Consider the following 72,089-nt stretch of genomic DNA (forward strand, 5'->3'; position numbering starts at 1 on the left):
GGTTGGACGGATGATCCAATGACAATCACGAGTTTTAACTTACTAAAAAGGAGTCTCTCTATCTATCTATCTATCTTTATCTCTCTCTTATATGAATATCTCTAAGGGAGGTAATGACAAATATCTCTCTCATATGAATATCTCTAAGGGCGGTAATGACTTTTACCTATGGATCTAAGATACGATATTGTCTCTATCGATGACAAAGATCCACTAGTGTTTCTCTAAAATCAATCTTTGTAATTGTAAAGAACTGATATCAATCAATAGGAATTATTTGACAAGAATGAAAACAAAGGAAAAAAAAAGAAGTTGAAGATGATAACAAAATTGAATTATGATGAGAAACTAGTGATAGCTAGGTGTTAGATTGCAGTAAATGCTGAAAAAGGAAAAAAAAAAACTATTATCACTAGTAAAAGAAGTAGCCTTCTCATGCTTGTGTCACAAAAAAATTGCAAATTTAGCATTCATTGTATTGCTTTGCTTCAATAGGCCCCATACCCTACTACCCTTCTCCTAGGTCTTAGCATTACATCATGGTTATTATTTTATTTCAGTTTCACCCTCCTCACACTTTCAGAAAAATCAATATTTCTACAGAAAAACATCAACGTTGTAATGAATTGTATTCATGGTGATGCTGTAAATAACCCTGTTTGGTAACCTGAACTCTGCATTCTGAAATTTGAATCTCACTCAATCTTTTCAAAAAAGGACAATGTGAGCTGGAAATTTGAACCTAAATAATGGAATCAAAAAATGCCAAGTACTGAATTTGTTTGCTAGTATAATAAATTTGTTACTCAGTCACTCGACTTATTTCCTAAGTTATAATCACGTTTACCAAACAAATTGGAATCTTATCAAATTAGAAATTGAAAATGTACTGTGTAGAAGGTGATATGTTTGATAAATATCTGGCTAACATCAGTTTCCATATTTTACAACTGGATGTGTATGTTTATTTGGAAGCATTGAAGCGATAAAGTTGAAGAAATTTGTGGATTTGCATCACTCCCGTATTTATCTACGTCAACATCAAAAGAGCCACAAACTATGAATCGTATAATCAATCAAGTGTTTCACATTGAACCAACCATGAATAAATATTTCTCTTATTAAAGTTGGATAAATTTGAATCATTCAATTGTAATTTAATTGATTTTTTTTTTGGTGTGCAAATGGATCAGATTAAGTCGGTAGTTAGGTTACCTCAATTGTTTAATTTAGAAAATATATGATTATTTTGGTTGGATTTGGATAATTATTTTGAACTCGTTAAAAATTAAAATCGATGGATCGAATCAATTTAATATTTATGTTTATTATTATAAGACTTATTTATAATAAATATGAGTTCATAATATTGTTAAATTTTATCATTTTTATAATTTAATGGTATTATTGCATACTCACAAGAAAAATATAGGGCATGCAAAATTATATTTTGAATGTTATAACATAAGACTAATCAAATTGATATGGAATGATATTGAAAATGTTATAACATAATAATAAAATTTATTTTGATAATAAAAAAGTAGTTCTCTCTTATGTTATTCTAAAATTTTGATAATTTTCTTAAAATTTTAAAACGAAAATTTGTGAATTTTATAAAAAAAATTGTCATTTTTATGGATATGTCCAAGAAATATTCAACTATTCAAACTCACCAAATTTATCCGTTAAATTGATTTAATTGAAGGTAACATCAAAACTCTCCTAATTTGAGAATCTCAACATTTGCATTTAATGAGGTTGTTTAAAAGACTTGCATAAACTTTTCAAATATATTTTTAATATTTAAAAATAAAAATATAATAATGATAAATATTATTTTATTGTCTTATATAAAATTATTCTTTTAAAAAGTATATAATATTTTTATATTTTTTAAAAATTCAATTTTAAAAATCTTCTCCTCCTCTCCCTTCTAAACTCTCAAACAAAATCTTAATATTTTACTTTAAAACAAATTCAAAAACATCTTATTCTTATATTTTATTAAAATAAGTAGGTTTATTACTGAATGAATAAAGAATGACGGTTTTGAAACATTCACTCATTCGGTGGCTAATTGTTATTTTAAAATTTAGTGATATAAAAATATATATTTATAGCATTAAAATAGTAAATAATGAATTTTAATAATAAAAAATTATTTTTAAAATTATTTTGAATTAAAAACAACAAAAAAAATATTTTTTATAACTTATTTTCTCCTTTAAAAAATTAATAATATTCTAAAAAGTTAAAAAAAATAAACTATTAGTAGTAATGAAGAAATTATTTATAAATATTGTGAAGTGATTGCAATAATAAAAATAATCAATGATGTTGTCGATCTAAGCGACTATTGGTTTCACATATTAGGCTGATGTTTGTCATAACCTAATTGTTGAACATGACGAGTTGAAGGAGACAATGGAGTTTTTAGCATTGAATCTTGGTCATTTTGTGGTGCGTGTGAGGATGTAGTAATTAAAGAGAATTTATATCAAGGTTTAATATCCTTTTTGGATGTAATAGTATGGCCATGAGTTGTTTGTGTATGTTAATGAATGTCGAATATGTTGGCTATAGTTTTGTTGAGTTTGGTTTGATGAAAAGTATGTGTTTGGATATGGATCGTTGGAGGTAGTAGGTTGGAATGGAAGTTAAGTCGGATAGGCTTGAGCCTCTTATTGAATGATAGGCAGGATATATTATTGAGTTGAAGTAGAACCATGTTTACGAGAGTCATTTATAAATTGTGTTTTAATGTATGGATAAATGAAATTGATTTAAACAAAACTATGTATTCTAGGTTTGACTTTACCTCACCATCGGCTAATGTGTCTTTCAATATTGAAAGACGTGTTCGCTTCCACTCACGTTGCATCTATTTGTTCAACTCAACATAATTTTGTTTCTATAAATTGATCATACTCATTTCGTGGTGTTTTTAAAGTATCTTGGTCAAGCATTTGTTGTTAGTAGCCAAATTAAAGTTTAATCATATTCGTTTGATGATTTCTCATAATAAAACAACATATCAATGATGTTGTCTCACTCCAAATCATGCTATTGTCATAGTTACATGTCATATATAATTACATATCATATAATGAAGGTATGGTGTTTATGTAATATGATATATGATATAACGAATATTATCCATTGCATTTTGATAAAAAAAATGAGTATTAAATAAAAAGTTATTAAAATTAAAATATTATATCTTTCTCCTCTATATGATCTATTGCATTTTGATATCCATGTAAATGACGACTAGAGTTATTTTTATAATTTATCCTTTTGCAAGATCATCTAACATGGAAAAATGAAGTGTATTTAACTTATATGTTAAAAATAAATATGCATGTACTACAATGCATTAATAAATTTTAATTCACCTTAATGCATATGGATGTGTAGGTACTAATTCTGATTGGGACAATTAATTTTATACATTAAAATCTTTAAACTTGAAGTAAGAATATGCATCCTCTCATACTTTATACTCCTACTTTAGATGCTTTACACATGGACTTATATAGTGTATCCAAACAAGTCAAACCCCAACTATATTAACTTGACTTATCAATATCTTTAATGAATGGTAGCCAAAAAGCATGCACCAAATTATTTAACTTGTCTGACATTAACAGTTTATCAATGAGAAGTAAAATGTAAACTCTTCGGTGGATGACGGTGTTAGTGGATAGTCTATTAAAACAATTTCAAAGCCCAATGGGCGAATGTTCGTATGAATGGCAAATTGTGCAACACTTTTTACTGGTAGGTCGAAGGTTTACACGAAATAGTACACACACATATATATCCACTGATACATTCAACTTAACGTTCATTCTAATAGAACCATCTTCACTAATAGTGTTAGATATTCATTTCAAAACAACGATACCAAATTATTCAATATTCATTTCAAGTCTATTTTTGTCATCCGAAAGATTGTAAACAAAATTGCAATGTCGTGTCTCCGAAATTATTTATCAAAATACATTAATAAATGGATTTGATAATAATGTCTTTGAAACCATACATTAAAAATTTGAAGATGACAACGACGTTATATTAATGTTTTAGTATCACTCGATATTTAATCATTTGTACATGATTGTGTTATATGTTTGTTTTGATGAAGATGTACAATCACTGCAACTAGTTTATCCCTTACATTTATCCTAATCACACTGAGCCGATCTACGTATTTATAAACTCCATTTACAATACATTATCCACTAAGTCAAGAAGGACCACCGTTACATAACGAACTATATTCTTCCTGAGGATGTCACCGAAGACAATGCAGATGATGTAGTAAGATATGTGAGCTTATTTGGTGACGATGATGACGAAGACGATGATGACCCTAACACTAAGAACACTCAAGCTTTAAGCCCTTTACCTCTTTGTTTGTACAATCTACCCCTCCATATGAAAAATATATGTCTGGAAGTTGTCGAGTATTCCTCTATTTTTGGGAACTACACCAGACATCCAACAAGTGGGAATTTAGAGATTCGAAAAGAGTTTGAAAACAAAGAAGAATCCGTGCTTGCGTTTCAACACTGTCACGTCAAACATTCTCTTGATTATTGGATTTTAAAATTAGATAATGAACGATATGTGACTAAATATAAAATCTTATAATGCAAATTCAAATGTAGGGCCTTATTAAGAAATAATAACTCAAAGTGTGTGATTGACACTATCGCTAGACACCACACTTGCATGTTGTCCTCTCTGTCTCAGGATAATTGAAAGCTTGAATCAAACATGATTTGTCACAACATCAAGCAACTTCTTAACTATGATGCTTCCATTAAAGTGAAGCTTATTATCACTCATATTTCTGAGAATTACAAGTACATAATCTCATACAGAAAATATTCACCTTAATATGAAAGATTTACTCTATCAGGGTGAATCTATGCAAAGGAAAAAAAGACACCCAAAACACTACCCACATTAAAATTAACATGGGAAATATTTAGAAATTCCAAAGAAAATGTGGGATTTATCGTCTAACCGACCATAGCCACAAGACGTTGCATGGAGTTCTCGTTAGCTGTGTTTATTTTTAATTTTTTTATGTATGCCAGATATAAGCAAAAGGAATGCAAAAGATTTAGAGAATAATATAAAATTTCAAGATTTTTAATGCATGTGTCGACCTATGTAAGTCATGTGTCGGCACATACAATGCATGTGTCGACCTGTATAGGCGGCACATCAAACAGAAGCTACAAGCTTTAGAAATGACTTACATGTGTCATCTTGTAACTTATATGTGTTGAATCGTAGCAAAATATTTCTTTTATGTATCGACTCATAGCATGTATGTGTCGATATATAGACCTATTTTTCATATAAAAACCAATTTTTAATGTATGAAACCTTTTCTAAACCTTTTTAAAACTATTTCCAAAATGTTGTTATGCTTCCTAATGCTAAGATGCATATTTAGACTCATTGGATACCGACCAATATGCACAAACACTAAAGTATCCTAGTTTTGAAATCATACAAAATAATTCTAATAGGAAGGGCACTTACATACTCCCCCTTTTTTATGATGACAAAACTTGCGATGATGCATTTTATGTCTTCATTAAGGCTCCCCCTGACTGTGTGCATCATAGCTTCATAGCTTGCATATGCTTCTTCCCCTTTGACAATATCAAAAAGAGACAAAGGAAGTCATTAGAAGTATTACATAGATACAATGTATCACATATACCATATACCATACAGAGGCGTTTGCAAAAAAAGAGTGTGCACTCACATACACTACATACATGAAGATGCACAAATTGAAGTTAACACAATATAAATAGAAAGGAAGTTTAAACAACATTACAAAATTGTCATTCTAAAGCCAATATACAAAATTTTCTCATACCAAACAAGAGATAACATTATCAAGATATAAGCTTAAAACAAAATAAACCCAAAAAACAATGCATGATGACTCAAAATATGAACTGCATGAAAGAAATGCTCCACAAGATGTTTGACCCAAAGACACAATAACTCAACATTTCAACGTCCTCCACGACCTCTAGGCATTGGCCTCAGTCCATGATGACAACCTTGTCTATCATTTCCAAAGTGATGATCCAAGAAATCACACATTTCTCGATAGAATTATGCATAGTGGTAGTGATTCTCATTTTGAGAAGAAATCATGTGATTAATCCTAGAAATTGTGGAAGCATGATTATCATCGATCTCATTGCGCATAAAGATAAGCCTTTCAATCACATAAAAGGCAAAGGCTTCAAAGTTGGTGTCTTGTGTTGTCATGTGCTCTTGTAGAAGACAAAATCGTTCCACTTGAGTTGCCTCAAAAGCATCTCGCCTCCGATAATCCTCCTTGCAGCGCTCATCTTTCCTAACCTTCATGTTTTGAAGCATAATGATAATGGAAGACTGATTTCCATATTCAACATGAAATATACTATCTTGACCATCCTCATGATCAACTCCTTACATAAACACACCACCTTGAGGAACACTATGAGAAGCACCAATAGGTTGATCATCAACCACATGAGGCTCAACAGCAGCATCTACAAACTCAGTAGGGTCATCAAAGTTATATATTTTCTTACCATTCTTGCCCACACAGAACTAATACACCCCACGATTTTCATCCCAAAAGTATCCCATGTTGGTTAAAGTATGCTGGGAGAACTCTTTAGCCATACTCAAAGATCTATACTGAAGATTTGGCATCCCTATGTTGAAGTAGTTCAAGATTTTAGCAATCATAGAAACATAACAGAATTAAGTTCCTATGTTACATTCCTTGATGGAAAACATCCGTGACATGAAGTAGTTTTCCCAATTTATCCAAAGTTTGTTCAGAAGAATGTAGACAAGGTGAATTTCAACATTGTCAATCCTTGAGAAACCACCATTTTTTGGGTGCAATATGTGAGAAACAAGCCAAAGCAAAATGGGAGGAACCATCTTCAACTAACCGGTTGTTATAGGATCATAGCAGTCATCAGACCTGGGAGCTCTAAGCAACTCATTCACATGAATGATCCATTTAAAATCTTGATGAAGGTTGGTATCCATCACCAACAGTTCAACATCAGCATTAACAATAATAATTCTAAATATCGACTTCCAAATATCATCAGTAAAATCATAAACCATATTATCTATTATGAACTTGAAGGATGAGCCACGTCTATTGTGAAACCCATAGTAGAACACGCGAATGTGATCTTCATTGTAGTCTTATGAAAGCTTCAAGATGTAGTTGATTTATTGATGCTCGACAAAACGAACAACCTCTGGAATGTCCAAGCAGCCAACAATAATAGGTTTCCAAACATATTACTTCACAACAAGGCGGTGTTGGTGTATCTCTTTGAATTCCTCAGCACCAGTAGACGAAACCAACGAAAAAGGAGTTTCTGGAACGGTATAGGATGTGGTAGCCTTTCCCTTACCCTTGGAATCACTCTTGTTTCTTGCAATCTTTGGTGCCATGGAGAAGTTCTTAAAAACTAACTCGTATGCCAAGTGTTTGAAAGAATGTGAGAAAGAGAAGTGGAGTTGTTTGAGGGATATATGAGTACCCACAAATCCAAACCATAGATAAAGATTCTGAAACACACAAATATAATAATGAAAACAAAAATTGAATGCAAATTCTGAGTTTTGATGACTTGGGTGTGATTTGAAATAATAGGATAATGATGGTTTTATAGAAGAGGAAATATGATAATTGAATGATAAGGCTTAATGATTTATTGGTAAATGGAGATTGGATGAGATATTATAAATGAATCTAAGAGGAGTTAATGACAATTGAAGTGTTAAAAGACTCAATATGAAATGCGAATGTGTGGAGATGAATGCATGTATGAAAAGATAATGAGAAATGAAGATAAATTACCCAAAAACACGTTATGAGTTGACCTATTGGAAGCATGTGCCGACCTAAACAGGTCATGAGTCGACACATTCGACACATGTGTCGACACACACTGAACTAAAAATTTAAAATTTCTGAAAATAGATTGAATGAGATGGCCTATACAAACATGAGTCGACACATGAGGTGCAAAAAGTGAAAATATGAAACATAAGGTTTTGGGCCGACCTTGAAAGGCTAGAATTGAACCATGCATGAAGAGTTTTTGAGAGACACATGCAAATGATTATTTTTCATGATTTGCTAGCCATTAACATGCAAACACATAAATGTAAGCATGCAATAATAACAACATAGAAAACATATGAAGAAATTTAGATGAGGTCACTAAAAACATATTAAAAGAAAAACACAATGGTTGTCAATTGAAATTTTTGGAAATGAACACTCATAATATATATCATACACAAATTATATCATATACCTTTGAAAAATAAACAAGTAAAAGAAATGACTTACTTACAAAGTGAAAATTGAAACGATATTATCTCATCGTACGAATGACGGAGGATGCACATGCATTCCACAAGGAACTCTCGATCGGAAGTTGGAATAAATACAAAACGTGTCACAAACGTTTTTAACATTAACGTTCATACCACTTTTATATTTGTCAAAGTACCCGATAGTGTAATTTGTAATGTATCCAAGAAAGTTATTGGTTTGATGATCATCCTTTTTGGTTGGACTTTAATTCTTGTCATTTTCATTATAGCTTCTTGCTCCTCCTCCGGTTTCATTGTCTTAGGTTGATCAATCCCTTATTTGATGTTCTTGAGTATTTTATTTGAAGATATACATGCATCGTGAAACGAAATACCCTTTTTCGATATTTCTCGGATAGGAAACATTAAAAGTAATTTATACATCTTTTACCAATTAAAGAACACTAGTTGTTGTCTTCCTTGGTCACACAACCCTTCTTCCTTGCCATAAAGTCAATGAAATCGGGAGCTGTCACCCGTCATATGTCTTGAGCATCCACAAACAAGATCCCATACTGTCTTCATAGAGGCAAGATATTTATCCTGTAAGATCAACAAAAAAATCTAGGTAGCCAATACTCATTGGGTCTTTGAGGGTGAGTGGGACCTTAGTTGCATTTAGGCAACCATTGAAAAACACCTTTAGAAACAAAGAGTCTCCTAAACTTGCATTTTTCAATAATGTATACTCTCTTGCAACAATAATGACAAGTTAAATTGTGAGGAGAGTGACATTTGCTATTTTGATCCTTTTTAACAAAGATATACCTTCTATAAGGATTATAAGAAGGCATTTTATATTTGGTAGTATCAATAGCAAAGGTGATCTTTGGTTCTAGAGCCTTTTTTAATTTGTCGTTTGGAGTATTTACTTCATCGTCATTTATAACTTTTTGAACATCTACCATAGATTGCTTAAGAGCTTCATATTATTTTTGGTTTCTAAAACTTTAGCTTCTAAATGTGAAAAAATTATGTTGTTTGAAGCTAACTGTTTAAAAGCGTCTACAACTTCTCTATGTAGATTTTCAAAAGCCTTTTGTAACTAGGAATAAGACAATTCATTATTAGATTCATGTTTAGAATGACTTACATTCTTCTTCTTCTTTTTGTTGTCCATAAAGCAAAGCTTGTCCGATTCGACACTAGAACTTGAGCTTTCAACACTTGAAGAGTCACTTCCACTCTCCCAGGTAATATAGGCTCTTCTAGACTTGCTAGATTTCTTGTGATGACCTTTCTCTTTGTCTTTCTTGATCAATGGACGATCTGACCTATAATGACCGACTTTTCCACAATAGTAACATGAACTTCTTAGTTTACCATTCTTATTATCATCTTCCTTTGAGAAGTTCAATAGCCTTCTAAAGTTGATTAGGTTCTTGTCGGAGTGCTTGACTCAATTTTTCTTTATGTACCTATTGTACGTTTTGACAAACAACCACATTTCTTCATTATTAGAATTCTCGTCATCTCTTATTTCACAATCACTTTGCCCATTGATTGAGGACTTTGAACTTGAAGCCTTTGGAGCAATATACTTCTTATTTAACTCCTTGTCTTTACCTTTCTCTTTCTTTATCTTCAACTCATGCTCTTTTTCATGTTTTTCCAAGCATGTGAGTTCTTGCTCATTGTCATACCCCAAAATTCAGCATCTTCTTTTCACATACCTCATGTGCATACATCAAATCGTATCATGCATGATCATTGCATCTGGCCATGAAATCATAAGCATGGCCACATTGTGTATTTATATTAACACTAGAGTTTTACCATGATTCACTTGACAAGATAACCCTAACTTCATGAAGAGATGGTACTTGGTTACTCTTATTATTCAAGTAGGTGATTATGTCTCAAAATAAGCCAAATTCAAGGTCTTTGATCAAGGGAAGTGCAAGTTTGGTTCAAGTTGTGTCAAAGGTGTTTCATATGGTGATCTCCAAACCACGACCCTCAATCCTCGAGACAAATCACATATAACTTAAGCCCTAATTAAGATTTCATCAAGGGATACTCATTCCATCATCATCATTGTTTAAGATACAAAGAAACTTCAAATTGGCAAAAAGGGTGCAAGGTAGTTTGACCTAATGCCATGCTTTTGGTCCAAACTCCACAACTCTTTCAATTTTTACCTAAATGCCAAGCCTTTTGGAGCCAAATGTGCCTTTTTGGATCGCTTATAACTTTGATTCAAGGGTCAAATATCAGTTCATCCATTTAAAACCTCATTTATACCAATGGACAAGTTTCCAAAATGGGTCAAAACCTTGTCAGGACCCCTACTTTCCACCCTTGCCATTTTCAGCTCAATTATCCTTTTGACCCCATTCCATTTTCATTATATTAGGCTTATTCCAAAGGTAATTTGGCCCAAGTTTGGATCAAAATTCACGAGGTAATCAAAAGTTATGGCATCATGAACATTGGACCCTAAAATGACCAAACATGTTGCAAAGTGCTTGACTAATTGCCTAGCCCACAAAACCAGGTCACGACCTCAACTTCACAATACCATAACTTTCACCTCAAATATACCATTAGATTGATTCTTTCTGCATCTTATTCTACTCCATGACGTGATCATCTGGCTCAAAGAAAATCACAAAACGCACGAGTGGATTCGATTTGGCCTAAGCTTGAACATGGTGGCCTAACTTTGTTTTGGTATGTGACATATAATGTTGAAAATTGTATAAATCAACTTGGGACCACTTCTCACAAGTGCAAATCAATTAACCATGACCAAACACATATGAGCGTCACTTAAAATGACTTGAAAACATATAAATTCACGAGTTTGGCACCAAAAATTCACAAGCTCGGGATCTGAAAAATTCCCACTCAATTCACACAAATTTGAGCGAATTCCACACGTATTTGGACCCCAATTCATTCCCTATAAATATTGGAAGCTATTGCATTAATTCAAAGATTTTAAAGCCAAAGAAACCCTGCCACCATTGAAGCCCGATACCACAAAAAACAAGTCAAGATTTTTAGCATTTTCGAGCTCTTTTCCTGAGGCATGTGGTCAGCTTGTAAGGGCCTTCTATGTTTTTAAAGTATTATTAAATCAATGAAAGACAACTTTTATACTCAAAATCATGATCCATTTTCTTTATTTTTACTTTTCACTTAAAAGTGAATGGCAGAAGTTATTTTTCTTTATTTTTTACATCCTTTTCAAAACAAAAATCACATTCTAAAAATAAACTCATAAAGTGCAGAATAAATGATTCCACTAAGCGCAACATTGCTGGAGTTCGCTGTAGATTTGGGTTTCTAATTAACCAAGTCGAAGACGACGGTGAGGAAGATTGTGAAGTGCCACTTGAGCTTGCCAGACTTCTTGAGCATGAGGAAAAGAAGATTCAGCCGCGTCAAGAACAGTTGTAAGTGATCAATCTAGGCTCTAAAGAAATCAGAAGAGAGGTCAAGATTGGGGCTTCCCTTGCCATGCATGTACACCGTGAGTTGGTAGAGTTACTTTGTGAGTATGTTGATCTTTTTGCCTGGTATTACTAAGATATGCCTGGGTTGGATACCAACATTGTTGAACATTGCTTGCCACTCAAGCCTGGATGCCCTCCAATAAAACAAAAACTCCAAAGAACCTAACCTGACATGGCCCTGAAGATCAAAGAAGAAGTCAAGAAACAATTTGATGCTGGTTTCCTAGCCATCATAGAATATCCTCAGTGGATCGCTAATATAGTTCCGGTTCCGAAGAAGGATGGGAAGTTTCAGATGTGTGTGGACTACCATGATCTCAATAAAGTCAGTCCAAAGGATGACTTTCCTTTATCACATATTGATGTTTCGGTAGATAACATCGCTCAATACTCGGTCTTTTCTTTCATGGACAGTTTCTCAGGGTACAATCAAATCAAGATGGCTCCAGCTGGCATGGAGAAAACTACTTTCATCACACCCTGTGGATCTTTCTGTTATAAAGTCACGCCTTTTGGCTTGAAAAAGGCAGGAGCACAATATCAACGCGCCATGATGACCCTTTTCCATAACATGATCCACAAGGATATTTAAGTGTATGTTGATGATATGATTGCTAAATTCAATACTAAAGATGACCACTTGGACCATTTAAGGAAGCTATTTGCCAGGCTCCAGAAATTCCAGCTAAGGCTGAATCCTGCTAAATGCACTTTCGGAGTCTGTTTCAGCAAGTTGTTGGGGTTCATAGTGAGTTAACAAGGTATTGAGGTTGATCCAGACAAAGTATGAGCCATTTAAGACATGCCAGCTCCTAGAACTAAGAAAGGGGTTTGAGGCTTCCTTGGACAACTTAACTACATATCCTGGTTCATCTCGCATCTAACGGCTACATGTGAACCAATATTCAAATTATTGAGAAAAGATCAAGCGGTCGTGTGGAATGATAGTTGTCAAGAAGCCTTTAATAAGATAAAAAAAGTATTTACAAGTACCACCGATCTTGAAGTCACCGGTTCCTGGTAGGCCTTTAATCAAGTATCTCACTGTGCTAAATGAATCGATGGGCTATGTTTTGGGTCAGCATGATGACATTGGCCTAAAGAACATGCATTCCATTACTTGAGTAAGAAGTTTATTGATTGTGATACCAGATACTCACTGTTAGAGAAGACTTGTTGTGCTCTAGCTTGGGCAGCTCGACGCCTGAGATAGTATATGATTTGCCACACTACTTTGTTGATATCCAAAATGGATCCGATAAAGTACATTTTTGAGAAGCCCGTTGTCAGTGGAAGAATTTCCCAGTGGAAAATGCTGCTAACCGAGTATAATATTCAGTATGTGACTCAAAAATCCATTAAGGGGGGTCTCTTGTCTGACTACCTTGCCCACCAACATGTGGGGAGTTACCAGCCTATCGAATTTGGCTTTCCCAATGAGGACATCATGTTCATCAGAGACTGCAATATTCCCGGAATGGACGAAGGATCCGAACTAGGAGCGCGATGAACGCTCGTGTTCGATGATGGCTCTAATGCTAAAGGCCATGGAATAAGAGCAATTATTACATCTCCGACTAGTTTTCATATTCCATTCACTGCCAAACTATGCTTTGATTGCATAAACAATATGGCAGAATATGAAGCGTGCATATACAGTATTGAAGCAGCCATCGACTTAAGAATCAAGATTCTTGAAGTGTTTGGAGACTCTGCTTTGGTAATCAGTCAAGTCCGAGGAGATTGAAAAATTTCTTACTTTGCAAAATTCATTTACAAGACAAATGTAGCAATCCAACCCTACAAACCCTATGTTTGATGTTGATTCTAACACTTTCTCTTCCCTTGATCTGAGCTTGATCAAGTCACCCAACAATAACAACTTGATCCACCGTCTCACGCTACTTCTTTGCAAGAAACCCCCATTCTTTAAAGCTTTTATTCGTACGGATCCAAATTGTGAATTGTTGTAACCCAAGATTTACCAAGATGATCCACCTTCTCACACTACTCCTTTGTAAGAAACCACTGTTCTTCAAAGCTTTTTATTGATCGAATCCAAATTGCGTAATCTTTTCCAAAACCTTCAAATCCCTAATTAATCTTGAAGGAAAACCCCAACTTGGTTTTCTTATTTGAAACCCTCAAAGATCTCAACCCAATTTACAATTCAACAATCTAAATTGAACATTATCAACGCTGATTCTAGATGGCACCCAAACAAAGAATGATTATGTATTATATGTTTGTGTGTATGCATAGAACGTACGTTAAAGATGAAGATAACTCTTTGAAATCCCGATTTCGTATGTGATTTTCTCAAAATCACTTGAAATAAATTATGCATGTATGAATCATTTATATGTATGCCAAATAGAAGCAAAAGGAATGCAAGAGGTTTATAAAATAATGCAAAGTTTCAAGATTTTTAAAGCATGTGATGACCTATGTATGTCATGTGTCAGAACATACGATGTATGTGTCGACTTGTATATGTGGCACATCAAACAGAAGTTACAGGCTTTAAAAATGAGTTACATGTGTCGATCTGTAACTCATATGTGTCAACTCATAGGGAAATTTTACTTCTATGTGTCGACTCATAGCATGTATGTGTCTATACATAAACCTGTTTTTCATATAAAAACCAGTTTTTAATGCATAAAACCTTTTCTAAACCTTTTTTAAACTATTTCCAAAATGTTGTTATACTTCCTAATGCTAAGATTCACATTTAGACTTAGAGGATACCGTCCAATATACATAAACGCTAAATACCCTAGTTTTGACATCATAAAAAAGAATTCTAATAGGAAGGACACTCATAACTAGGGCAAGGGAGCGAATTTCTAAGTCACACTTAAAACTCTAAAATACATATATTTATATTCTGAAGTCCCTTGTAGTTGTAGTCCCTTATCTCTAAGTGAACTAATCAAGTTAATATCTTTATCCTACTCTTTTCAACTACTTTTATCATAAAATCCACTTGTTGTTGGATCCCTCACAACAATAATCTATTATCTTTTTCTAAGTTGATCACTCAAAGAATCATATTTATAAACCAGTTAAAACATAATAAAACAAGGCATTAAATAACACATGACTTAACATAAAAACATCATAACATTAACTTCCCATTGCTCAACATACAAAAGGTTTAACTCATGATGAGATGAGTACAAACTACATACATGGTTCTCAAAAGATACATTCTTAAACCAATACTGGAGAAGAAATGTAAACCTAAGAGTAATGTGAAGACTTCATGAGATGGATAATTAACAAGAGATGACTCCAGTGGCGCTAGGGGATCAACAACTGGTACATGAAATGGTAAGAAGAAGAACTCTCTTTTCTCTCCACTAACCTCACACTATTATATTTTGTCTTTTATTTTTGGGATAATTCTCATCTCCCTCTTCAATCTTAATTAAGTTCTATTTATAAGCCTTCACTAGGGTTTCTTGTGATGTCTTGGATCATGGGCCAAAAATGAGGAAATCAAATCAAGCCCATTACATGAATCAACGCCTTCACATAATTATTTCTACTTAGCAAGCAAGGAATCATGTACATGGGAACAATTGTGGTAGATAAGGCGTCTTGTGACAGACTGCCACAATAGGATACATGCGGTGTTGTCCTTTCCTACAGAGCATGCAGAGTAGTGGTTGTACTATTGTGCCATCTTTGTCTTCTATCACTTCTTGGTGTTATCCACTTAATTCAAATGAATTTCCTTTAGTACCAAGCAAATTTTCCATCCAATATGACATTCCTTCCAAGTCTTCCCTAGGAACCCAACTGCTTTCTCCATTTTTCTTCTTTGGCAAAGTTCATCTTTCTGCTTCAGCTTGCACTCCCAGGTGCTGTCCACTATAGTATTGCCTTAGCTCGATAGAGCTAACCTTAATTCAAGCAACAAACACATCAAACCAACAAAAAGGAGCACTTATTATGCTTCAGACTAATTGCTATAAAGCAACTAAAATGAACTAAAACTAACAACTTAAAAGGAAATAAAACTAATAATATGGAAAACTAAGGTATGTAATAAGTCACTAAATGTGGATTATCACACCCCCAAATTTGAACCATTATTTATCCTTAAGTGATGCGACAGATAACGACAGAGAAATCTCCCTTTCAAACAACCATCTTTTCAAGAAGCGTAAACTTATCATCAAACCAGAAATCATCTCAAAGGACTATTTTCAAATATTGGCACAACTCATCCCTAAAGCTAGATCATAAGTGTATGTGTGCTCTATGCATTACTGATGCTACCTGTCATGCTATAACTCTTCAGTCAAGATAGCTAGCCTAAATTTAACTTTGTTTGCTTTATCCTATGGTCCAAGATCTCATCTTTCAGTTTCAACAGGTTTTTTTACCGTTCTATTTTCATATTTTTGTACTTAGGAACACACATGCATTTTTATTGATAAGCTAGGTAGATGTTCCACCTTTCCCCCTGATGGGATCTCACTTGTAATGAGTTCAACCTAGCACTAATGGTGAAGGCATCTACTGTTCCTCCAGTTTTAGTCACAAGAACTTATTCAAAGACTTTGTTCCTCCAGTTTCGGGAACATGAACTTATACAAGAAGTGCACTTTAGTTTACTTCCTTTACACACTTTGGTATTTTTATTTTCATATGCAGTGTGTCCAATTGTACTAGATCCTAAATAGAAGTACTATCCTACCCTAACTAAATCCTACAGTGAAATCTTATTCCATAATTTAAAATAGTTCAAATTTATCAAGAGGCTGTCTACTTTTCTGACTACTAAAGGTGTGTCCAGGGTTATCAGAAACACAAGAAGGTACAATTGACTATCACTTAAAACTTTGTTTCCAACATTTTCATAATCCTAATAGATTTTTCCTAAGTCTTCTAGAGTTGTCTGACTTCTAGGGGTTGCAGCCAGTTTGTTTTGTCTGGTTATTTTTCAATTATTTTTAAAAAAAATTTAACAACATGAAATTAAAACCAAAGAAAGCAAAGTTTTCATTAATTCAAAATATGGCTAAAACACATCCAAACCACAACTAAACCAAACAACTTAGAAACAACAACAATCAATATCATGATAATTGAGAATATCATGATAATTAAGAATTGGTGGATTGATGGTCAAGGTCATGACTTTGGTTGCCACTCCCTCAGACTTGTAGTAAGGACAGGGCCCTCGCTATCATCTGATGAAATGGGGCGCACCACTAGTTACCCTCAAAAAGTTTAATAGAAATACTAGTTAGGAATTAAGCATGTTACGTTTCCTTAAAGCATGGTATTCCTTCTTATTTTTTCTAGCCTTCTTCTGGGAAGGCTCTTGCAGAAGTTCTTTTCTTGAAGTCTTGGGTTCCTCAAAGACAAATTTCATCATGACAGTTGCAGGCACCTTAAATGGCTAGGATGGAAATTTCTTGGAGGGAAATTTTGGCTTAGCTGGAAGCTTGGCCTTAGCACGAGATTTCTTCTTCTGAGCCATTTTTTCTAGGGGCAAGCATGTTGGGATTCACTGGCTTCTTCACCTTCACAGGAGTGACAACAAGTGTCACATCAGTGTTCACCTCTTCCTCAAATTCCTCTTTAGAATCAAATTTGTATGAGTATGTAGCCGAATCTATCTCTTCCACTGCAGTTATTCCTTTCTCCTAAGAAATTGTTTCATTCTCCTGCTGCCCATTTAAGCCATTTCCAGCCTCTTCCTTGTCGTCCTTCTCACTACCAGCCATGCCATCAAGCTTCTCCTTCTCCTTATCTTCTTCTTGTTCTTTGTCATTCTGATCTCCCTCTTCATCATCACTGACCTTCTCTTTTTCAAAGATCTTTTTACCTTGCACCCTTTCAGGTGCATCGGCCATAATCTCTTTCTTGTCCTTAGCAACTTGCATTAACAACTCATTTAATGGTCTTCCATCCTCATCATAACTCTCTTCAACAACATTTTCATATTTATTTTCTTTTTTTCTTTCAGTGTCCTCTTCAAACACGCCTATGGTCTTCACTTGTTTAAGGTTCATATTATTTATGGCCTTTTTCCTAGGCCTCTCAATGGTGTCCTCCTTGGGTAGGCCAGAGCTAGACGATCCATGCGCACCCGAGAACATTGCCTTTTTCTGCTTCTTCTTTTCCTTCACTTCCTCCTCTTTCAGGGGTTGATCATTTTTCTCTTCAAGTTCTCCTATGATATGATCTGGAAAAACTGGCATAGCTTCATTGTTGTAGTTCCACTCGTTCAGTTTCTTTTCCCATTCAAAATGTTCCTTTGAAAATTTATAGAAATCTCTCTGGTCCTTTTGCATCTGTAACAACACTTTCCATAAAATTTGATCTATCTTGAAGCTTGCTTCAACTGCTAACTTTTGTCCTACCTTTGGTTTCCTTCTCCTTCCTTTAGGTTTCATCAGGGTTTGGATGATAACCTTATCAAAGGCAACCTGGGGGTGGCATATTTCATCAATCGCCTTTTGAGGCACACCATGCCTCTTGCAGAGATTTGAGATTAAGCATGGGGAAGTACAACATATCTTGCATCTTCTTAGAACATGCTTGAATCTCTTGCACAATAACCTTTCCCATATTTATGCCTTCTCCAAAGGTTATACAGTGAAGCAAAACTGACCTTTTTCTGTTGACAATTTCATTGTGTGTTATTGGTCTAAGAAAATGCTTGATAGATTGGTACCGTACATTGGATTCTGACCTAAAGTCCATTATTTTTAGAGTTTTCTGTCCTCCAAATTCCACCCACTTAGTACTTGGGTTGCACAGAGATTCCATATACACATCATAGTCAACATCATCAGATGCCACCATCAGGTCTCGATATCTGTCTTTAACTAGTCCTAGCTTGGATAGAATGTTGATGGTTCCCTCAAAGTAATACACCTTCACACCTCTAACCATAACTTCAGCCTTCCCGTTGGTTATATCAACCAGATTCTCATAAAATTCCTTCATAATCTGAGTATGTAGGGTTGTGGTTGTTGACAAAATCTGGTCCACTTCATAGCTTCAATCAACTTTCCCATATCACCTGGTAGACCTAGATTTTCATATTGCATGTCATAAATAAAACCTCGTTTTGAATGCATGTTCATCCCTAGAAAATAATCAGCAAACCACTGGCTAACATCGATATTGATAAGTGGCATTTTTGCGAGCACTTGACTTGAAGCGTCCTTGGATGTATATGGGACTCATACTGAAATTAGGGTTTGATGTGTTTGGGAACAAATGTGAATTTATGGGATTTGAGGGAAATGAATAACATGAAGAAAATCTTTAAGAGACGATTTTGGAAAGAAATAGAGGTTGAGAGGTTATGGTCTTTAGGGGTTGAGAGAATATAATGATGGAAGTTTGGTGATTTCACATTTTAAAAGAGAGTGAAGGAGAGAGAGGGAAAACAAAGGGTACGATTATAAAAATTTGAAATTTCTAAGAGAGAGGGGGAATAGAAACCGATTAGGTTAATTAGATGTTACTTGTGGTAGCACCCAAAATCATGAAGTGAGGAGACATCACAATTAATAGGCATGTCCAAAGGTGGCGTCACGCACATGGCTCAATAGTCTGGATACGCACGTGGGCACATTCTGTCTCTTCTGCACTCAATTATGTCTTATTATCATGTTCCCTTTTTGAGCAAAACTTCCATTTTTCCTTATTTTTACTGAATTCAAAGGGACAATACTTACTTCTTTTTTCATGTTTAAACCCTAGCTCACAGGCACGAAAACACTTGACTCTGACCTTTCCCACTTGTCTTCATCAATCAACATCATATGAAAATTAAACAAACTAGCAAAAACAAAAATAAAAGTTAAGTTGGGTTGCCTCATAGTAACGCTATTTTATAGTCTTTTAGCCAGACTACAACAAGATCACGGAGATTCATGCGAATCCAAAGTGATCCTTGTGTTGCGCAAGGATTCACCATGACATGCCTTAACTCTTTGTCCATTCACATTGGACTCTTCATTTGTTCTCTCATTCAATAAGTCTACTCCCCCATGAGGATAAATTTTAATCAATTTGTAGGGGCCATACCGCCTAAACTTAAGTTTGCTTGGGAATAACTTAAGTCTGGAATTGAATAAAAGAATATACTGGCCTTCTACCAATTGTCTTTTCTGGAATTTGCCGTCGTGCCACCTCTTTATCTTTTCCTTATACAGCTTAACATTCTCATAGCAGAATAGCCTATGCTCCTCTAGTTCATTTAGTTGGAGCATTCTGGCTTGGCCAATATTGGCTAAATTAAAATTCAAAGTTTTGGCAACCCAAAATGCTTTGTGCTCTAACTCAATTGGTAAATGACAAGCCATACCATAGACAAGTCTATATGGACATATTCCAAGAGTAGTTTTGTGAGTTGTCATATAAGCCCACAAAGCACCATCCAAATGCTTAGACCAGTCCTTCCTTGAGGGGCTCACAACTTTTTCCGAAATCCTTTTTACCTCTCTATTGGAAATTCCATGTTGTCCACTACATTGTGGATAGTAGGTTGTAGCAACCTTGTGTTTGACTCCATATTGTTCCATTAAATTTTCAAATAAGTTATTGCAAAAATGGGTTACCTCATCACTAATGATTTCTCTAGGGGTGCCATTGTAGCGGTGTATTCGTCGCTATATGATTTATCGATTAAAGCATAAGCAAAACATACAATGAATTTTCGAGTCGCCACCGCACTTTTATTTATCCAAAGGACTGGCTAAAAAGCGAATAAAAGCCTAAGAAGTTTTACACGTAGAAAACTAATAAAAAGATCAGAGAGTCTGGGTAAGGGGTAAATTACGCAATGGGAAGGTGTTAGGCACCCACTACGTCCTAGGTACTCCTAGGGAGCCCTTTTCACACTTGTTGTACTAAATTGTTATTTGTTTTGACATAAGTATTGTGCAAACATGATTGGGATGATGAGAAAAGAATATACAAGTTAGTTATTTTTGTGTTCGAACGGATGAACCCGTTGCCTACGTACCTTCCATCAAAGGTAAGGATCAAAACGCCGTAGTTCGGCTAAAAGATTTCCAAAAGTTGGTGGATTCAATTTTAAACAATAGCACTGAGGCTCTTCATTATCAATGGGAGAAAACTCGACCAAGACCAACATCCACCATGCGAGGATAGCTTCGACGTACTAGAGGGGTTAGCCCTGTTTTCAGTACGGAAGTCTTATAGTCGACTCACTAAGGATAGGGTGAGGTTTACATCAACCACAATGATAATTGAAACCTATGGCTAATGCATGAAAAGATTATCAATGGACAAAGCCAAAACAATTGAATGGGTGAAGTTAATTGATTGTGATTGTGAAAGTAGGGTCAAAGTATGATTAAGATTGATTCAAAAGAAGTGTTATGAAATGGAGTTTGAAAAAAAAGTCAAGGACTTGGGGTCCAGGTTTTTGATTTGAAAACATGAAGATGTTTGCACAATATCTATGTCAAGTTTGAAATCAAAGTGTGAAAAGGTTTAGGACATAATGGGGATGAATGGATGAAGATGGATTGTAAAACTTCTTAGAAGGTTCACCTCTTGAAATCATATAGGAGATGATTCAAGTGTGTCCTTTGGAATAGGCAATGAGCAATAACAAAATAAGCAAACAAGTGATACCGGATGCCACTCAATGGTCTTACTCCAATCTCACAAACAAAAGCGGATACGGGATACCAATAGATGGATTTACACCAATCTCCTAAAACAGAAATGGATATCAGAGGCCACTCTATGGACTTACACTAATCTCCTAACAAAATGAAACTTGGATACTGGATGCCAATCTGTCTGGGCTTATACCAATATCCAACATATGATCATAGGAAAGCAAATGCCAACTTGCAGGGACTTACAATTGCATCCTCACATAAAATCAAACAAATGCACATGTGATCATAGGAAAGCAAATGCCAACTTACAGGGACTTATAATTGCATCCTCACATACAATCAAACAAATGCACATGTGATCATAGGAAAGCAAATGCCAACTTGCAGGGACTTACAGTTGCATCCTCACACACAACAAACAAATGCATCAAGCAAAGATAAGATGATGAGTGGCCAATGAAATGGTCTTATACTCACTTCCATATCATAGGAACAATGGCCAATGGATGGTCTTACAATTGTCCTCAATGGGCAAACAACAAAGATATGTCACAGAGACAAATGAGATGGTTATGCATTAATGAGAAATTAATGATGATAAATGCACAAAGCATACAAGCAAACATGTGTATATGAAGTGAGCAATCAATGAAGTCAATCAGCACACACTATAACCACACAATGAGGCTCATACAAAGGGTTAGGCATTGAAGCCAACTGGAATAGGTTAACTGGTGCTCTTAACCTTGCCATTGAGGGGCTAAGGTGAAGCAGATGAAAGGATATGAGGGGTGTGCCTCATTGCTCTTATCCCTGGTCAGGGAGAGCATTTGAATATCAGTAGGTGTGGGAGTTCAGAAAGTAGGAACTCTCTCCACAGATTATTGACTCTATAGATCTTGGGTTTGGATCTCAATGCTACAACCATGTAATGGGAGCAAGGAGAAGACTCACAGAATAGTAGGAGATAGGTTGCTTATCTCTTTGATCTACCAATTGCCTTATTTAAAGGACTTTTCCTGCTTGGGACAAATGTAAACACACACAAGCATTGCCTCTTAAGGAGGACTTCAGACAGTTGCCTGGCCAAGTAACAGGCCAGGTCTTCCAGACTACATGAAGAAAAGGGATTATACCTCAATGCAAATTGCTATTAAAGCAAAGCAAAGCAAGTTCTTAAAGAACTAAGCAACTAATGGTACCTGAAATAGTCAAACAGAATCAGTACACAATTCAAAGTCAAAGCAAAATGAGGTAAGGATTAACAGTCAAACACAAACAGATAAATGTGCAAAGCACAAGGCTCAAAGCTTGTGAGCCAAGCAACCTACAAAACAAACATGTTAGTCATGATAAACAATCAAGCTTAATCAAATTTGTATGATCTCTTTGGAGCATTGTTGCTTAACCTGAAAACATGAACTCAAACATAAGCAACAGGACCACTAGGACAAGCCTAGGGTCAAAAGAGGATGAGAAAGTCAAAACAGCAAATGAAATTCAACCAAAATCAAGTTTAAACAATCAATAAGCAAACTCAATTGGTCCCACATTCATATCATTCATCATCATGATTTCATAAGCAAAAGAAGTCAAAGCATGGCAAATGAAAGCTCATAGAAGTCAACAGCAAGACTTAACTCAAAACCAAACATAATCAATTCCAAAAATAATCAAATAAATCATGAACAATCATAATCCATAACATGACATGCATGTAAAATTTCAGCTCATTTGGATCATGGGAAGATGGTCAATGAAAATAAGAAAGGCAAGGCAAGTTTAAGCATGCTCAAAGAAGTCAACCAAACATGTACCAACTTCAAAAAATCATAAATCAGTGATAACATATGAGAAATGAATGGGATCAAGACCATGGCAAAGCTTAAGATGTCTAGTAATCACATGTCAAATTTCATGTCCATCCAATAAAGTATGAGAATTTCACAAATGAAATGGAAACATGTATCACAAAAGTCAACATTTTGGTCAAACAGGGGAGAAAATCTCAAACAATTAGGAAATGCCACAAATAATTCCAAGAAAATTCACATGTAAACTAGACATACTCAAATACATTCATGAAAAAATTCTCATCAATTGGAGTTCAATAAGCATGGTATCAAAAATCATGAAGTTGCACATCATTGGTGTGACACAAATTGTCACACCCTAATTCAAAAAATCATAACTCTCAAACCAGAGATGATAAATTCATAAACTCTAAACCAAAATCACCATGAATGTGTCTAGTTTAAGCACAAAGAATTTGGAAGCCATTGGATAAGGCATCACCATTTCACAAATGATTTGGCAAAAGGTACAAAATATGAGCACATGTCACAAACCCTAATACCATTTAAAATCTACTCATGCAAAAAATCATAAAAAATCATGATAAAAAAGTAGAGATCAAGCAGAGCATAATGCAAAAAATTTCATGAAATTTGGATTTAAAATGAAGATGCTATGATTTTTGCAAGTTGGTGATCAAAAATGGAATAAAAATTGAAAACAAAACATGATTTAATAGTTTAATTGGGCACGGTGGCAAACTTGTAATTACTGGGACATTTTAATGAAACGCCTCGTTTGGAATATCCTGCGTGTCACGCTGTGATTTATGCATGGCAATAAAACAGTGTTCTCATGCAAGCGAAAAACAAATCCATCCAACCAAACACGGGCAAGGGAAAATCTGGAAAATGCAATTAGGGTTTGCGCATACACTAACATCATCATCACTTCCAAAATCGTGAATGAAATTATTGTCACAGAAATGAGTAAATGGCATATCATTCTAATCAGCAGACCAAGCACAATCATAATCCAGCATCCATATTCATTAAATCGAGCTAACAAAAGAGCAGCAAGCAAGAACATGTTCATATGTGAAATTTCATGTCAACATAACTTTGAGAATATACAACCATTTTCTATGATTCAAGTCTCAGAATGACCAGCATAGCAAGCTCTATCATAAGCATGGCATGATTTAGAGAATAATTAAAATCGAAAACTCACCAAGTTTGGAGGACAGTGTCGATTCAGTGTTTCTTTGGCCACAAATGCTCAAAACAGATGCACATGAAGGTCCTAGGAGGTGAAAGGAAGTGGGAGTTTAGCTCGAAAACCTTGCTTCTAGCTGCAACCATGATCTGCCATGAATGAGTTCTCCATGGAACAGTGGAAGGCTTTGCTTACAATTAAGATTCAGGGCATGAAAATGCTTCCAGGGTGTTGGTTGATGATGGAACAAGCAAGCAAGTTCGGGCTCTTTGAGAATTTTCAGCAAAAATGCAAAATGAAGGAAAATGATGTTTGAGAGAAAACTGAGTTTTTCTTTTGGTAAGAGTGGCTGCTAGGGTTTAGTTTGACATAAAAAAGAGCTTATATACTTCTGTTTAACTTCTCTAATTAAGGTTAATGGAAAATGAAATTGGAATTGCTAATTTGACATGTTTTGGCTAATTGGTGGTTTCTCACTCAAATGGTGCATGTGCATGAGCTGGCTGCGAAATTTGGGCCTAAACAAATCCAAAATATCATTTCTGAACAATCTCAATTGGCAAAATGTGTTAGAATTGGTTATTTCACAAAATCACTTTTGCACCACACTTGAAATTAATTCATGTAAGTCCAAAAAGGCCATTTTGATTGGTGAAGTTTTGGTGCATGATGATGACATTTTTGGAAAGAGGGGATCAAATGTGACTTGTAGGAAAAAGCCCCACCCAAATTGGCCAAATGGTTTGAGAGATATGGCCTTTTGAAGTTCAAAAATTTTGGAGAATGAATTGATCATAACTTGCCAACCATACATGGGAATTGAGTGTTCTTGGACTTTTTGGAAATGGGAGAACAAGATCTTCAACTTTCATGTTGGGCAAAAATTCATTTGAAGCTTGTATCATGATGTAAGTTTAAGATCAAGAAGTTTCCATTTTTGGCAAATTTGAATTACAGGTCAACTTTCTATTTCTGGAAATTTCTTGTCTGACTTTATTTTCTTCACTGTGGATGCTTGACATGATATATGAAGCTTGTATAGACATGAATGAGACCTCTCAGACCAAATCCCATCACCAAATCACTAATTAAATGGACAGTTGACCAAGTTTGACTTTCTAGGGTTTTGGATGACTGAAGCACTTTCTGATGAATTCCAAACCCTAATCCCTTGAGATTTTGATTCCAAATGATGTCACAACATATAAGAACTCTTGATTATTGATCATGGTGCCCAAATTCTGCAAGAATGGCCACCATCCACTGCAATGACTGACTTTGACTGATTTTGACCTAATTGGCTGATGATTGCTTCAGCTGCAAGTAACATGGTTAGATGACAATATTTTTGTACTTTTTGGGTTGATAAACAAATGAAAAGCAAAGATATACAAATGCAAGACATGCTTGGTGATCAAGAACCACACTCACAAGGTAACCCACCCACTAGGAGGGAAGCTAGGGCATGCAATGATCCTTGAGGCCATGATATGATATGATATGGGCCATGAGGGATCTTAGGGCCAAAATTGGGGTCTTACAGCCATGTCTAATAAAAATGTTTTCAACCAAAAATTTGGTCACCACCCTAGCATTATTAGTGGGAGTTGCCACTTCCTCTATCCACTTAGAGACATAGTCTACAGCCACCAACATGTACATATTTCCAGAAGATTGTGGGAATGGTCCCATGAAGTCAATGCCTCACACATCAAAAAGTTATATTTCAAGGATGTTAGTAAGAGGCATATCTTGCCTCATGGAGATACTCCCTACTCTTTGATATATATCACAGTTTTTTTACCAATTCTTGAGCTTCTCTTAAAAGAGAGGGCCATAAATAACATGATTGCAGAACTTTGGCAGAAGTTCTGGTTCCTCCATAAGGAGCCTCATGAAAGGAAAATAAGATCCTTTTTCTTATGGTTCACACATCTTCTAAGAAGTTGGTTAGCACGTTGTTTGTAAAGAAAAGGTTCATCCCAAAAGTAAATTTTGGTCATGTGGAAGAACCTTTTCCTTTGTTAGGAGTTGAAATTTGGTGGAATGTATCAGCTGACAAGATAGTTGATAATATCAACATACCAAGGTGTCACGCCATAGGTAATCAACATCAACTGTTCATCAGGAAAACTTTCATGAATGTCTTCATTGTTCTTGTCCTACACTTCCTCTGGCAGTCTTGAAAGATGATCAACAACTAAATTTTCCACTCCCTTCTCGTCTCTAATCTCTAGGTAAATTTCTTGTAAAATCATCACCCATCTTATCAATCTAGGCTTGGCTTCCTTCTTGGTAATGAGATACTTTATGGAAGCATGATCAGTATACACAATGACCCTTGTTCCCACCAGATAGGATCTGAACTTATCAAAAGAAAAGACAACAACTAGCAACTCTTTTTCAGTTGTTGTGTAGTTTATTATGCTTTAATTAATGTCCTAGTATCATAGTAAATGGTATGGAACACCTTGTTATGTCTTTGGCCAAGCACAACTCCAACGACAAAGTCACTGGCATCACACATCAACTCAAAAGGCTTTGTTCAGTCAGGAGTATTTACAATTTGTGCAGAGATCATGGATTTCTTCAACATCTTGATGGAATGCATACATTCCTGATTGAAGATATAAGGCACATCATGCGGTAGCAGCTGGCATAATGGTTTGGTTATCATGGAAAAATCCTTGAAAAATCTTCTATAAAATCCAGCATGGTCCGGAAAACTTCTAATTTCCTTGATGTTTATTGGGGGGTGGTAACTTCTCTATAACTTCCACTTTTGCTTGATCCAATTCTCATCCTTTCTTTGATTTTTTATTCCCAAGAATAATACATTCATTCACCATAAAATGGAACTTCTCCCAATTCAACACAAGACTGTTCTCTTCACATCTGGTCAACACCAAATCCAAGTTATCAACGTATTTCTTGAATGATTCTCCAAAAATAGAGAATTCATCCATGAAAAAATCCATGAAATTCTCAATGATGTCTGAAAATATTGCCATCATGCAGCAATGAAACGTGGCTGGAGCATTGCACAATCCAAAAGGCATTCTTCTGAAAGCAAAAGTACCATAAGGATAGATGAATGTAGTCTTTTCTTGATCTTCAGGTGCAATGGTTATTTGATTATAGCCATAATACACATCCAAGAAGCAAAAATAATCCTTACCATCAAACCTATCCAACATCTAATCAATAAATGGTAGAGGAAAATGCTCCTTCCTCGTGGCCTTGTTCAACTTCCTATAGTCCATACAGATCCTCCACCCTGTAATTCTTCTTGTAGGGATTAATTCATTCTTCTCATTGATGACCACTTCCATGCCACCCTTCTTTTGAACACATTGAATTGGACTCACCCATACATTATCAGAGATTGCATAGATAATTCCAGCATCTAACCACTTTATGATCTCTTTCTTGACCCCGTACTTCATAATTGGATTCAATCTTCTTTTACTTTCAATGTTATTCTTGGAGTTTTCCTCCAACAAGATTTTATGCATACAAATTATGGACTAATCCCTTTGATGTTAGAGATTTGCGAAGAAATAACCTCGTTATGTTTATTTAGAATTGTCAGTAACTGACCCTTCTGCTCATCAGATAGATCATCATCCATAATAATTGGCGACCTCTGTCCTGCCTCTAGATAGGCATATTAAAAATGAGCAGGCAGTTGCTTAAGTTTCATCTCAGGGGGAACTTCTACTGATGGTAAATTTTGTTTCTTTAGTACAGTAGATACTTCTAATACTTCTACAGGTTCTTCAGGAATGTGTGGCTTGATCAAAGTTCCAATAATGATACCATCATTTTGAACATCTTCTTTTTCCAACTTTCCTAACTCTTGCTCTAACATATTGCTTATCTTGAGTAAGTTCTTATTGATGATTCTTTAACAAATTGAGATCATGGAACATTCATCTACATCCTTTTCAGGATATTGTAGGGCATTGAGCACATACAACACAACTTGCTGCCCATTAACTCTCATAGTTAGTTCTCCTCGTTCCACATCAGTTAAGGTTCTGCCCGTGGCAAGGAAAGGACTTCCTAACATAATGGAAGTCTTTTCATAAGCATTAAAGTCCATGATAATAAAATCAGCAAATAATACAAACTTCACAACTCTTACTAGCAGATCTTCTATCTTTGCTTGAGGATAACAAATACTCATGTCAGCTAGCTGGAGAGTGATTGTTGTTGGCATGCCAGCTCCAATTCCATGTTTCTTGAAGATAGACAAGGACATAAGATTGATACTGGCTCTACGATCACATAATTCCTTTCCAAAAAAAGTATCTCCTATTGTGAAAGGAATGGTGAAACTTCCAGGGTCTTTCAATTTTGGAGGGAGCTTGCCTTGAACTAACTGACTACACTCTTGAGTTAGTGCAACAATTGCAAACTCACATACTATTTTCCTCTTATTGAGCATATCTTTCACGAACTTAGAGTATTTTGGAATTTGTAGGATAGTTTTAATCAATGGTATGCTGATGTGAAGCTGTTTTAAAATTTCCATGAACTTGCCAAATTGTTGCTCTTATTTTGCTTTCCTAATCCTTTAAGGAAAAGCAGTTGGAGGTATTTCTTGAACAAACTTCTTGACTTTGTCAACTTCTGGCACAACTTTGGGATATTTTTCTGAATTGGAAGTCATGCCAGTAGCATTGTTGTAAATCTTTTCTTCATTATGTCCTTATGAGGAACGCTCCTCAGCGGACTCCACTTCATCTTGTGAATTATCCTGAACTGGCATTTCTTCACTTGATTGGATGTTTCTTGGTATGGATCCTCCATATTCCTTTCCAATTCTAAGCTTAATGACTTGACATGCTTCAACACTTTTAACTCTAGATGTTGAGGATGAATCTTCAGTAGAGCACCTAGATTTATTGAACTAAGTGCAGTTGCAATCTGTCCCACTTGGTTCTCTAGATTTTTGATGCTTACTCCTTATGCTTGAAACTGGTTATTTACTCCTTGGTTATTTACTCCTTGTCTTTATTTCCAACTTAGTTAACAGAAACTGGATTTTCTAGACATTCTTCATATAATTGAGCACCTCCACAATACACGCAGGTAACCTCAGATGTGTCAGTAACCACCTTGATAGGTTCAGGCTTTGTCACTTAAGGAGTCAATAAATTCTTCATTATATTATGGATTTGAGCCACCTGAACAACAAGAGTTATAGTCTCAGTGGCTTCATGGGCACCAACATGTCTCTTTTGAGTTGAATTAGCAGATGCCCTAGTAACAGGCCATTGATAGGTGTTGGCAATGATAGTCTAAATCAACTTGTAACCCTTTTCATAATATTTAGACAAGAGAGCTCTACCACTTGAATCATCTAACATGTTTCTTGAGGAAGGAACCAATCCATTGTAGAAAGTTTCAAGTTGAATACAGATTTGTATGCCATGATGGGGACATTATCTAAGCAGCTCCTAGAATCTTTCCCAAGCATCAAATAGGGATTCATCCTCTCCTTGTCTAAATGCGGTTATCTCATTTCTAATTTTAGAATTTTTATAAGGAGGGGAATACTTGACCATAAATTTTCCATCCAAATCATTCCATGTGGAAATGGACTTAGGCTCTAAGGAATTTAACCAACTCTTGGCTCTATCTCTTAGAGAGTATGGAAAGAGCCTCAATCTGAATGCATCATCAGTGGCACATGGAATTTTAAAATTACTAGCAACATCCAGGAATTGTCTCAAGTGCAAGTGATGATTTTCATTTGCAGAACCTGAGTACTGGCTAATGGTTGCAACATTTGAAATCATAGGCTTGAATTCAAATTGTGTTGCATCAATTGTTGGTCGTATGATCCTAATATTCATGGAATTTGGATCGAAGATTGCATAATCTATGATTTTTCTCTTTCTATCATTGGCAATGCCAATAACGTCATTATCTTCCATGACAACTTCTGCCTCTCCTTCGTCTAGCTCTAATCCTTCTAACTCTGGTACGTCATCCAGAATGAAAGGAGGAGGACTTCCTGGTAAATGTTCAGTAAGTTGAAATCTCCTTAGTACTTTGAGAGTTCTTTCAAGTTCAGGATCTCCTCTGTAGATTGGATGCAACAACCTGCACATATAACAACTAAGCACCTGTTGTGACACCAGAGTACAGGAAATGTTAAAGGCTCAAATGCTTAAATAATAAAAAAAATAGTCATGAATACAAAATCAAAAATGTAACTTTGCACTCCCTGGCAACGACTCCAAAAACATGTTGCTTGAAAATGTGTCACATGCAAGTATACATGTATGTCTAAAAGTAGTGAGTGATAAAAAGTAAGGATATCGTACCCATAGGGATTGAATGTTACTTAGGTTGATTTTGTAATAAACTATCTTTTAAATTTTAAGCATGATCAAGGATAAAAATAATATATGAATGTCACAAGTTCAATCTTTCCTTTTTAAACTAGATCTAAACAATGTAAGGTGAGAGTGAAAAGATATCAAGAGAGTGCATGTTTATCCAAGATCCATTAATGTTAATGAAGTAGCTATGTGTTCATGGCGTGCAGTGTCATGCGAAGAAAGGTCATAATGATCTAGAGGTGTGTTTCTACAACATCAAAACATGCATTACTAGGGCAAGGGAACAAATCTCTAAGTCACACTTAAAACCCTAAAATGCGTCTATTCATGTTATGAAGTACCTTATACTTGTAGTCCCTTATCTTTAAGTGAACTAATCAACTGAATATCTCTATCATACTCTTTTCAACTACTTTTATTATGAAATCCACTTGTTGTTGGATCTCTCACATCAACAAGCTATTATCTTTTTCTAAGTTGATCACTCAAAGAATCAGATTTATAAGCAAGTTAACACATAATAAAACAAAGCATTAAATAACACATCACTTATAATAAAAACATCATAACATTAACTTCCCATTACTCGACATGCAAAAGGTTTAGATCATGATGAGCTGAGTATAAACTACATTGATGGTTCTCAAAAAATATATTCTTAAACAAATATTGAAGAAGAAATGTAAACCTAAGAGTAACATGAAGACTTCTTGAGATGGATAATTAGCAAGAGATGGCTCCATTTGTACCATGGCTTAGTAGCTGGTACATGAAATGGTGAGAAGAAGAACTATATTTTCTCTCCACTAACCTCTCAGCATTATATTTTGTCTTGTGTTTTCGGAATAATGCTCAACTCCCTCTTCAATTAGGATCTATTTATAAGCCTTCACTAGGGTTTCTTATGATGTCTTGGATCATGGGCCAAAAATGAGGAAATCAAATCAAGCCCATTACATGAATCAACGCCTTCACATCATTCTTTCTGCTTAGCAAACAAGGAATTAGGTACAAGGGAATAATTGTGGGAGACAAGGCGTCTTGTGACAATATGCCACAACAGGATGCAGGCAGCGTTGTCCTTTCTTGCAGAGCGTGCAAAGTAGTGGTTGTACTATTGTACCATCTTTGTCTTCTAGCGCCTCTTGGTTTATCCACTTAATTAAAATAAATTTCCTTCAGTACAAAGCAAAGTTTCCATCCAATACGCCATTCCTTCCAAGTTTTCCCTAGAAACCCAACTACTTTCTCTATTTATGTTCTCTGGAAAAGTTCATCTTTCTTCTTCAACTTGCATACCCAAGTGTTGTTGTCCACTACAATCTTGCCTTAACTCGACAGAGCTAACCTTAAATCAAGCAACAAACACATCAAACCAACAAAAGGGAGCACCTATTATGATCCATGCTAATTTCTATAAAACAACTAAAATGAACTAAAAGCAACAACTTAAAAGGAAATAAAATTAATAATATGGAAAACTAAGGTATGTAATAACTCACTAAATATGGGTTATCATTTTATGCCTAATCTCTTATCCATTTAGGATTCAAATGAGATAGTACATTTCTCTCAATTTCGTCAATAACCTCCTCAGTTAATAGGAAACCAATTGGTTTATCCTCATTTACATGGCCCAACTTCAATGGCCTTCTTAGTACTAGTGGCACAAAGAGTGGTGTATTGGAATGCGCTTTTTGATTTGATAAAAGACGTTCGTGAAGTCAGTTCCAACACCATCTTGTTTGAATCCTTTAATTTGTATAGTGATAAGAACAAATACATTTTCCTTTGTAATTATTTCTTATGGCAGATTACCTTGCTTCTAAAATGTTCTTAATTTTTCCCCCGCCTCAATACTCCTTTTCTGTATTAAAAAACCTAAAAAGTTACAAGTTGAGATCCTAAATATAAAATTATCTAGATTCATATTCAAACCATTAATTTTTTCATTCATAAAATTTCCAAGTTGTACGCATACGAACTCTAGAAAACACATGGATATAGATTTTCAATCATAAAAGTTTCACACAATTTTACTAAATTAACAATTGATTCGAGATCAAATAATTCAAACTTTAACTTTAATATAATGTATTAAAAGAATCTAGACGGTTTATTTGATTGGTCAAAAAACCTAAACACATATAAGGGCGTTGTTCACTACATCCCATGTAGTGATTACGCATCCTATAGAAACCCCAAAATCCCCTTCGTATAGTCCAAATTTCAAAATCCTGACATATTCATTTTACAATAAAATAACTTGATCACAAAGGCACACACAATTTTGCCAAGAATGTGTTAGAAATCTAATCTTTGGACGCCGTTAATATTACAATCTCTAGAATTTCAGGCGGAAAAATGAATTTGACTGTCACCTTGCATGTATACCTCTATTCATGTTTTTATGATCAAAACACCTTATTTTGAAAAGCAGGTAATGGACATATATTAGTCTTTTGGAATCAAAAGGAGGATAATAAGCTGAAATTTTAGGTAATGAACATATATTACATCGCTCATTGTTTTAGATCATTTGGTTTTTTGAGCGGAAATATGTTTGTTGCGTCCGAATTCAAAATCCGGATTATGTCACATTGTGTCCGAAAAGTGAAAGCTGAATTGTTCTGTCATGGAATATAATTTGTCTTGTGTTTATGATTGCTTGTAGTTATGGTGCTCCCTGATGCTATCTCTAACACTATTTTATTTGTGGATGTTAAAGCAAGTGATGACCATGTAGATGTTGGAAAACAATTTACAAATAAACATGAGTTTTCTATATGCGAACATATGATTTAATGGGTTCGCATGGAGTCTATCAAATTAGGGTTTGACATTGGAATCGGGAGGTCAGACTCTAGTTCTAATAGAAGACATTCATTTGTGATAATGATATGAGAAAGAAGTGACAAGTATATAACACCTATCCAGAATTGAAAACACGATGACACTAGAATGAGGAAATGAAAACATTTCAGTGAAATTCATGCATATCTTATTCCTTGTGTTAATGGTCCAACATTGGAGAAAAAATGTATGTGTTTATCTGAAATGAGTCATTTTATAACAAATGCATATAACAAGGCGTGTATCGATATGACAAGATATGGTTTCTTGAAAGACAGATCGATATTTAATAGTTATGTGGAGTACATTTTAGTTACGCAATAGAGTCTGATAGAAGTGAGATCGAACGACGATATTTTAAAGATGTTGATGAAATGTCATGTTAAATTTTTTGTAATAAAGATTTATGTAATGTTAAGTAATTTGTGTATATGATAACAAATATATATATGTTTATTTGTGTTTTCTTCACGTTTTTGTCTGAAATTGCTTCTTATTTTCTAATAACAAGGTATATTCCAAATTTCAAAATTCAAAAAAATTCTAGGAATAAATCTGTGTTGTTGTCTGAAATTTATTATAATTTTTAGATATCAGAATATATTTTGAATTTCAAAATTCATAAATACCACTGAAAGACTTTGTGGTGTGGTTAAATAGTATCATCAATAAAAAAATTTGAATTTTAAAATCCGAATTTATTTTTAACATTTCATTTAGTGTATTTCAAAGTATGTTGTCTATTTCATACACTTATAAATTTTAAAATCGAAGTATTTTAAAAAGTTTGCAGAATAGAGTATATTGAACCTAGGGTACGTATGGAGTATACTGAACCATCCCTACATATAATATAAAGAGAATTACTATGAACAGCTTTGGCCAGCTGTTACTAGTCATAGCCATGCCCATCACAATATGTTTTGTTAATGTCCTTTTCTTGATATTTGAGTTCCATCCTGGCATCTTATGTGGCACACTCCTCGATGATGTGTCGATTGAATTATGGAATAAGAGCTTGCCTCCCAAGCCACTCTCATAATTCAAATTGAAAATATTTTGACTATAAAACCCAACAAAGCCAAAGAGTTCTCTTCACTTCACTCTACTCTAATCTCATCTTCAAATGTCTTCCAAAATGTGTGTGTTCTATGGGCTGTTTGTGTGTCTTATGTTGGTGTTTTGCGTGTCAATGTCTACCTCTTCAAGGTTTGATGAACTCTTCCAACCAAGTTGGGCTTTTGACCATTTTGTTCATGAAGGAGATCTTCTTAAACTCAAACTTGACAACTCTTCCGGTAAAATACAAACCTCAAACCTTTCTGTCAACCTCTTTTCTGTTTATGTGATAAAGTTTCTAGTTAATTAGTTAATAATGCGATGAATATTTAGGAGCTGGTTTTGGATCGAAAAACAAGTACATGTTTGGAAAAGTATCAATCCAACTTAAGCTTGTTGAAGGTGATTCTGCTGGAACTGTTACTGCTTTCTATGTAAGTGTCAACAAATTCAATATTAGTAATATATCATCCTATATTTTTTAGGAATCTAATATATTTGTGATATAGATGTCATCTGAGGGTACAAAGCACAACGAGTTTGATTTTGAGTTCTTAGGAAACAGCACAGGTGAACCTTATTCTGTTCAAACAAATGTGTATGTTAATGGAGTTGGTAACCGTGAACAAAGACTTAACCTTTGGTTTGATCCTACTAAGGATTTTCACTCTTACTCCATTTTCTGGAATCAACGCCAAGTTGTGTAAGCACCACTTCACTTTCTTACTATTACTTTAGCCTCAACAAAATTAGTGTTAATTATTTAAAAAATGTAAAGTTCAATAATAAGAAAGAGAATAATAAGGTTGGATCAATGGTTCTGAAAAGTAGTAAAGGAAACAGAAAAATGTATTTTTTTGCTTCTTTCTCTCAGTGGTGGTTGAGCCATCATTAGCTTTGTTGTCATTGTGTTCCCTCGTGGGTCACTCCAAAACAAATTTACGGAAAAAGGGTGATGGAATCTTGTGCTATAGTTTATAATTACTTTAGGCCTTTGAAACATTCTATAATTGATCATTGTTGATTCAGTCAATTTTTGTATGTATAGATTTTTGGTGGATGAAACACCAATAAGAGTACACACAAACATGGAACATAGAGGAATTCCATATCCAAAAGACCAAGCAATGGGAGTATACAGTTCAATATGGAATGCAGATGATTGGGCAACACAAGGAGGAAGAGTGAAAACAGATTGGAGTCATGCACCTTTCCTTGTAACCTATAAATCCTTTGAAATCAATGCTTGCGAGTGTCCGGTATCGGTGGCTGGAATGGATAATAGAAAGAGATGTAGCAGTAGTGAAGATAAGAAATATTGGTGGGATGAACCAAAACTGTCAGAGCTTAATTTGCATCAGAGTCATCAACTAATGTGGGTTAGGGCTAAACATATGGTTTATGATTATTGTAATGATGCTTCTAGGTTTCCTGTTACTCCTCTTGAGTGTCTTCATCATCGTCATAGATTGTTGTAATCATGTCAAACTTGTGTATTATTATTATTATGGCTGGAAATGGTGAATGTTGGTGTAAGAAATGTTCCACTTGTCTCATATTACTGTATGATATTATTGGCAAACTATATATAATGTGAATTACTTGGTATTTATCTTTTGTTTATCTTAAGATTTGAATTCCTGCATAGGAAAAAGCTAATTAGTCTTTATTTTACAAATAGATGGTATGTAAATTAAACTCGGTTACATAAATTTCAGAAGAGAAATGGATTGAACAAAATATTTCAGTGTATCTCAAAAGTTACAAATTTTAGTGTATCTCAAAAAATACACATTTTGATTTTAAATAGACTCAATTTTGAAAAGTAGTATCAATTCTATTTAAATCTAATTAAATACGTCAAAATCAATTATATATATTTACAATCAATTATGAGTTTTTCAAACATAAAACTAAATTTACATTTAATTTTCAATTTTACTTCATTAAAACAAAATTAACTTCTAATATTAGTGTCTAGACTAGGAGAATTTGTTTGACAGAGACATGAACCAATTTTAAACTAGGTGAAAACACAAAATTACACTAATTTAAGGCTTCAAAGATGTTTTAAACTTATAAATTGAAAGAGGGTTTACATATTTTTTTTATAAGCAAAATATATTAATTAAGTGTATAAGTGGTACTCAACCATGTTAACAGAGAAGATAACACTAGAAAACTTTCAACAATAGAAATATAAAAAGAAATTAAACTATACAAATTAACCCAGCATCCGAATTCGTCCTCCAAACAGCTCGAGACGGGAAGGATGTTACAATGTATTTAGCTTGCAGCTAGTCTCAAGAAAGCATTTTAACCCTTTCTAACAAGTCAGGATTTATCAAGAAAACACCTTTAAAAAGAATATTGTTCATACAATTTCAAATGATCCAACAAACAAGTGCCAAAAAAAATCCATCTAGATTGACCTGATGCTTCAAACCAAATGAATGATTTAAAGAAGAAGAATGAAAGGTGATTGATAATTTTTCAGTAACATAATTTATACCGAGCCAAAAGATAATCTTGTGCCAAAGAAGGGAAGATATTGGGCAGTCCATGAACAAATGAGCCTCGTCATGTTCTTCGATAAAACATAAGGGGCACATAATATTATGGCTTCCTTCGATAATCCCAAATTTTGCCAAGTGAACTCTAGTAGGTAGACGAATTTGCATTAACTTCTAGAAAAAAGCTTGCACCGAACTCAGAAATTTTATTTTCCAAATGTGATAAAAAACATCCAGGGAAGCTTCATTTAGCTTTGAATCTTCATTAGTTAGAGCTGCTAGGATATCACAGTTACTCTTCACACTAAAATCATGGCTGCAATGCCACCGAATAAACCTGTCTTTGGCCCCGGTATCAACTTGAATGTGCTGAGTAATTTATGAAAGATCATTGAGTTGGATGTGAAATTATGGATCAGTTACAGTGGGATTTAAATCAAAATTCCAGCTCCAGTTGTTCTCATGCCACGTTCCCATGTCAGTTATTATAACTTTGGGGAAAACTTTGAAAACTACAGTGAAGGTTTTATAGAGCGGATTCTGACCCAACAGTTTTGAAAGAATCTTGTATATGATTCCAATCAAACAGATTAGCCTATACTCATCAATATTATAAGGATTAATGGACTTTGGGATTAGAGCTAAAAAAAGAAGTCTTGATTCCTTCAGAAAGTCTAGTATTGGAATGAAACTCATTGACGAAATATAGGATATCCAATTTAAGAATTTCCCAATACTCTTTAAAGAAATTAATAGAAACCCCATATGGACTAGGACTTTTCTCCTTGGCACTGACCCAAATTGCATCCCTGACTTCTTCTTCACTAAAAGGAACTTCAAGAGATAGCCTATCTTCACTAGATAATCTTTAAAAATCAACACCATCAATAACAAGTCTCCTAGGATTTGGTTCTAGAAAAAATTCTTCAAAATGGCATTTAACCTCCTTTCTGACCTCCTCAACTTTGTCAATTATCCCTGCATTAGAAATGACACCAGCAATTTTATTACGTGTAAATCTATGCTTCATTTCCATACTAAAGAACCTCGATTTGTAGTCCCCCTCCTTGATCCATTGATGTCTAGATTTTTGACGTATCATGCTTTCTCTAAAAGGCAATGATTTCCAAAGCCTACATGATGCAACCTCCTTTTTAGTCACTAAAGAAGGGCTCAAGCCTGAAGAAGAAATGGAAGCCAGGTGATCCATAGCATTCAAATTCTTTTCAGCCATCTCCACTTCCGGATCCAGAAATCTGAATAACTCCTTGTTCCAGCATTTCAAACCATCTTTAAGACCTTTAAGTTTTTCCTTAATCACCAAAGTTGCCTTGCCATGGATCTTCATAGTCTGTCATGCGTTTGCAACAAAAGGGAGAAAATCCTCATGTTTCATCCAACAATTGAAAAACTTAAACGGTTTTGGCCCCCAGTTCACAACATTCCTTTTAATATATATTGGATTGTGATTAGAGCTGGATCTACTTGCTATGAATTGGTTATCTACCTTCCAAGTTGTCAAAAGTCCTTCAGACAAAATGAATCTGTCCAGTTTGCTTATGATTAATCCATCTAATTTGTAGCATGTAAATTTTCAGCTAAAAGCAAGCAAATCAATAAGATCCATACTCCCAACAAAATTTTTAAACTCAAGCATTTCGGTTCTATTTATGTAGGATTGAAGACGAATTCTCTCACTCTTCTTCTTGAAAGAATTAAAATCTCATGTTAAGCACCATTCCCCTAAAGGAAACTTAGATTTGAAATTAATCAATTGCTTCCATAAGTTCATCTTTTTATGAATGCAACACGACGAATATATGTTCATCAGATAAATAATATCCCCATGCCAAATAACACTGATCTCCACAAATCCTTCACCACTAAAATTGAATAGAATGCTGAAGATACATGGTTTCCATAAGATTAAATGTGAAGTTCCTTTAGATTGGATGCATTTAGAAAAACAACAACTTAGAGAAGTTTCCAAATATTTAAGATTGGTCTAGCTTGTTGAAGCGCGCTACGCCAAATAAGAGAAAAGAGGGCGCTTATTTTGGCCTATAACAACGCTTTTAAGCGCCCTCTAAAGTGGCGTTGGCATAGGTAAAGACAGCGCTTTGTTTTCCTGGAGAAAGCGCTCTCTAAAGTGGCCCTTTAAGGGCCACATTATAGTGCGCTTTCAGAAAAAAGCGCACTCTGGAGTGGTCCATAAAGGGCCACCTTAGAGGGCGCTTTCTGGACAAAGCGCCCTCTAAAGTTGTCAATGTAAAGTGTTTAGAGGGCGCTTCCTACAAAAAGCGCCCTCTAAAGTGTTAGTTATTTTAAAAAAAAATTGTTTGAAAAACAGTGGGTATTTAATTGGGAACATGTTCGCATGCTGCAAAAGTGTAAAATTCATATTGATTTCATCCTTTAATCCAATGTTATACACCATTAATCCATTGATATATATAACATGAATCCATTTATATACAACATTAATCCTCCATATATACAACATTAATATATTGATATTCATGCATGTACAACAACATTCCATACATATATGTACAACAACTACAACCTATATGATTCTATGATCAATAATGAATTGACACAATTCATCCTTCATTTCATCCAAATGAGCTCTTGAGTAAAATTTGTATTCGTCAAAGTACTACAATTAAGAGAATAAAACATATTCATGATTTAGTAACAAATTAGATGAAATATCCGATAATATTAAAATAAACCCTAAGTTATTATTCCATACCATTTTTGGGATGTCTATACGATTCAACGCAATGATATCTCTCATAAATCTCAATACAAAAAATCCGCAATCGATCGAATTGTTTTGCTGAGGACACTACACAGAAAAACAAACAATATATATATATATATATATATATATATATATATATATATATATATATATATATATATATATATATATATATATATATATATATATATATATATATATATATTTAATTTCTTACAAACACTATTATAAGCAAAAAAACAAACACTATTATAAGCAAAAATAAGAAACTTAATATATACCTGAACTCTGACCCAGGTAATGTCCTTCCTATTACGATAATTCTTTTTCGATCTAAATTTTAGTATTGCCCTAACAAAATAAAAACGTATATTGAGATCAATCTGACAGACATAATTAAATATACAAATACACACGAATATTTAGGGGAATTTCACTTACGCGTCAACCGTCTTCTTCATACTCGGATATTTACTCCAATTACCCGGTAACGAATCGAGATAATACACCATTAGTCTCGAAAGATCCATAGCAACAACACCCAGTGACCACTGTAAAATAAAACAAAAATTTAGATGCATGAAAATTTTCTACGTAAAAGATATACATAGATTAGAATGAAATTATTAGAAAGAAAATCTAACCCGTTGCCAGAATTAAACGGTAAAAAATACAAACTGGGTGTAGTATTATCGCCGGCCACCATGAATCTATCGACTAGTTCATTCATTACGGATGTTGGATTTTTCGTTATAAACGTTGTGTTGATACGGGAAGCAGCAATAAAATTGAATCGGTTACACAATTCAGTTCCCCACATCAATGTGTCATACATATACCTTAAATAGAAACATAATAAACATTAGACTACTCATTGAAATGTGTAAATAAATTGTTCAACTAAGTAAATAATAGATTGATCGGAGTACCTTATGTATGTATGAATGACAGCGATGCCCAATTCTTCGTGTTCAAAAAGTTGTTGCATGTCCTCCTTTGCAATTAATTCGGAATGAGCAATTCCGAAAACACCTTCATCCATATCTACACTACGGATGGCGCCGTGCATAATATCTGACTCTTCCACCATTTTCTCAAGACGCATCATAATTTGAGATTTTGTCCCGGACGTCGTTGGAATTTCCTTACTAGCTTTGTCCAACATTTGACCGGGAACCTAAAAATATAAATTAAATCATGACTTTTTGTGATGCAACACAATCGTTGTGTATATAATTCAATGGGTATATATATTTGTACCTCTTTTTGAGATTTAGGATTTGTTTTTGTCCCGGACTTCGTTGGAATATCCTTACCAGCTTTTTTCAACATTCGACCGGGAACCTAAAAATTCATATAAATTAAATCATGACTTTTTGTGATGCAACATAATCGTTGTGTATATAATTCAATGGGTATATATATTTGTACCTCTTTTTGAGATTTAGGATTTGTTTTTGTCCCGGACTTCGTTGGAATATCCTTACCAGCTTTTTTCAACATTCGACCGGGAACCTAAAAATTCATATAAATTAAATCATGACTTTTTGTGATGCAACAGAATCGTTGCGTATATAATTCAATGGGTATATATATTTGTACCTCTTTTTGAGATGCAACCGACTCGATGCGTCTTGAAATCCCTTTACCAGCTTTATGTGTGGGTCTTGTAGGAGTCTAACATTACCATGTAATAAGGATTGATTAAATATCATAATTGTAGCTGAATTGAAATGTGAATACTAAATATTCATAATCATTTAGAACATATATACCTCGGCATCTGGGAAAATTAGATCTGACGGCCATCCAACAAAGGATCCGACTGCATCTCGCATCAACGTTGTCTCTGAAACAACGTCAGGTAATGATAGAAGCGCGTCCGTATCTAATACAAGGTCAACCGAAACTTTCATATATCCCACCGGGAGGGGATTATGGTGAAGTAATTCACCCGAAGTGTTGTGCACTTTTCCCTTGCCAACTATGCGATAAGTTGGTGACGATAGATACAGCTGACAAGGTGTAATGCCCTAAACCAATAATAAATATGTTATTGTTAACGTGTATATGTGTCAAGTAAAAAAGTGCTATTTTAATTTCATAATAACATATATAATTACCTCGGGAAATTTCGGTTGACAATTGATACTAGCTCGGTCACTAGTATCTTTTGCCTCGGAACCGCGTCTTTCCTCTCTATACCCTGCATTCTCCTTTTGCAGTTCGAGTACTTGTGCCCTTAACTCCGCCAAGGTCTCCATCACCTCTTTGTTGGTAGGATTTTTTGTTTTTGGTTTTTTATAAAATGACGACGGAGTCACACCAAAACCCTTACCCCTCACACGACCGGAATACTCAGGAACATTTAGTACTCGACTAAGTAGGCTCCTACAATCCTAGACCTCGGTTGAAGGTAAGGTTTGGGATAAAGTCTCCTGAAATATTATTAGAGGAGATTAAAAATGAATTATATGTCTAACAAAATTTTTGATATAATTAAAGAAATAATGTTATATATACTTACACATTCGTCATAAACATTTTGAACCGCTTCAACGACAACCCCATCCTTCCCAACCCGAGCAGCCTTCCACAATACGTGCTCCGGAAGAGATGTTGCGTCACTTTTCTCCTCGGCTAGCTACACATTGAATCAGGTTATAAGATCATCAATTATAACATATTGTGACAATGTATAAGCTCATAGCATTTGAATATACTCACAATTCTTTGTTGTAACCGTGCATATCCCGTACGCCCTTTTTTGTACGGATACGCGGGTTTTGATGCCCTTTTCCGATTTTTGTCGCTTACTTCCTGGATAAAAAAGTTTAAGGCATATCAGAACCAAGTAACTTAACAATTGTATAATACCATAATTAATAGACATTACATGGAATTTTTTGTTTCTTCGTTTGGCGACAAAGTTATCCCATTCTTCGGCTGAAATAATCTCCGCATACTTCATTGGCCGTTCTGCTTCAACAAATTTTTCTTCCTCATCCTTGAGAAATTTGTTGGAGAAAAAGGATCGAAATCCTCGGAGTCTTTTTCTGGCCAATTGAATACAATATTTTTGTCGGCTTTCATCGATGTGAAAAGATCTCTAAAAAACATACACATGGAGTGTGTTATTATAAGTAATATTATAACAATATATGGTCAACAAATAGTCAACAAAAAAAACATATAACAATATATGGTAAGTACCTGTATCTCGGACCATATTTTTTCTTTGCCAACCTTCAATTCTGGACTTCTCCAATTATCACATGTAATCGGAATATGTTGTCGAACAAGGAAACCAATGTAACTTGCCAACATTGAACCGTTAGGCTCAATTAGTTGGTCTTTAGCACTCCAATGTACTTCGAATTTTTCACCCTTGTCTCTTGCACGAATGATTGACTTCATAACAGTCAATCCTCGTTTGATTTCATTTTCAACATTGTTACGTGATCCACTCGCGTCATGGGTATCGTCTTGGTTACTAGCCATTTTATCTGTAATGTAGAAATGATTCAATAAGACCCAAGTAAGACAATGACCATATTCGTGAAGCTACACAAAAAACACATTCATATACCTTCCATTTCTCTCATGTTACAACAATCTAAACTCTCTCTTTTTTTCATCATTATTGAATACAAACTCACACACACCTACTGCATACAAAAGACCAATGCAAACTTATGATGTTTGGAACATGAACAAACTTGCATCCATAATCATCAAACTTCCAAGCACAAGCTCAAACACACTCCAAATGACATCAGTTTTCAATCAGAAATAAAAAACCTTACATAACCATACAACATACAACATTCAGTGATCAAAACCATACACAAAAAAATAACAAAAAATGATTTTCAACAAGGTGCTCATGAACACCATATAGTGCTCGTTTGCCCTAAACAACATTAATCAACATAATGCATAAAATGTAAAACTCAGTTTAGAAAATGCCCTAATCAAACACCTGAAAATACAAACTATTGAGAGAAATACCTTCAAGGTGACAGTAACGATGGAGAAGAAAGTGAACAGCGACGGTGGACGCAGATAACTCAGTGAACGTGAACGCAGCAGCAGAAAAAGGCGACGGCGACGACGACGGTGAGGGAGGGAGAACGAACGGAGGACGAGAGTAATCGCAGTAGAGAGTAATCGCAGTAGAGAGAAAACCCAGTTACGTAAACGAAATAGCATATAGCGAGGGAAAATAAAGAGACATGCAGTATATGTTATAATTTTAATGTTTACTAAAGGGGACCTTAGAGGGAGCTTGTGTAAAAAAAGTGCCCTCTAAAGGGGGCCTAAGAGGGCGCTTCTAAAAGCGCTCTCTAAGGCTTTCCAAAAGCGCCTTATAAACTGGAAATGCACATGGACTTAGAGAGCGCTTTTTTAAAAGTGCCCTCTAAGGGTACCCTTAGAGGGCGCTTTCATAAACGTGCCCTCTATTGGTGTCCCTCCATTTCCTCATTATTTTTTCGCTTCACTTTAGAGGGCGCTTTGTTACAAAAGCGCCCTCTAAAGTGCGTTGTCTATTCCAGTTGTTCGCTCCTTATTTTTTCTCTTCACTTTAGAGTGCGCTTTTGTAATAAAGCGCCCTCTAAGGTGCGCTGTCTATTCCAGTTTTTGGCGTAGTGAGCTACAAAAGGGACACTTGTTGGGCGCGATGCTCCATTATGCTGGTACGACATCCGAGCCTTGTGCAATAGGTGCCAAATTTCTACAAGACATCAGACTCATTGGGTTGATGCGGAAACCCCACTCATATGAGATCCCTTGAAAGTATTACTGTCTTACAATTAGCCATTTTGGCGGTGATATTTTCAACCTTGATCTATGATTCAGAGGATCATTTATAGAACCCTGAACCTATGGATTTTAGGACCGATGGTTGTGTAGTGTCGACCTGCGAGGCTTAGGACTCGTTGGGTTAATACAAATACCTCACCTGGAATAGATCCTCTTTAAGACATTGTCTTACGATTAGTCGTTTTGATGATAATATTCTTGAATAGGGTTCATGACTCTGGGAACCTTTTTAAAACCCTAGAGCCTACCTATTGTTGGATTTCCTTTTCCTGGAACTTTTCCTCCATGAAACGATTAATCAAAATGTTCCAATGATTACATAACCAATTGTACATACAGAAACATGAGCATTTCATGATCATAATACATTGAGCATGTGCATATTTTCATGGAACCTAAAGACTTTGTTGTTGCAGGCATTCACAAGACATGGGTACCAATCATAAGAGTACTTATTCATTCAAGTTAATGAATCTAAAGCTAAGGTTGATCAAGGGGTTGATCCCAGACGTGACAAAACACAGAAGGAACAACTTTTGTGTCAAGTATGGTGATATGTTAACTATCATGAACACCAAGGTGGATGCTTGGGCCATTTTCACTTTGACACAATTCTATGATCCTCCCTTGAGGTGTTTCACCTTACAGGACTTCCAGTTGGCGCCAACACTCGAAGAGTTCTCACACATAGCAGACATCGGTATCAAGGATGAGGTCCCTTACACCAGTCTAGGGGTATTCCCTAAACATCAACTAATAACTTCAACTCTACATCTAGATAAGGAAGAAGTGAAATCCAATCTTGGACCAAAAGTAGACACTTTGGGCTTCTCTATGAAGTTCTTAGTGGGAAAAGCTTCAACCTTCAAAAGTAAAGAAGATTGGGTCGCCTTCAATGTTGTGCTAACCATGATAATCTATGGGATTGTTTTGTTCCCGAACATTGATGATTTCGTGGACATGACTTATATATGCATCTTCCTAATCAGGAATCCCATCCGTGCCTTGCTTGCAGATGTTTATCACTCCATCCATTGGTGAAATGAAAAAAAATGGGGGATGGTCCAGAACAAGGATAACCTCAAATAGTCTCGAAGAATCATGTCTCTCACTACTGTTGACATCTCTTAGTACTATCGTGTTTATGATGATGTAGATATAATCTTCATGTGTGGAAACTTCCATAATATGCCACTCAAAAGAACCCAAGGTTGCATCAGTTACAACCCTGAACTTACTATGTGGCAACTTGGGTTTCCTATGGATGACAAACCAGAAGACAAGTTACTATAAGGTTCATTTTGGGCGAAGGAGTGAAGGACTTTGATCTTGTGAAGAAGATAGGTTGTGCTATTAGACGATAGTACCGATCTAGAAGGGGGTTGAATAAATCATTTTTGAAATTTAGCACTTTTTAAAATTGTTTTCAACGGTTGCGAAAGCACCCTAGATTATAATCGTCTAAACGATTCGTTAATGGAAAGATCGAATATGCGTGAAACCGAATGGAATTACTTAAGATAGAGATTATCAACCACTATCTAAATCAATCGATTAACCATTATAATCCTTGATATCGTTATCTCTAATAATGCTTAAACACAATAAGAGATCAAGTAAAATATTACTAAGTTTGTGTGAGATTGATTTTATCGAACACTTGGTGTGCATTCCACACCAAGTTTCAATTTCACTCAAACTCAATGTGCATAATTTTACTCAGTTGCAATCAAAGTGATTGCAACAATTTATCAAACAGTTACTATGCACAACAATCAAGCGATATTGATTTTACTATTAATTTCACACAAAAGGTAATTAATGCAGAATTTAAAGAGTTAAGAGATAGAGAGAACAAGATCGGATTTGTTGAGGCGGTTCCCCTATCGTCCTCACTTAGGGTACGTCTGCCCTCAATTCTAAATCTAGAATTGAGATATTTTTATTAACACGTTGCAAAGTTAATACAAGAGAACAAATGATCACCACCAATTAACCCCTAGAGTTGTTGAAGATCATATTCTACTCTCTCCCCTTGATTTGAGTTGAGCCAAGTCCTTCAAGCGCTTCGAACAAACCTCCGGTTACCACTACCTTATTGCAAGAACTCCACGTTCTCCAAAACTTCAGCACGGATGATTTTGAATCCAAGTCGCTTGAACCCTAAGCTTTCTTCAAAATCCTCCGGCTACCGTTACTTGTTTGACTGAACCTTGCGTTCTTCAAACTTTTCACTCGGCTGAATCTACGAAGCAAAGGTTAGTGCAAAAACCCCCAATTATTGGAGGACAAAACAGCAATGGTTGTATTCAAGAAACACCCACACAAAGCCTCAACCCAAACTAAGATAATCCAATCTTATTTGGACGTTATCACAACAACAATGCACAATGCTCAAGAAAGATTATTATGTATGATTATTGAGAAATGCAATGAAGAATGAAGATGATGAGCACTTTGGTGTATATCTTTCACTTTTCTTGTTATTTGTTGAAGAAGAGACACTTGAATATTTATATGATGCATGGACCAAATAACAAACATAACAGAAATATTTTGCAAAGTTACACAACAGAAAATTAAGTAAAATAGGCGATGAGTTGACTCAAACAGGGGATAAGTCGACTCAAACAGAGTTTTTTCCTGGGTTGAGTTGACTTATGACTCGACCTGTTCAGACCCGTGGCTACATGGTTCAAATGAAAATGGGTAATGAGTCTATGCAATAAGTGGATGAGTCGACTCACGCAGGTTTCCCAGGATTGAGTCGACATGTGACTCGACCTGTTCACACCCAAGAGTTTTTCTCCGAGTTATGAGTCGACTGACGATTCTTAAACTCCCAAAAATGAGTTTTGAGATGTATTTTGACCAATTTAAACCGATCTCTTATGAACCTAGGATATTTACTATGATCAAGTACATGATTCACATCTATGATATGCTCATATATGCCTGGACACGTTGAACCTATATTTTGAACATGTTAGAGGATGAATACATTATATGCTATGATGATACTGTCCAAAGACACGTTGTGGGCGATTAGGAAGGTTTGACAACATTAAAATAAGGACCAGGCATATTTACCCTTACATACTCCCCCTTTTTTATGATGGAAAACCGTGGCACAAACGCATACTTTGATAGATATCCTCCCCCTGATTTTACGCAAGCCTTTAATTAATATACTATTATCCATCTGCTAAATCAGCTAAATCAGCTATTGTGTTTGTTTCCATATTGCTTCTCCCTCTTTCGTAACATCAAAAAGAAACAATGAAACGGTCAACATGAAGTAAAGATATCCAGAATCACTTAGTCAGCGACTTTGCAACATATTGACATCAACAACCATTTACATAACATGAGGTCAATGGAAGAAGTATAGGCATAAATATTTCACGGAGCAAAACAAAATAAGTAAATAAGATTACAATAATTGTTCAACAGAAACTTTAAGACAAATAAGTAACGACAATAACAAGCAAACATATGGAAATAGAAATGCATTGAATTAAGCAATCATCTAAGGTCGTCGTCCTCGGGACGGGTCATCTATGCCTCTATAGCCGTAAGGTGGACGCAAAGGTCTGTCTTCTTCATAGAGGTTGGTTAATTCAATGACGTTCGCGTTAAGCGTATTTATGGATCATGTGAGAGCGCGATGAGTACTATCCATCCTTTGCAGGATGGTGGAGGAAAAAGAGTTGAAGTTGTCACTGTGGGTTTGGATTTGACTCCTTAGGAATAAATATTGTTCCTCTTGGATGGGAGCAAAAGATGCAAAGTTGTCACCTTGACTCAGAATTTTCAGGTTGAGAAGATGGTGTAGGCATATATGATGAACAGTTTCTGGTCCATCTGGTGTGTTTCCATTCTCCCCAGCCTTGGTTATTGGATGGATGTTGTCCATGAGTAGGACCAAGCCAATCACCATGGTCAATGACTTGTTGATCGTGCTCCATAGGTTGAGAATTGTCTTCATTATTTTCTTCCTCGTCTTCATCATCTTCATCCTCCTCCTCATCATCATCATATTCTTCCACAGGCTGAGCATTAGTACCTGGAACTGGTTTACGGGTCTTGTATAGTCGCGTTGTACGATCCCAAGTGTAGCCCATCAAACTTAAAGTTTTCTGACAAAATTCTGATAAAATAATTTTACTAAATCGTCATTATACTCAGAGATACATTTTAAGAACAAATCAATTTCTTGAAAACTTATATGTTCAACAATGTTTGGAATGTGCATGCGTCCAGCCACTAACGGTGAGTAAATGTACTGCTTTATAACTGTTCTACTTTTGAAGTTCTTTTCATAGGTTTCAGCAAGATCATCAGAGAGTAAGGATAAAGCAGTTACCGGAGCATTCGATCGAGATGGTGTAGTCCTAGTGTGAGAAGAGGGTCCTCTAGAAGATCTTTTTCCCGATGCTCTTGAAGCCATTTGAGTGTTGTTGGTAAGGATATCTTAGGGTTTTTGTATGGAAGAGAGTGATAGAGAGAGGGAGAAGACCAAATGACCAAATGAATTGACTATGCAGAAAAAAGAATTCTTAAGAACTGAGTCGACCAAATTAAGACTCATATGTTCTAGCAACGAAGATTCGAATCATGGGTCGACCTAGTGGGACTTGAATTTAATGCAGTCTTTGTATTGGGCAGCGAAAAGTCGACTCACACGTGTAATGAGTCGACACACTCATGTTTGAAATCCCAAGAGACTAGATTCTAGGTTGAGTTCTCATTGATGAGTCGAAGCAAGGGTCGACCCGTTGGGACCCAAGGAAAATACTGGGATTGAGTTCTCAATGATGAGTCGACTCATGGGTCGACCAATTGTGACCCGAGGGAAATACTGGGATTGATGAGTCGACTCATAGGTCGGCCTGTTGGGACCCGTGTTAGTTGTTAGATGACATGATATTCAAAAAAAAAATTAATGCTGAATGCATGTTAAATATGATACCTAAGCAAGTTCAAGCATAATTCAAGCATAGAAATGGATCACATTTAGTTCAAACCAACAACATGAATGTCAAAAATTACAAAGAACAAGTATATATACATACATAGTGTCGCATTACGCGAAAAACCGGCGGGAAACAAGAACAACAGAGCCGCCACCGTGCGTTATTTATCCCAAAAGAGGGAAAGGAAACGCTCAGAGTAAACCTGGAAAAGACATGGTCTCGCGACCAAAGAGAATGGGATCGGGAGTCGGTTATGCGAAGGGAAGGTATTAGCACCCCTACGCATCCGTCGTACTCGAAGGGATCCACGCACAAAAGGAAGGAAAATGGTTGCTAAACACTGCTCAAACACACATCAAATACTGGCTGAAAGAGACACAAGAAAACAAACAAGACTGACTCGGCAGGATATCGCATCCTGGGCCTACTTAGTCTATCAGGCATAGACATCAGAGTCAAAGTAGTTCGGACTGGGGAAACGACACATGCTCGCTAGGATGTCGCATCCTATGCATACGTATCTTCTCGGACGAAGAAGAATCAGAGCATTCGTAGCTCGGCTGACGCACACAAACAAAACAACACAGGAAATCGACTGCCAATCGCTGGGCTTACGTCAAACTCCTACACAAAACACGGGCAAACATGGAACCCGAATGCCAATCGCTGGACTTACATCAGCTTCCGAACCAGACACACCCACACTGGAAACCAGATGCCACTTGACGGTCTTATACCGGACTCCAAGCACACAACAAGAGGATACGGAATGCCAATCGTTGGTCTTACATCCATCTCCTGACACACACAACACAAAACAAAACGGGCGCCCGGAGAGATCAGCTCATCTCCTGCCTACGTACCTCATCTGGTATGAGGGTCAGGGCGACGTAGTTCCCCTACGAAGGGACAAAGGACTAGCCTAACCAGATAACAGAGGGAGACACAACTAGGGAGACTACGACTCGAGCCTAGATGTTATCATGCAAAATCATCCCTAAGTTAAGGTTTCTAGCTAACTTGCACAGGAAGCAAGCTATCCTAAACATGACTTGCACAAGGAAGCAAGCCAAACTAAACCTAACTTGCACAGGAAGCAAGCTAAAACAAACACACAAGCACAAATAGCACACACTATATGCAATCAGTTGGCTCAATCAAGGTTAGGTTTTAGTCGAGGGGTCATGTCAACCTCGACAAACAAACCACTGTAACAGGGTGAGGTTAGCTCTTAACCTTGACATTGAGAGTCAAGGTGAAGCAGATGAAAGGTGAGTGAAGATGAGACTTCACAGCTCTTATCCCTGGCCTGGGAGAGCTTAAGACATGAATGTGTGGGTTCAGAAGGTGGGAACCCTTCTACACATATGACTGACACAATGTACAATGATCTTGGGCTAGTATCTGCAATGCATCAACACAGTAGTGTGAGCAAAGCAGATGACACACAGAATAGCAGGGGATGGATTGCACATCCCTGGTATCTGCCAATGCCTCTTCACTTAGGAGGTCTTTGAATATGTACAAGGACAAATGTAAACAAACACAAACATTGCCTCTTAAGGAGGACTTCAGACAGGTGCCTGGCCAAGTAACAGGCCAGGTCTTCCAGACTACATGGAGTTAGGATGTTATACCTCAATGCAAATGCTCTTAAGCAAAGCAAAGCAAGTTCTCAATGGAACTAAAGCAACTAATGTACCTGAAATCAATCAAATACAATCAGTACTCAGACAAACCAAAACCAAACAGCAAAGATCAACAGTTAATTTGTACAGGCAAACAATAATCACAATGCACAAAGGGTGCAAGCCATATGGCACAAACTCAAGTTTTAAAACCTACAAAACAAAGTCAAAGTTAGTCATGAACAAGCAACAAGTCAACTCCAATTGAGTAAGCATCATCAATCATAGGCCATTGTGCTATTAACCTGAAACACGGCTCAAATGTGAGAGCACAAACCACTAGTACAAGACTAGGGTCAAAATAATATCAAAAGGTCAAAACAGAACATGAAACTTATCCAAAATCAAGATCAAACAATTAGGAAACAAATCCAAGTGGTTTCACATTCATATCATTCATCATTATCATTTCATGATCAATAGCACAAAGCATGCAAATAGGAGCTCATAGAAGTCAACAGAAAGATTCAACCTAAACCAACTCATAAACATTTCAATAAATTCCCAAAATATTCATGGTCAAACAACATTCATAACATGTCAATCATACCAAATTTCAGCTCATTTGGGTTAAGGGAAGCAAGTCAATGAAATTCATAAAGTCAACACAAGTTCAAGCAAGCTCATTCATGGCATCAAAACAAGCATCAACTTCAATTAATCATAAAACAGAAACAACACATGATAAATGAATGGGACTAAAACCATGATGCACTTCAAGATGTCTACAACACTCATGTCAAATTTCAAGTCCATCCAATTAAGCATCAGAATTTCACAAATCAAATGAAAACATGTCTCACAAGAAATCAACAATTGGTCAAACAGGGGAGAAATTATCCAACAAATAGGAAATGCACTCAAAAATTCCAGAAAAATTCACATGTATTCTCAACATTCACAAGTATCTTCATGCAAAAATCCAAACCATTTTGAGTTCAATAAGCATGGTAACAAAAATCAAAAAGTTGGACATGAATGGTGTGACACAAATTGTCACACCTCTATTCAAAAAATCATATCTCATCAACCAGTAATGATAAACTCATAAACTCTATACCAAAATGACCATGAACATGTCTAGTTTAAGCACAAAAACTTTCAGCTCCATACAATTAAGCAACATCATTTCACAAGCAAAATGGCATGGCATACACAAATTGGACACACATGAGAAAACCCTAGGAATTTTTAAAATCTACACGTGCATAAATTCTGGAAAAATCACCATAAAAAACTAGAGATCATGAGGAGCATAGTGCAAAAAATCCCATATTATTTGGACAAATATTGAGTGACTTATGAATTTTCTAAAATCATCATGTGAAATGAAATAAAAATTTGAAAGCAAAAATGAAATAATAGAATTAAATAAGGATAATGGCATTCTGGTAATTATGGAGCTCACTAAGTGAAACGCCGCGTTTCACTTAGTGAGGTGGCGCGCTGCAATTCGCTTCATGGAGCAAAAACGTCCAAACTCATGCAGATAGCAATAACAAAGATCTACAAAATTCTGGGCATGGCAAAATTAGGGTTTATGCAACATCTTCAACGTGTTCATCGTCCAAAATCCAGCAAGAATATTTTGCAACCAAAATCAACAAACGATATACCAACGCGTTCATCTCATCATGTACATCATCAAAACAACAATCATTTAACCTAATTCAAACTCATATGGAAGAAACAAGCAAAATAACATTCAACCATCAAACTTCAAATCAGCATTTCTCTCTTAATACTCAACGAAAATCGAAACTACAAAGTTCAGTGAACTCAGCATGGCAAGATCTATGAAATACACATCCTAATTTTAACAAATATAAGGTTCGAAATCCAACCTGATTTGAAGAACAGAGATGATTCGTGGTTCTTTGGCCGTGATAAGTTGAAACAGAAGCGCCTTGAGGTTTATGTTGATGGATGGAAGGAAAATCGTGGCTCAAACTTGCTCGATTATATTCAAATTACCAGCTGCCATGTGAGGTTCTTGGATGTAACAGTCCCAGTTTTGCTCGAATAGTGATGGATTTATGCTTGCAAAAGCTTCAAAAATGATGGTAGATGATGAACCAATGAACAATGGCACGAGCTCTTTGGAAATTTTTCAGAAAAAATCAAGATGAAGAAATGAGAGAGTTTTCTTTTTTTTAGATCTAGATCTCAGTAGAAAATGGAATGCTCCCTGTGTTTTCTGTTATGATTAACTATATGTACCAACTGTTAATGAACCTTGTTAATTAAACTTAAGCCAAAACACAAGGATTAATCAAAATGAAAGTTATGTGCAAATTGCTAAATCAAACATTATGCATGGGGTGCATGCTACAGTGCACGAAAATGGGCCTAAACACATCCCAAATATGGTTTTTGATCATTTGCAATTGGTAGAATGTGTAGACAATGATTAATTTGAAAGTCAATTTTTCACCTCTCCCTTTTTAAATTCAAGTCACTTAAAAAAGGCTATTTTGATTGGATGGTTTTTGGTGAAATGTGATGAAGGATTTGGATAGAGCATGTCAAATGTGACTTGTAGCAAAAAACCTCACTCAAATTGGCCAAATGGTTTGAAAGTTATCTCACTTTGAAGTTTAACTTTTCTTGAAAATGATTTGATCATATCTTGCCAACCATAAATGAGAAATGACTGTTCTTGGACTTTTTGGAAAGGTGAGAGCAAGATCTTCAACTTTTATGTTGGACAAAAATTCATTTGAAGCTTGTATGATGATGTAAATTTGAGGAGAAGAACTTTCCATTTTTGGCAGTTTCCAATTACAGGTCACCTGCTATTTTTGGAAACTTTTGATCTGACTTTATTTTCTCCAATCTTGATCTTTGAAATGTCAAATGAGACTTGTATGGACATGAATGAAGCCTTCCAAACCATCTCCCACCTTCAAATCCTTGATTTCAGGCACAGTTGACCACAGTTGACCACAGTTGAATTTCTAGGGTTTCTGGTGAACTGAACAATGACTGATGACTTCTGAGCACCCAATCTTTGACCAAACCACTTCAAAAGGACCCCTAGGTCATGTGAACACGTTGGACCAACCCTAGGGCCTTGCTTCCTTGAGAAATGCACCTGCTTGCTTGTTTGACTGATCCTCCTAACCAGTTGACCTAATCTTGTCTGATGGCTTGCACTTGGGCAAAGGACAATGCAATGCTATGCAATGGACTATGTTATGTTAATGACCTAATATGAAAATGAATGTACAAAAGGTAGGTGAAAATTTGAGGTGCTACAGCTGCCCCTATTCAATCAGCTGGGAACCTGAACGGATGAGAGCAACGGCTGTCAGACTTTCAAGGTAAACAGGGATTGAATACCGAAGAACCGTAGAAATTTGCACTCTGCTGGATATGATACAAGAAAAGCCAAGTCGTTTACCGATGACGGCTGCACGACAACTTCAGAAAAGCGAAACCATTTACCGATGGCTAAATACTGGAAACTTGACATTTACCGATATCAACTTCAGCGAAACCATTTACCGATGGCTGCTGGGAAACAATCTTGATTTTAAAAGGAAGCAAGACCATTTACCGATGGTGGCTTCAAAGCAACTTGATATTTACCGATATCAACTTCAGCAAGACCATTTACCGATGGCTGCTCCAACTAGGGACTCGATATTTACCGATATCGAAGAAAGCGGAGCCATTTACCGATGGCTGCTAAACTGGGCATTCGATATTTACCGATATCGAAGCAAACAGGGCCATTTATCGATGGCGTCTCCACTCGGGGAGGAAAAAGGTATTTGCAAATGGAATCAGACAAGACGTTTACCGACGACTCCTGGGGATTTGATTTTATCAACAGGGGAATACACACGATCAGACATTTACCGATGACTGGGATGAGACCCGATGTTTACCGACATCGAAAGATGATGTTTACCGACATCAAAAATGACCAGATATTTACCGATGGCTGGGATGAGACTCGATGTTTACCGACATCGAAAGATGATGTTTACCGACATCAAAAATGACCAGACATTTACCGATGGTTGGGATGAGACTCGATGTTTACCGACACCGACGGAGAGGTGAACACTTTACTGGGGAAGGAAAAACAAATACTTGCAACTGGAAACCAGACAGGACGTTTACCGACGACTCTACTGGGGATCTCTAGTTGGGGAATTATCAGACATTTACCGATGACTGGAAAAAACTCGACGTTTACCGACATCGAAAGATGATGTTTACCGACATCCCAGAAATGACCAGACATTTACCGATGACTGGGATAGGACCTGATGTTTACCGACACCAAACAATGGTGTTTACCGACACCAAAGAAAGAACACACGCGGGTGCTGACATGACACTTACCGGTATCCCAAGAATGACATCTTAAATACGTCAAAGCAAGGTTGACCACTTGCTGGGGATCTCACTGGGGAGAAACAAGCTTTCCGTTCTCGGACGGGTGAGGAAATAAACCTCTCTGGGGAATATCAATCCTGAATGCTGTCAGGAGCAACTGTAGCAAACGAGCTGCACAGATGTTGAACAACGATCCGCTTCTGCCGGGGCATACGGTCTGGTTGGGTTAACACACGAATGCATATGTTTGAATTTTTCTATGGCGTAATGCTCCATATGGAATGGAAATGCTACGCATTTTGAGGATGCAATGATCACTATATGTAGAATGCAAAATGATGGACTCTCCGCCTGGGGAGCCAAAACTGATCAGATACTCCAACTCTGCAGGGAGACTCTGCTGAGGAGTACTCTGCGGGGAGAGCACCGACTTCTTACTCATGCTGGAGAAAGATACTGTTGCTGGGGAAAGGATAGACTCCGCTGGGGATATCCTTCATAGGACCCAATCCACTCGGGGACTCAGCTTGGGGGGACAACCAAAACAACTCGCTGGGGACGGACCAAGGCGACTGCGATGAGGAGTAAACAAAGCAACTCGCTGGGGAGTAACAAGGCGACTTGCTAGGGACAACCTGATGACTTCACTAGGGAGAGCCAATCAATCCACAAGTAGGAAAAACTCTGCTTTGGGAAATAAATGCTACTCCGCTGGGGACGACCCGTCCAGTCCACAGATAGGATAACTGCTAGAGATAAACTTCATTGAAACTGCTCCACTCGGGGACTCGCTGAGGAAAATCATCAATACCAATCTTTGCTCAAGTGCTAGGGAAAGCAACCTTGTTGGGGATAACACACCACTCTGCTGAGGAAGAGCACAACTCTGATGGGGAATAAACTACCAACACCTCCGCTGGGTATAGGCAATCCTTAGACCTGCTGGGGAATAGAATAGCCTATCCACAGACATCTCCGCAGGGGAACATAGCTCTGATAGCTTCCATACTTGCTTAGGGAAATATCTGTTGGGGAAACGTCCTCACAGATGCCAATCAGCAAAACAGCACAACAAAATGCCCCCAGGGGATACATGGACAAGGTACGCTCAAGTGTCCTCAACATTCAAAATGATTTTCAAATGTTTCATCTTTTTGCACGTTATTGTTTAGCCTTCATGTTCTTATATGCAATGCTTATCAAAAATTCGGACGTTTTTGCAAACAAAACAGTAAAAATAAAAACAAGAGAACTATTTATCTGAATAACGACTTTTATTGATTGAAAATGTGCCTGAAAAGGCAAATACATTGGGAAGCAATTCCTAGAAAGAGGTAATTGCGCACAGAAGGAAAATAAACTATCCTAATGGCAATGTGAACACGGCATCCACTATTTCCCAATTCTGTTATAACTCACAGATCATCAGTTTTTCCCAACTCCTTGCTTTCTGAGAAGAATGACTGGACCGATCACATCTTTCGAGATGGCAGACGACGAAGCGCGATGAAGTACAGATAACTCAGATTGTAGTCTTCGCTCTAATCCCTCTTTTGCCTGGATCGCCCTTTCGGGTTTTCAATCCACCAGGATACCCATTTTTGCCTAAGCCGCCCTTGCGGGGTTTCGACTTACCGGGTGTACAAGTTCTTTTCATTTTTATCCCTAATTTTTGCCCGAACCTTTTCTTTCTGTTTCTTGGTTCGCCGGGATGCCTTTTTTTGCCTGGACTCTTTTGTTCTTTTTGTCCAGCGGGTCAATTTATGCGAAGTATTTTTTGACTACATCTGAGTTAACAGGGGACGGAAAATCTTCACCATCCATAGTTGTAAGCATCAAGGCTCCACCGGAGAAGACCTTCTTCACAACATATGGACCTTCGTAATTAGGAGTCCACTTGCCCCTGTTATCTGTACCGGGAGGAAGGATCCTCTTCAAAACTAGATCTCCGATCTGATAGCTTCGAGGACGCACTTTCTGATCAAAGGCCTTCTTCATCCTTCTCTGATACAACTGCCCATGGCACACAGCTGCTAACCGTCTCTCTTTGATAAGGCTCAACTCATTAAACCTTGTTCGAATCCACTCGGCTTCGTCCAGCTTAACATCTAACAAAACTCTCAGAGAAGGGATCTCCACTTCAACTGGTAGGACTGCTTCCATACCATACACAAGGGAGTACGGGGTTGCCCCGGTCGACGTACGTACTGAGGTACGGTACCCATGCAAAGCGAAAGGCAACATTTCATGCCAATCCTTGTACGTTACGACCATCTTCTGCACAATCTTCTTGATATTCTTGTTTGCCGCCTCTACAGCACCATTCATCTTCGGTCTGTAAGGAGAAGAATTGTGATGTTCAATCTTGAAATCTTTGCAAAGCTCTTTCGTCATCTTGTTATTGAGATTCGAACCATTGTCAGTGATGATTCTCTCAGGAACTCCATAACGACAGATGATCTCCTTCTTGATGAACCGGGCAACCACTTGCTTGGTAACATTGGCATAAGAAGCTGCTTCCACCCACTTGGTGAAGTAATCAATTGCAACCAAGATGAAGCGATGTCCATTCGAAGCAGTAGGCTCAATCTTCCCTATCATATCAATGCCCCTCATGGCGAACGGCCAAGGCGAGTTCATGACATTCAAAGGGCTTGGTGGTACATGCACCTTATCAGCATAAATTTGACACTTATGGCACTTCCGAGCATACTTGAAACAATCGGATTCCATAGTCATCCAGTAATAACCGGCTCTCAACAGTTTCTTGGACATTGCATGACGACCAGCATGGGTACCAAACGAACCCTCGTGCACTTCCTGCATCAACATGTCTGCTTCGTGTCTATCCACGCATCTGAGCAAGACCATGTCAAAGTTCCTCTTATACAACACATCATCTTGATTCAAGTAAAAGCTTCCAGCTAGCCTTCTCAGGGTTTTCTTGTCATTCTTTGATGCACCTTCAGGATACTCCTGAGTCTTGAGGAAGTTCTTGATGTCATAATACCACGGTTTCTCATCAATCACAACAGACTCGGCTGCAAACACATACGCAGGCCTCTCGAGTCGATTCACCGCAACATGTGGCACATGATTCCACCAATGAACTTTTATCATGGAAGACAAAGTAGCCAAGGCATCAGCCATCTGATTCTCATCCCGGGGGACATGATACAGCTTCACCTTCTTGAAGAACGTCAGTATTCTTCTGGTGTAGTCTCTATACGGAATCAAATGCGGCTGGTTCGTATTCCAATCTCCATTGACCTGATTGATCACTAGAGCGGAATCTCCAAATATGTCAAGAGTTTTGATCCTCAGATCAATGGCTTCTTCTATCCCCATGATACAAGCCTCATACTCAGCTTCGTTGTTGGTGACGTCAAAAGTCAATCTGGCAGAGAAAGGTATATGTGCACCTTTGGGATTAATGAGCACTGCCCCAACACCGTTGCCGTTCATATTCACAGCCCCATCAAACATCAATGTCCACTTGTCATCCGGATCTGGTCCTTCCTCGACAAGAGGCTCTTCGCAATCTTTCATCTTAAGATACATGATGTCTTCATCAGGGAATTCAAACATCATAGGCTGATAGTCATCAATCGGTTGCTCGGCGAGATAGTCTGACAAAACACTACCTTTGATAGCCTTCTGAGACGTGTACTGGATATCGTATTCTGTTAGAATCATCTGCCAACGGGCAACACGTCCAGTGAGAGCCGGCTTCTCAAAGATGTATTTTACTGGATCCATCTTAGAAATCAATAAGGTAGTATGGTTCAACATATACTGCCTCAGTCGGCGAGCAGCCCAGGCCAAAGCACAGCAAGTTTTCTCGAGCAGTGAATATCTTGTTTCACAGTCGGTAAACTTTTTGCTAAGGTAGTATATGGCATGCTCTTTTCGACCAGACTCGTCATGCTGTCCCAATACACACCCCATCGAGTTCTCGGTTACTGATAGGTACATTATCAGAGGTCTCCCTGGAACTGGAGGGATCAGGATTGGAGGTTTCTGTAAATACTCTTTTATCTTGTCAAAAGCTTTCTGACAGCCATCATTCCACCTGATTGCTTGATCTTTTCTTAGGAATTTGAAAATTGGTTCACACGTGGCGGTTAGGTGAGATATGAACCTTGCAATGTAGTTCAACCTCCCTAAAAACCCGCGGACTTGCTTTTCCGTTTTCGGTTCAGGCATCTCTTGAATAGCTTTGACTTTCGCTGGATCAACCTCAATCCCTTTCTCACTGACAATGAAGCCTAAAACCTTCCCGGATCGCACACCAAACGTACACTTGTTCGGATTCAGCCTCAGCTTGAACTTTACCAATCTGTCAAACAACTTCTGCAGATTAACCAGATGCTCCTCTTCTGTCTGCGACTTCGCAATCATATCATCCACGTACACTTCAATTTCTTTGTGCATCATGTCATGAAAGAGAGTCGTCATAGCCCTCTGATAGGTAGCACCGGCATTCTTCAGCCCAAATGGCATCACCTTATAGCAGAACGTGCCCCAAGGCGTAATGAATGTCATCTTTTCCATGTCCTCTGGCGCCATCTTAATCTGATTGTAGCCTGAGAAACCATCCATGAAAGAGAATACCGAGGATTGAGCCGTATTATCAAACAATACATCAATGTGAGGTAATGGGAAATCATCTTTCGGACTCGCTCTGTTCAAATCCCGGTAATCGACACATATTCTGACTTTGCCATCCTTCTTCGGCACAGGAACGATGTTGGCCACCCACGGGGGATGACTGGTAACAGCCAGAAAACCCGCATCCCACTGCTTCTGAACCTCTTCCTTGATCTTGACAGCCATATCAGGACTCGTTCTCCGAAGCTTCTGCTTAACTGACGGACACTCTTCTCTGAGGGGTAGTCGATGCACCACAATGTCTGTATCCAAACCAGGCATATCTTGATATGACCAGGCGAATATCTCCACATATTCTCTCAGCATTTCAATCAGCCTCCTCTTGACAGAGTCCTCTAAAGCAGCCCCAATCTTGATCTCTCTTCTGGCGTCCTCAGTACCCAGATTAACAACCTCCAACTCCTCCTGATGAGGTTGGATGACCCTTTCCTCCTGCTTCAGCAATCTGACTAATTCTGCCGGGAGTTCACAGTCTTCCTCACTCTCCTCTTCAGCTTGGTAGATGGGATTATCAAAATCATACTGAGCCATAACAGGATTGTTCATAGTGGATGCCATAAGGTCACTTCTGCATGTTTTAATGTTTTGTTTTAGAAAAAGAGTTCAATAAAGTCACAAAAAACAAAAACATTGCCATTTTTATTGTTTTGAAAAAAAACGAAAACAAAAATAGAAAAACAGGGATCACAAAATTTGATTGCAAAACGTCCTTTATTAATGATAATCATTAAAACATGATGAGGCCCTACAATGAACCACTACGCCTTGGGCAGAACGTAGGGTTTTCATGCAAAATGAAAAAACAAAGAAAATTACTCTGTCTGAAGAGTAACTTGGACCACTTCTTCAGCCGTCCAGTTGTTGATAGACTCCCCTGGTGCACACGGGCGAACCCAGTTGTCTAGATCACAGTCGCTGTCACATTCTTCACTACCAGTTGCAAAGACGTCGCCATGATTCATCAACCCAGCGCTGGTAAAGGTACTTGGACCCGCTTGACCAATCTGCTCTGCTTGGAGAGGCTCATAACCAATGCCGAATTTGTCTTCCTTGACAGGCAAGTCCACCATCTTGCCCCAACCCTCAGCTTTGCCGGAATCAACCACCTCCTTGGCTTGCTTGTACGAAGCAATCGAAGCACCCGGCTTCCTCTGATCAGCGTACGCCACCTTCTCAAGAGCCACAGTCTCAAATGCCTGGCACAAGGTTTCATGGATCTCGCCATCCACCTCGACATATTTGAACGAGGAAAGGTGACTCACCAGAATCTCTTCTTCGCCACACACGGTCACAATCTGACTGTTCCAGACATACTTGAGCTTTTGGTGAAGAGTCGACGAGACTACCCCTGCTGCGTGAATCCACGGACGCCCCAACAAACAACTATAGGCGGGCTGAATGTCCATAACATAGAAGATTATATCAAAAACCTCCGGACCTATCTTCACTGGCAAGGTAACTTCACCAAACACAGAACGTTTGGATCCGTCAAATGCGCACACAATAAGGTCACTAGGAGTGAGCACAACCCCTTCAACATCAATCTTCTTCAGAATCTGCTTAGGCAAGACATTCAGTGACGACCCGGTGTCTACCAATACGTGAGACAACACTGCCCCCTTGCACTCCATAGTGATATGCAAGGCTTTGTTATGATTGCGACCCTCAGGCGTTAAGTCTAGGTCAGTGAATCCTACACCATGCCTGGTGCTCACATTGGCCATTACACCTTCCAGTTGATTGACAGAAATCTCTTGAGGTACATACGCCATGTTCAACATCTTCAACAAGGCGTTGCGATGTGCCTCAGAGCACAACAGCAAAGAGAGTATTGAAATCTTGGACGGAGTTTGATTAAGTTGATCCACGATCTTATAATCACTCTTCTTTATGATCTTCATAAACTCGTCCACGTCCTGTTCAAATGAACCCTCAGCCTCCTTCTGAGCCGGTTCCTCATCAACCACGGCCTGTTTGCCCTTCGATCTAGCAGATGCCTTAGCATTGGCATCCCTCAACGGTTGAGGCGCAAACAGTCGTCCGCTTCTAGTAAAACCACCCGGACCACCAACGTTATCCACAACTGGATTCACAACTGCTGGAGCTCTACTAGGTGCCACAATAGTTAATGGCGCTTGATTGGTCGGCCTGACCCGATTCTCGGCCCTTCTGTTATTCCGGTAGGCATTGTCGTACCTCCAAGGCACAGCCTTACTATTCTCAATTGGTCTACTTCCAGACGCAACGACAGTAGCTGGAGCACTGATGGTTACAGGCGCGGAAATGATAATTGGGGTACCACTATTTGCAGGCGCACTAACAACCCTTTGGCCTCGTCCTTCAGACGGTTTAAAGTAGATGGTGACAGTTGACACTGTCCCACGATCTTTTACAGCCCTGGTGAATTGCAGACAACCCTCATCCATCATACCCTGGATACTGGCCCTTAACTGGTCACAACCATTATCAGCTTCAGCGCAACCAATACAGCCCTCGTCACAGCCCGGGTCTACACCCCCATTCAGCAAACGTCCCTTCACAACCAACAGAGAAGTCTGAACATCGTCAACACTAGCAACCAGATCTTCAGCTTCTTCCCCTTCAATATTGTTCACCCTATGCCCACCATGCTGAGGCATAGGATTATTCACGACGTTAGGTACCGGAGAGAAGTTGATCGCCTTGGCATCGATCAAATCTTGGACTTTGTGCTGGAAAGCCCGACATTTCTCAGTATGGTGCCCTGGTGCCCCGGAGTGAAAGTCACAACGGACGTTGGCGTCGTACCCCGGAGGCAAAACTGTAGGCGGAGCCATTGTACGCAATTCTACAAACCCTAACCTGAGTAGTTCGGGTAACAGTTCGGCGTATGACATTGGTAGCGGATCAAAACGTCGATCAGGCATCCTTTGCCTGGGATGATACTGACGTTGCTGTTGTTGTTGTTGTTGCGGTTGTTGAACTCTTTGTTGTTGTTGCGGAGGTTGACGTTGTGGAGGTGCAGGAATGGTTACTGCAGCAACCTGCCGGTATTGACTTCTGTTCTGATTTCCTCTGTACACATTCCCTCGGTGTTGTACAACACTAGCCTCAGCTTCTCTACGACGAGGTGCCCCAGAGAAAGGTTTCTTGGAAGACGAAGAAGAACCCACATCTTGAATTTTGCCGGCCTTGATCAAACTTTCAGTTCTCTCGCCATAGATGACGACATCAGAAAAACTACCGAATGGGCAGCTTCCCATCCGGTCCATAAATACACCTTGAAGAGTGCCGATGAACATGTCTGTCAACTCCCTTTCCAGCATAGGGGGTTAAACTCTCGCAGCCAGTTCACGCCACCTCTGGGCGTATTCCTTGAAGCTTTCATTGGATTTTTGGCAAAGACTCTGCAGCTGAGTCCGGCTCGGTGCCATATCCATGTTATGTTTATACTGGCGCAAGAAAGCCACTCCCAGATCTCTCCAGCATCGGATAGAATCTCTCTTCAATTCCATGTACCAGTCCAAAGAAGCCCAAGATAGACTATCTTGGAAAAAGTACATCCACATTTTCTCGTCGTCAGTATACGCAGAGATCTTCCGATAGTATGCCTGCACGTGGGTGCGAGGGCAAGAAGTGCCGTTGTACTTGTCGAAGGACGGCGCCTTAAATTTATAAGGGATTCTCAAGCCTTCCACTAACCCCATATTTGTCACATCAAAACCGAGAGAGTTCTGACATTCCATAGCCCGGATCTTCTCAGCAAGGGCATCCACTTTACGATCCCTCTCATCAACCCTTCCCAAAACATCTTCGTCTTCACTGAGCAGGGTGAACATATCCTCCTGTCTGTCAACAATCGGAGCTTGGTTACGGGCCGGAGCACGGACTACTCTGGCATTGGCGGTATCTGGAGCAATAGGTTGACCATTGATTCGAATACCTCTTAATTCATCCCCTACAGCATAGTTGTTGATGGGCACAGCCGCAGTAGGGTTGTCATTGATCGGGCCTCCCTCTGGCAGAGCTTGGTTGGTCGGTGGAATTACAGCTTCTTGCCTCTGAACTAGAGCTCGGAGTTCTTCTTGACCTTGTGCGACCCCTTGCATCATGTGCATGAACTGGGCCATGTTAGCCCTCATCTCAGCTAACTCAGCTTGCACTTGATCCATATTCCTTTGATGATTCAGTCTCGTTGAGTAGCGATGCGGTCTTTGATCAGCTATCCTGCCTGAACACAGGAACCAAAGTGAGAAGTCACGAACAAGAACACCTGCTATGCAAAATGATATGAGTATGATGTTAATGATGCGTATGATGCACATGATATGTTCATTTCTCGGGCATTCAAAGAGCCTGATTCATCCTTAAAAGATGGCAACCTGCAGCAACAAGAGAACAACATACAAGATAACTGAGAACAAAATGAAACACCAACAATCTTATCTATAGATAAGAGCAACAGGCTCATACAAAAAAGTCAACAAAGATCCATACAATCGGAATACAACAATGAATCCCATCCAACAAGCCTGGAGGTGATTCTCAACATACACATCAAAGATATAATCTAAGACAGACGGTCTTCCGGAATGAGAGTCTTCAGGTACTGGCACTGGTCTATCAACAGGGCGCATTCTGAACATTCTGGTAGAGGGGTGATCTTCTCCTTCAGTTGTCGTCTAAGCTCTACCACTTCTCCTCCAAGATGGGTCTCTAATGCCTGTCTCGAGTCAACCTCCTTCTTCAACTGGATGTCTTTGTCTCTGAGTTGCTTCTCCAGGTCTCTGATCTTCTTCTGGTAACTGGCTTCAGCTCTCTGTAGCTTCAAGCACTCCCGGTGTTCTGCATCTAACATGGATTCCATCTCCTCGTAGGATCTCTTCTTGCTTCTCAGCCTACTAGCATCCTCTCCCTGCACTCCCTTGAGTTGATGGGCCAAGTTCAACCTATCAGCTTTGGCTTTGTAAAGCTCCATCTGGGTATCTTGCTCCTTCTCCCTCAACCGGCGATTCTCCATCAGGGCTTGCTTGTAGTGCTCAGCAGGCACACTCTTAGCAAGGACCAAAGGTGGTTGCTCCTGCAATGGCTCCACCCTATCATAGGGTAACAACAAAGTTTCCACTCTCTTCTTGACCCAATCGGTGTAATCAGGCATAGCAATGGCAAACTTCTTCCCTAAGACAGATCCATCCTTAACACCAATAGCCTTCCAAGCTCTTCCTATCTGCTCCAATCTAGCCGGGTCACTCTGCTTCTCAAAAAACACACTTTCAGCTACCTCAGCCTCAAATGGTTCTCCCTTCATTACAAACCCTAACTGGCGAAGAGAAAGAACTGGGTTGTAATTGATGCAACCCCTAGTCCCTACCAGTGGCACATTCCGGAACTCTCCACAGCTCATAATAACATTCCGCACATCCATCCGGTATGACTGCCATCTGATATCATAGGAGGTAAGAGACATAACCCTCTGAGTCCACTTATGAGTGCTCTGAGCATCCACAAAGGGTCCACTGACTGGCAGGAGAGACATGAACCATTTGAGCAAAAGCGGGAGACAACATCTGATAGCTCCACCCTTACCATGCCTACTGTGGATAGCATAGTAAGTGTCAGCTAACAGAGTAGGAACGGGATTTCCTCCAATGAAGATGATGACTGCAGCATAGTCAACAAAATTGGGCATACTCGGAAACAGGACGATCCCATAGATCATAACAGCTAGCTGGGCATGGAAAGCTTCCCAATTCCCCTTCTCTGCTTCTTCTCTAGCTACCCTCAACAGAAACTTCAAAGGCAAACCCTCAACACCACCACTGGTCTTCCAACTACCACTGATCTCCTTGACATTCAAATGAAAAGCTCTTGCAAGAACCCTGAAATCGACCTCCTTGGGCACGTCCAAGAAAGGAACCTGATGCTGAATCGGGACACTCAGCAGAATAGAATACTCCTCGAGAGTAGGCGCCAACTGATAATCTTGAAGGGTGAAACAATGAAGCTCTGGGTCGTAGAACTGAAGAAGAGTCTGCAACGGCACCGGATCGACTACCATCTTCAACAGCGTCAGAATATCTCCATACTGGTCAACAAACCCTTTCTGGTTACCACTGGTCATAAGGCTACTCAACTCAATCAGAGGCGTCAAAGGCTCACGGTGAAAGCTGTAGGAACAAGTCTTCCGCTTCAACTCTGGGACCGTTGCCATCTCTATCAGTGAACAGACTCTGGAATGTACCTGAGAAATGATATGCATGCAAAGATTAGTTTTTCTTTTTTTCTCTTTTCTTTTTTTTCAATTCTTTTTTCTCTTTTTTTTATTGCGTATTTTTTTTGAAAATAAACATGCTATGATGCAAATGATGCAGACACGACTGGCTGGCGGTGCATCTCAGAACGCAGGATCGAAGCTTCGATTTAAACTCAGAACCCCAAATCCATCTGAAACCCAAAGTCAACTGAGAAACTGTCATCTGAACCCAAAGTCACCAACAGGACCACAAGTCACCAACGGTACCTGTAATAATGATCAAACCCTCCCCACTCACGGATGTCGTCTAGGCCAGGGTAAGGTCGAGAGAAACGCAACATAAATAACCTTTCGCAGAATATCATCATATACACACCCGAAGTATGCAACGATAATATCCCACCAGGGTCTGAACTGCTCGTGATATCAATGTTCCGCTAAGTGGCGCAATACCACCTGCTTCCCATGAATCACTCTATTCCTAAGTATCCTAGATTTCACTCATGGCCTGGGTATTGGGCCTTTTACCTCAAGTAACTCCCGCCCCAACAGAGAGAAACAGACAACCAGCCAGCCAGATGAACAAATGAATATGAATGAATGCAAACATAAATGCAAACATAAATGCAAACAATAAATAATGAATGCAATAAATAACAGCAAACAGCAACCAAAACCCTAACCTAGAGAGCGCTAGGAGAGACTCGCTTAGGGAAGATGGACCAGCAGAAGGTCAACTTCTCCGTATCCCCAGCAGAGTCGCCAGCTGTCGCATTACGCGAAAAACCGGCGGGAAACAAGAACAACAGAGCCGCCACCGTGCGTTATTTATCCCAAAAGAGGGAAAGGAAACGCTCAGAGTAAACCTGGAAAAGACATGGTCTCGCGACCAAAGAGAATGGGATCGGGAGTCGGTTATGCGAAGGGAAGGTATTAGCACCCCTACGCATCCGTCGTACTCGACGGGATCCACGCACAAAAGGAAGGAAAATGGTTGATAAACACTGCTCAAACACACATCAAATACTGGCTGAAAGAGACACAAGAAAACAAACAAGACTGACTCGGCAGGATATCGCATCCTGGGCCTACTTAGTCTATCAGGCATAGACATCAGAGTCAAAGTAGTTCGGACTGGGGAAACGACACATGCTCGCTAGGATGTCGCATCCTATGCATACGTATCTTCTCGGACGAAGAAGAATTAGAGCATTCGTAGCTCGGCTGACGCACACAAACAAAACAACACAGGAAATCGACTGCCAATCGTTGGGCTTACGTCAAACTCCTACACAAAACACGGGCAAACATGGAACCCGAATGCCAATCGCTGGACTTACATCAGCTTCCGAACCAAACACACCCACACTGGAAACCAGATGCCACTTGACGGACTTATACCGGACTCCAAGCACACAACAAGAGGATACGGAATGCCAATCGCTGGTCTTACATCCATCTCCTGACACACACAACACAAAACAAAACGGGCGCCCGGAGAGATCAGCTCATCTCCTGCCTACGTACCTCATCTGGTATGAGGGTCAGGGCGACGTAGTTCCCCTACGGAGGGACAAAGGACTAGCCTAACCAGATAACAGAGGGAGACACAACTAGGGAGACTACGACTCGAGCCTAGATGTTATCATGCAAAATCATCCCTAAGTTAAGGTTTCTAGCTAACTTGCACATGAAGCAAGTTATCCTAAACATGACTTGCACAAGGAAGCAAGCCAAACTAAACCTAACTTGCACAGGAAGCAAGCTAAAACAAACACACAAGCACAAATAGCACACACTATATGCAATCAGTTAGCTCAATCAAGGTTAGGTTTTAGTCGAGGGGTTATGTCAACCTCGACAAACAAACCACTGTAACAGGGTGAGGTTAGCTCTTAACCTTGACATTGAGAGTCAAGGTGAAGCAGATGAAAGGTGAGTGAAGATGAGACTTCACGGCTCTTATCCCTGGCCTGGGAGAGCTTAAGACATGAATGTTTGGGTTCAGAAGGTGGGAACCCTTCTACACATATGACTGACACAATGTACAATGATCTTGGGCTAGTATCTGCAATGCATCAACACAGTAGTGTGAGCAAAGCAGATGACACATAGAATAGCAGGGGATGGATTGCACATCCCTGGTATCTGCCAATGCCTCTTCACTTAGGAGGTCTTTGAATATGTACAAGGACAAATGTAAACAAACACAAACATTGCCTCTTAAGGAGGACTTCAGACAGGTGCCTGGCCAAGTAACAGGCCAGGTCTTCCAGACTACATGGAGTTAGGATGTTATACCTCAATGCAAATGCTCTTAAGCAAAGCAAAGCAAGTTCTCAATGGAACTAAAGCAACTAATGTACCTGAAATCAATCAAATACAATCAGTACTCAGACAAACCAAAACCAAATAGCAAAGATCAACAGTTAATTTGTACAGGCAAACAATAATCACAATGCACAAAGGGTGCAAGCCATATGGCACAAACTCAAGTTTTAAAACCTACAAAACAAAGTCAAAGTTAGTCATGAACAAGCAACAAGTCAACTCCAATTGAGTAAGCATCATCAATCATAGGCCATTGTGCTATTAACCTGAAACACAGCTCAAATGTGAGAGCACAAACCACTAGTACAAGACTAGGGTCAAAATGATATCAAAAGGTCAAAACAGAACATGAAACTTATCCAAAATCAAGATCAAACAATTAGGAAACAAATACAAGTGGTTTCACATTCATATCATTCATAATTATCATTTCATGATCAAAATAGCACAAAGCATGCAAATCGGAGCTCATAGAAGTCAACAGAAAGATTCAACTCAAACCAAATCATAAACATTTCAATAAATTCCCAAAACATTCATGGTCAAACAGCATTCATAACATGTCAATAATACCAAATTTCAGCTCATTTGGGTTAAGGGAAGCAAGTCAATGAAATTCATAAAGTCAACACAAGTTCAAGCAAGCTCATTCATGGCATCAAAATAAGCATCAACTTCAATTAATCATAAAACATAAACAACACATGATAAATGAATGGGACTAAACCCATGATGCACTTCAAGATGTCTACAACACTCATGTCAAATTTCAAGTCCATCCAATTAAGCATCAGAATTTCACAAATCAAATGAAAACATGTCTCACAAGAAATCAACAATTGGTCAAACAGGGGAGAAATTATCCAACAAATAGGAAATGCACTCAAAAATTCCAGAAAAATTCACATGTATTCTCAACATTCACAAGTATCTTCATGCAAAAATCCAAACCATTTTGAGTTCAATAAGCATGGTAACAAAAATCAAAAAGTTGGACATGAATGGTGTGACACAAATTGTCACACCTCTATTCAAAAAATCATATCTCATCAACCAGTAATGATAAACTCATAAACTCTATACCAAAATGACCATGAACATGTCTAGTTTAAGCACAAAAAATTTCAGCTCCATACAATTAAGCAACATCATTTCACAAGCAAAATGGCATGGCATACACAAATTGGACACACATGAGAAAACCCTAGGAATTTTTAAAATCTACACGTGCATAAATTCTGGAAAAATCACCATAAAAAACTAGAGATCATGTGGAGCATAGTGCAAAAAATCCCATATTATTTGGACAAATATTGAGTGACTTATGAATTTTCTAAAATCATCATGTGAAATGAAATAAAAATTTGAAAGCAAAAATGAAATAATAGAATTAAATAAGGATAATGGCATTCTGGTAATTATGGAGCTCACTAAGTGAAACGCCGCGTTTCACTTAGTGAGGTGGCGCGCTGCAATTCGCTTCATGGAGCAAAAACGTCCAAACTCATGCAGATAGCAATAACAAAGATCTACAAAATTCTGGGCATGGCAAAATTAGGGTTTATGCAACATCTTCAACGTGTTCATCGTCCAAAATCCAGCAAGAATATTTTGCAACCAAAATCAACAAACGATATACCAACGCGTTCATCTCATCATGTACATCATCAAAACAACAATCATTTAACCTAATTCAAACTCATATGGAAGAAACAAGCAAAATAACATTCAACCATCAAACTTCAAATCAGCATTTCTCTCTTAATACTCAACGAAAATCGAAACTACAAAGTTCAGTGAACTCAGCATGGCAAGATCTATGAAATACACATCCTAATTTTAACAAATATAAGGTTCGAAATCCAACCTGATTTGAAGAACAGAGATGATTCGTGGTTCTTTGGCCGTGATAAGTTGAAACAGAAGCGCCTTGAGGTTTATGTTGATGGATGGAAGGAAAATCGTGGCTCAAACTTGCTCGATTATGTTCAAATTACCAGCTGCCATGTGAGGTGCTTGGATGTAACAGTCCCAGTTTTGCTCGAATAGTGATGGATTTATGCTTGCAAAAGCTTCAAAAATGATGGTAGATGATGAACCAATGAACAACGGCACGAGCTCTTTGGAAATTTTTCAGAAAAAATCAAGATAAAGAAATGAGAGAGTTTTCTTTTTTTTAGATCTAGATCTCAGTAGAAAATGGAATGCTCCCTGTGTTTTCTGTTATGATTAACTATATGTACCAATTGTTAATGAACCTTGTTAATTAAACTTAAGCCAAAACACAAGGATTAATCAAAATGAAAGTTATGTGCAAATTGCTAAATCAAACATTATGCATGGGGGTGCATGCTACAGTGCACGAAAATGGGCCTAAACACATCCCAAATATGGTTTTTGATCATTTGCAATTGGTAGAATGTGTAGACAATGATTAATTTGAAAGTCAATTTTTCACCTCTCCCTTTTTAAATTCAAGTCACTTAAAAAAGGCCATTTTGATTGGATGATTTTTGGTGAAATGTGATGAAGGATTTGGATAGAGCATGTCAAATGTGACTTGTAGCAAAAAACCTCACTCAAATTGGCCAAATGGTTTGAAAGTTATCTCACTTTGAAGTTCAACTTTTTCTCATCTTCTTCATTCCATCGTGCTTCAGATTTAGGTATAAAAAAACCATCCGCATAGGTGATAATTATTTCCATAGGATCATCTTGGATGACTTTCCATACTTTCCTATCAATAGAGTTGATATGGATACGCATACAATTTTTCCAATAACTATAGTTTTCACCAGTAAAAATAGGCGCCCTATTGTACGCCCCTTTAGTATCGTTACTCATTTTTCTAAAAAGTAATATGTGAAGCACTAGATGAACTGGCGCTCGTGATACCACTTGTTAGACGATAGT

At 37.6% G+C, this 72,089-nt stretch overlaps 3 protein-coding genes and 1 non-coding gene across 4 annotated transcripts; 2 read left to right on the plus strand and 2 right to left on the minus strand.

Annotated features, from left to right (window-relative positions):
- Positions 1-17,575: 17,575 nt before the first annotated feature.
- Positions 17,576-18,226, minus strand: LOC127104168 (uncharacterized). Its single transcript, XM_051041370.1, has one exon. It carries the CDS (start codon positions 18,224-18,226, stop codon positions 17,576-17,578), a length of 651 nt encoding a protein of 216 aa, XP_050897327.1.
- An 11,763-nt stretch (positions 18,227-29,989) lies between these two features.
- LOC127109755 (small nucleolar RNA R71) lies at positions 29,990-30,096 on the plus strand. The gene has a single exon (XR_007797010.1). It is a non-coding gene; the product is annotated as a small nucleolar RNA R71 (small nucleolar RNA).
- Positions 30,097-34,680: 4,584 nt separating this feature from the next.
- LOC127107069 (xyloglucan endotransglucosylase protein 6) lies at positions 34,681-36,436 on the plus strand. The gene is made up of 4 exons (XM_051044345.1): positions 34,681-35,063; positions 35,158-35,258; positions 35,334-35,527; positions 35,873-36,436. The coding sequence occupies exons 1-4, from the start codon at positions 34,892-34,894 to the stop codon at positions 36,300-36,302; spliced, it is 897 nt and encodes a 298-aa protein (XP_050900302.1). The 5' UTR covers positions 34,681-34,891; the 3' UTR covers positions 36,303-36,436.
- Positions 36,437-41,778: 5,342 nt separating this feature from the next.
- LOC127107070 (uncharacterized) lies at positions 41,779-42,479 on the minus strand. The gene is made up of 2 exons (XM_051044346.1): positions 42,228-42,479; positions 41,779-42,137 (listed from the first exon to the last, which is right to left on the minus strand). The coding sequence occupies exons 1-2, from the start codon at positions 42,366-42,368 to the stop codon at positions 41,865-41,867; spliced, it is 414 nt and encodes a 137-aa protein (XP_050900303.1). The 5' UTR covers positions 42,369-42,479; the 3' UTR covers positions 41,779-41,864.
- Between the last annotated feature and the right edge of the window lie 29,610 nt (positions 42,480-72,089).

Source organism: Lathyrus oleraceus, chromosome 7, assembly GCF_024323335.1.
Source record: "Lathyrus oleraceus cultivar Zhongwan6 chromosome 7, CAAS_Psat_ZW6_1.0, whole genome shotgun sequence".
Classification (NCBI taxonomy): domain Eukaryota; kingdom Viridiplantae; phylum Streptophyta; class Magnoliopsida; order Fabales; family Fabaceae; genus Lathyrus; species Lathyrus oleraceus.

What these genes read in the sequence shown, in the direction of transcription:
- LOC127104168 (XM_051041370.1), bottom strand. Translation starts at nt 18,226, where the DNA reads ATGCAAAAGGACCAGAGAGATTTCTATAAATTTTCAAAGGAACATTTT.
- LOC127107069 (XM_051044345.1), top strand. Translation starts at nt 34,892, where the DNA reads ATGTCTTCCAAAATGTGTGTGTTCTATGGGCTGTTTGTGTGTCTTATG. An exon ending in CAAACTTGACAACTCTTCCG is followed by an intron (nt 35,064 to 35,157) that starts GTAAAATACAAA and finishes ATGAATATTTAG; the next exon opens with GAGCTGGTTTTGGATCGAAA. An exon ending in TGGAATCAACGCCAAGTTGT is followed by an intron (nt 35,528 to 35,872) that starts GTAAGCACCACT and finishes TTGTATGTATAG; the next exon opens with ATTTTTGGTGGATGAAACAC.
- LOC127107070 (XM_051044346.1), bottom strand. Translation starts at nt 42,368, where the DNA reads ATGGAGACCTTGGCGGAGTTAAGGGCACAAGTACTCGAACTGCAAAAG. An exon ending in GTCAACCGAAATTTCCCGAG is followed by an intron (nt 42,138 to 42,227) that starts GTAATTATATAT and finishes TTATTGGTTTAG; the next exon opens with GGCATTACACCTTGTCAGCT.